Here is a 69,992-nt window from a genome sequence, read left to right as displayed (position 1 = left end):
GCCGGAGGAGGTAGATGAGGCAGGTACTATCGCAATGTTTAAGAAACATTTGGACAGGTACTGTACATGAATAGGATAGGTTTAGAGGGATATGGGCCTAACACAGGCAGGTGGGACTAGTGGAGATGGGACTTGTGAGAAAGTTGGGACGAAGAGCCTGTTTCCACACGGTTTGACTCTATCTTGGCGTAGATAATTATTTCCGATATTAAGAGTATGGGATCGGCTTTGATAAGTGGGACTGAGGTACAAGATCAGCCATGATTGTATTGAATGTTGAAGCAGGCATGAGGGGCCAAATGGCCTCCTCTTGTCCCTACTTCATATGTCCCAACTAGGATGTGCTCCAAAGTGATTTTGTGGCTAATGCAGCTGCTTTATTGGTAATTAACCTGATGTTGTTAGCAGGATATTTCATGTTGAGCATTTATTAAAAACGGGCAGAGTTCTCTATAAAATCTTTAATGGTTTCCATCAGTGAGCAGAACAGATTGATGCTTTTACAGAGCAGTAAAGTTATTGCCTTGAATTAACACTTGCATCTCGATACCAGAAGGATCATCTGCATGTAAGATCTTTAACAGCCTGGTAATTAAGTGCAGATTGATTTTTTTTTCTTTCCCTTCCTTTAACTGGAGAAATGTCACAAGGGTTTTCTTGTATTGATTCATGAGTTATAGATATTTCTGTCAATGCCAACATTTGACAATGTTGCTTAATCACCCTCAAACAAACCGGCTGGGCCATTTACGGACAATTAAGAATCACCCATGTTGATGGGTCTGGAGATGCAAGGATCTGCAGATGCTGGAATCTTGTGCAAAACACAAAGTGCTGGATTAACTCAGCGGGTCAGGCGGCATCTGCGGAGCCAATAGATAGGTGAGGTTTCGGTTTGGGACCCTTTTACAGATTATTTGCAGTGATAGGCAATGGACAATATGTGCAGGAGTAGGCCATTCAATGTGATCATGGCTGATCATCCACAATCTGTGCCTTCTCCCCATAGGCTGATCATCCACAATCCTGCCTTCTCCCCATATCCCCATGACTTTGCTATCTTTAAGAGCCTTATCAAGCTCTCTCTTGAAAGTATCCAGAGAACTGGCCTCCACCATTCTCTCAGGCAGAGAATTCCACAAACTCACAACTCTCTGGGTGGACTCCCCCAACATCGGAAACATGTTTCCTGCCTCTAGCGTGTCCAAACCCTTAATAATCATATATGTTTCAATAAGATCCCCTCTCATCCTAAATTCCAGAGTATACAAGCCCAGCCACTCCATTCTCTCAGTCCCGCCATCCTGGGAATTAACCATGTGAACCTCCCTCAATAGCAAGAATGTCCTTCCTCAAATTAGGGAACTTAAACTGCACACAATACTCCAGGTATGGTCTCACTAGGGCCCTATACAACTGCAGAAGGACTCGTTGCTCCTATACTCAATTCCTCTTGTTATGAAGACCAACATGCCATTCGCTTTCTTCACTGCCTGCTGTACCTGCATGCTTACTTTCATTGACTGATGAACAAGGACCCCCAGATCCCTTTTCCCAATTTGACACCATTTAGATAATAATCTGCCCTCCTGTTTTTGCTACCAAAGTGGCTAACCTCACATTTATCCACATTAAACTGCATCTGCCATGCGTCTGCCGACTCACCCAACCTGTCCAGGTCACCCTGCATTCTCAGCATCCTCCTCACAGTTCACACTGCCACCCAGCATTGTATCATCTGCAAATTTGCTAATGTTACTTTGAATCCCTTAATCTGGAGCCTGAAGACTGCAAAGACCAGGTTCAGGAACAGCTGCTTCCCCACAGCCATCAGGCTATTAAACTTGGCTCAGACAAAACTCTGAACATTAATAGCCCAATATCTGTTTATTTGCACTTTATCAGTTTATTTATTCATGTGTGTATATATTTATACAATGGTATATGGACACACTGATCTGTTCTGTATTCATGCCTACTATGTTCTGGTGTGCTAAAGCAAAGCAAAAATTTCATTGTCCTATCAGGGACACATGACAATAAACTCTCTTGAACTCTTGATCTAAATCATTGATGTATATTGTAAATAGCTGCAGTACCAGCACCGAGCCTTGCAGTACCACACTAGACACTGCCTGCCATTCCGAAAGTGACCCATTAATCCCTACTCTTTGTTTCCCGTCTGCCAACCACTTCTCTATCCATGTCAGCACTCTACCCCCAATGCCATGTGCCCAAATATTGCCCACTAATCTCCTATGTGGGACCTTATCAGTTGCCTTCTGAAAGTCCAGGTACACTACATCCACTGGCTCTCCCTTGTCCATTTTCCTAGTTACATCCTCAAAAAATTCCAGAAGATTAGTCAAGCATGATTTCCACTTTGTAAATCCATGCTGACTTGGACCGATCCTGTTACTGCTTTCTAAATGTGCCGCTATTTCATCTTTTATGATTGACTCCAGCATCCTCCCCACCACCGATGTCAGGCTAACTGGTCTATAATTCCCTGTTTTCCCTCTCCCGCCTTTCTTAAAAAGTGGGATAACGTTAGCTACCCTCCAATCCACAGGAACTGATCCTGAATCTATAGAACATTGTAAAATGATCACCATGCGTCTTTGATTTTTATAACCACTTCCTTAAGTACCCTGGGATGCAGACCACCAGGCCCCGGGGATTTATCAGCCTTCAGTCCCATCAGTCTACCCAACACCATTTCCTGCCTAATGTGGATTTCCTTCAGCTCCTCTGGCCACTAGTACATCAGGAAGGTTGTATGTGTCTTCCTTAGTTGCGGGTGGAATGCCGGAAAAGAGAGATGGGAGCTGAACAACGCCTGGTAATTGATAGGTGGGTCCAGGTGAGGGGGGTTTGATGGATCTGGAATCATATATAGGCCACATCTAGATGGCAGGACATTCTTCCCTGAAAGACATCATTGAACCATATAGATCTTAATAACCATCTGATGGTCTCATTATTATAATTACTGATACAGGCCCACTACATATTTTCCAGCAACTGTAGGTCCGGCAACCTCCTCTAATCCGGACAAAATGACGAGAACGCACTTGAATTGGAAGTTCCCCAGACAATGCGGCTCCTAGGCCAGTTGAGCCGGCCGATCTCAACCTTATCAGCACTCTACCACCGACTGACTTCCGATCGATGGGTTGAACTTGCCCCCTGTGGCCGGGACTCTGGGACGAGGGCCCAGTGGCAGGCAGTGGATCCGTTCCCATAGCCAACCTCCCCGGCCGGACATTTGATCGGTGATGCTTTAGACACATGGGAGGGGTATAGTTAGTGGTTCAGAGGTATGTTATATGATTATTATGTAACCACTGTTGGCCCAGCAAAACAGATAATCAGGCACGGCTCTGGAACTGAGGTTGCCAGAAAAACATCGCAGATTTATTTCATCAACTGCATAGAAATCCAGTTGGAAATTCATTCACATCTCTGGAAACCTGGTCCCAGTTTCTGGATCTTCTTCTCAGGCAGTGGCTCGGGGTTGAAAATGAGTTGCTTCCCTGGTTCATACGTAAGCGTGGACTCTTGATCAATTTTCTGATTGCTCCAATTTCACTTGAAAATGTTCTCTAACAGAATTCACTCTGGACATTAACACAATCTACAGCAGGACAGAGATCAGCTAGAAATGTAGATGGAGAAATGGCAGATGGATATTAATCCAGACAAGTATCAGGTGAGGCAGACAAAAATGCTGGAGAGGTGAGGCAGCATCTATGGAGCGAAGGAAATAGGCAACGTTTCGGGTCGAAACCCTTCAAGTATCAGTTGAAGCATGTTGGGAGGTCAAATGCAAGAGAAAAGTATGCAATGAATGGCAGGACTCTAGCACATTGAAGCAGGGAGGGAGTTTGGGGTGCTAGTTCACAGCTTCATAGAAACATAGAAACATAGAAAATAGGTGCAGGAGTAGGCCATTCGGCCCTTCGAGCCTGCACCGCCATTCAATATGATCATGGCTGATCATCCAACTCAGTATCCTGTACCTGCTTTCTCTCCATACCCCCTGATCCCTTTAGCCACAAGGACCACATCTAACTCCCTCTTAAATATAGCCAATGAACTGGCCTCAACTACCTTCTGTGGCAGAGAATTCCACAGATTCACCACTCTCTGTTTAAAAATGTTTTTCTCATCTCAGTCCTAAAATATTTCCCCTTTATCCTTAAAAGCTTCGTGAGTGACGACCCTCCAGTAGCTCTGATATACATCATCGTGAAGTGCTTCGAGAGACTGGTGATAGCACACATTAACCCCAACCTTGCAGAACACCTTGATTATTGCAATTCACTTACCATTGCAATAGGTCCACGGCAAACACCATCCTCTTGGTCCTATACCTATCCACACAACTTTAAAACATCTGGATAACTAGGACACCTACATCAGATTCCTATTTATGGCAGAGCTATAGTCATTGAACATGAATCTGATGTAGATGCTCTTCTTCAGGCTGAACTTTCGGCTTTGTTCATGGTTTTACACAATATTAGGGTGGCGTGATGCTGCAACAGTAGAGTTGCTGCCTTACAGCACCAGACCTATGATGGTATTAGCTTCAGTGAGAGGTTGGACAGACTTGAATTGCTTTCTCCGCAACACCGAAGATTGAGGGGAGACCTGAGAGAGGTATATAAACGTAGGAGAGACATAGATAGAGTCACATCCTTTTTTTACAGGATTGAAATATCAAATATTAGAGGGCATAGCTTTAAGATGAGAGGGACAAAGTTTGAAGGAGATGTGCAGAGCAAGATCATACACAGAGGGTGGTCAGTGCCTGGAACATGCTTCCATGAGTGGTGGTGGAAGCAAATACATCAGTAACATTTTAAAGCATTTTGGATAGGCATATGGATATCAGGGAATGGAGGGATTTGGATTCAGTTCAGGCAGATGAGAGAAGGTCTTAACATCATGCTCGGCACAGACATTGTGGGCCACTTGTTGCTGTGCTGTACTGTTCTATGTTCTATATTCTATAAATATTGCTCAATCTCTTTCCATTAAACATCCTCTTTCTGCATCATATCATAGATACTCGCTCTGCTTTCTGTTCTCACCCACTTGCTTATCATCTCCATTTCCCTTGAAACTGCGCTACATCCTCCTCCCATTACACAATCTAGTTTAGATTTTTTAGTGTCAGCAAACTTGGAAATATAACATTTGGTCCATTTACACATATCACTGATGTAGTAGGTGATTCAGTACTGGATCATATAGTAACATTTTTTTTCAGTGCCTAGTAACCACATTTCTTGGCAATAATCCTTTACATCGAGTGAGGTTAGGAGCCCTCATCATTACCGCATTTAATTTATTTTCAAGTTCCACAATACACGCCTGCCAAAACCTTTCCACTACTATATGAGAGCATTTTGCCAATTCACATTCATATTCTCCTTTCATCAGCTTCCAGGACTTTACCTCATAATTCCTCTGCTCTTTCACAGAGTCATTTATAATTCAAACATGCATCTTTCTTACTAGAATCGGATAATTGCCATTTGTGTTGAAGAAACTGAATCATATCCCTACTTCCATTGTTCTTTCATTAAAACGTTTGGATCTGCTCTTCTTCTGGCCTGGGGATTGAATCACGTACGGTTGTGTTGTAAGGGGGGCATTTCCTGTCAATTGGGTGTGTTTCCTTGGTCATGAGCTAGTGTGTGATGCAGGATGCTGAGGAATAATAGTCATAGAGTTATACAGAGGTAAGCAAGCCCTTCAGCCCAACTTGTCCATGCTGACCAACATTTCTAAATGAGCTGATCTTAACTGTTTGCATTTGGAACATATCCCTTCAAACCTTTGCTGTCTAAATGTCTTGCAAACATTGTAATTGTCCCCATTTCCACAGTTTTCTCGTTACATATATCCACCACTCTCAACTGCAAAAAAATAATTTTCGCACACATTTCTCCTGTGTCAAAATGTCGCCTTCCTTTTAAATATTTCCCCAGTCATCTTTAATCTAATGCCCTCCAGGTTTTAACCCCTCAACCCTGGGTAAAAGGATACAACTATCCACCTTGGCTGCAGCCTTTATGGCGGCAAAAGCTGTGGAGAAAATCCCTTCAGTGGTTCCTGCGATTGTTTGTTCGGGCAGTTTGCTTTTCACTCTAGAATTTCGAATAATCTAGTGAAATGTTGCAGGGTGGAATTGTCTTCCAGGTAAGGCAGGTAGAAAGCAAAATGTCTCCTCTCAGCACAAGTCTGGTGTGATCAAATGACACTTGTCAGGTTGGTGGCATTTTCACCCAAGACGGAAAGGTCCCAGTCCCAACTCAGAGATGTGAGTACATAGTCTAGTCTTAATGTTCCCTGCGCAAATCTGAGGGAGACCTGGTGTCACCTCTGAGGCAATCCTGGAGTCTCATAACCATCTACCAATGCATTTTGAGTAGCAAGGAACTGCTGATGCTGGTTTATACTGAAGATAGATGCAAAATGCTGGAGTAACTCAGCAGTTCAGGCTCCTCACCTCCGCAGGATTTCAAACACCACCGCCGGCCCCGTTTGCTCCACCACATCGGCGATGAAGTTGTAGTTGAGGCAGGGGTAGTTGGGGGGGGCGGGCCGAGCGGTCTGGAGCCATGGGAGGGGGAAGGAGAGGCCTAGGCTGCAGTCGTCCTTGCCTCTGGACCCTGCACTGGCTCAAACCCCAGCCCAGGGCCTGGAGCCACGCTCAGGGCTCAGCCCCTGTCTGTGTCCACTCCCCAGCGGCCCAAGCCCGAGCCCGGCTACAGCCCCGGGCCTTGGCACACACCAGGCCTCTTAACCTTCCCTCTTCTTTCCCCTCTCCTACTCACCTCCCCCACTCCCTCCTCACCTCCCCTATTCCCTCCCTCCCTCTCCTTTCCCCAACCATCAGTCACTCCCTCCCTCACTCCCTTCCTCCCTACGCTTCCTCTATCCCCTTGCTCCCCCACCTCCCCCTATCCCACGCCGCCACAATGAAAATCGCAATGTTTTTTTTTAATGGAATTCTCAATGAAAATTGTATTTTTTCTTTAAAAAATCTAACCACAATGTTCGCTGTTAATAAAAACGAAAGAATTTGAATATTTTTGAAAAATCGCGTTTTATTATGTAAATATGATTCAGGATCCCATTGTGACATCATTGTGACGTCGGACGCTGCTGACGGGCAGGGCAAGTTGAAAATTGGTTTGAAAAGTGTTTTTTGTAAAGTTTGAAATATCAATAACATGTAAAATATAACATAGATCTGAGAGAAACTTGTTTAATTTACATTTCAGGACAATGGTGAGTAAGATGGGCCAAAAAATTGTAGCGCTATCGTGTACTGTTTTGATGGGGTTTTGCGATATCACGTCCACACAAGCACGCATACAAACAAACAAGATGCGAGATTTAGTAATATATAGATGAGCCATGGTATTTTTCTGAAAGGAAAATTGACTCGTTAGAAATGAGCGTAAGATCAGAATGAATCAGGTTGAAGGACAATGTGGCATGAAATGTCTGCTGCTGGAAAGAATGATTACAATTCTATTGCCTGCCAGATCAGTCTGTTACTGACAGAACAAATATAGCCGTGGCTGTTCCAACTCTTCCAAAAAGCACAATTTATACCGTGTAGATATTTTACAATTCTTCCTACTTCTATCCTGTCTCAGAGGTGCTGACATGCTAGAGCATTGTTTCAGAAACACCTCCAGCACTGGAAGGCAACCAGATGCCTGTTCTCTGGAGTTAGTTTTCATTCCCATCCACCTTCTTTCCTCAAGGAGTTGTCTCTTGTGTCCAGTAAAGTTCCCCAGGAACTGACACCCTTGAAAGGACTAAGGACTTACAGTGACCCAGAACCATTGCGTGAACTGGGGACACTCTGAAGCAATTCTCAGCCAATGCACTATGTCAGAAGTGTTGTAATGTAGGAGTTCACCCGTGAACACAAATTCCAAGGGTAGGAGCCAAAACAAAGAGCGGAGATCAGAAATGAAACAGCAAATACTGGAAATGGACAAGCTGCCCGACAGCCACCATGGCGGGAAAAGTGGAGATAATTTTACCATGCTGAGCTTGAAACCTTATCTCTCTTTTTCTATCCAGAGTTTTACCGATGCTATCATTTTTTTGGACAGTCTTAGATCTACCCACATAAATCTCATGTACATACATGGGAATAGGAGTACACACAAAACAAGCAAACATGCGGCTCTTATACGCATATAGTAAACATAGAAACATAAAAAATAGGTGCAGGAGTAGGCCATTCGGCCCTTCGAGCCTGCACCACCATTCAATACGATCATGGCTGATCATCCAACTCAGTATCCCATCCCTGCCTTCTCTCCATACCCCCTGATCCCTTTAGCCACAAGGGCCACATCTAACTCCCTCTTAAATATAGCCAATGAACTGGCCTCAACTACCTTCTGTGGCAGAGAATTCCACAGATTCACCACTCTTTCTGTAAAAAATGATGTTCTCATCTCGGTCCTAAAAGACTTCCCTCTTATCCTTAAACTGTTCTGGACCCCCTAGTTCTGGACTTCCCCAACATCTGGAATAATCTTCCTGCATCTAGCCTGTCCAACCCCTTAAGAATTTTGTAAGTTTCTATAAGATCCCCCCTCAATCTTCTAAATTCTAGCGTGTACAAGCCGAGTCTATCCAGTCTTTCTACATATGAAAGTCCTGACATCCCAGGAAGTCTGAAGAAGGATCCAGATCCAATGTGTTACCTGTCCATATCCCACCATGGATGATGCCTAACCAACTGAGACCATCAGTTTGTTTCTTTTTTAATTAAGATTCCTGCATTTGCAGTCTCTTGTAACTGCACGCACGTACATAGGAACAGGTATACACACATACACGCAATCACACAAACACACATGCTCGAACATACGCACACCCACATGCACACACACATATATACACGCCACCCAATCAGACACATATGCAGATACAGGAGCAGTAACAACTAACAATGTTCAGGCTGGACAATGTGACGTTGGAGGAGATATTGACTTGTAAAGATGCATTGTAGTGTAGCAGTGCGGCAACTGAGAGTGATGGAATGATGCCTGGGCCCCAAGGGTTAAACTACCAGGGAAGGTTAAACAAATGGTAATCCCTCAAACACTTGATTTAATGATAAGCAGCATTCTCATAATATCAGTAGAAGCAGATAAGATTCTGAAATGGAGAACTGAAAGGCCATTGTCATAAAATTAGGGCCAGGCTGTTCAGGAGTTGTTAGAGTGAAGAAGGAGAATTTTTTTTCCGCAAGGTGCACTTTATTCCCAATTAGTTATTCATTTAAAATCTGAGACCAATAGACTTTAGGTAACTGATGGTAATGAAAGTTAAGGGATAAAATAGTAAGTATATTTGGTATATAGATAACCCATAATCTCAGTGAGGGGCAGAATACACTCGTTGATCTTATGCCCAAGTGTCCGAATGGGACTCAGACGCACCCCCTATACTGACCCTGAGCGGAGAGGCTGAGCCACTGAGCCACAACTTGCCTGCTTCCAACCACCACCAATATGCCAGACTCTGCCTAATCTATATTCCTCCACATGTGCGCCACAGAACCAAAGAAAGATTTAGTTGCCAACAATTTTACAACCAAGGCCTACTCCAGTGCAAACAATGTTCAGCTAAATTCTGCCCATGTTCTTCCCTCACCTTATGCTGGGTGTACAAGGTCAAAGCAAAGAGTGGAAGGAGGAACTAAAGATAAGGAGGGGATAGAAGGGCAACGCAGCATTAACACCCGTTGTTTTATGGTGGAGTTCACTCTCAGATCTGGCGGAAGATCACTGTGAACTGGGAAGAGGATGTTAGGAGGTTGCAGGGTGACCTGGACAGGTTGAGTGAGTGGGCAAATGCGTGGCAGATGCAGTATAATATAGATAAATAAGAGGTTATCCACTTTGGCGGCAAAAACAAGGGGGCAGATTATTATCTCAATGGGGTTAGGTTAGGTTAATGGGAGGTACAGCAAGACCTGGGCATCCTTGTACACCGGTCACTGAAAGTTGGCATGCAGATACAGCAGGCAGTGAAGAAAGCTAATGGATTGTTGGCCTTCATAACAAGAGGATTTCAGTATAGAGTAAAGAGGTTCTTCTGCAGTTGTATAGGGCTCTGGCAAGACCACATCTGGTGTATTGTGTACAGTTTTGGTCTCCTAATTTGAGGAAGGACATCCTTGTGATTGAGGCAGTGCAGCGTAGGTTCACGAGATTGACCCCTGGGATGGTGGTACTGTCATATAAGGAAAGATTGAAAAGACTAGGCTTGTATTCACTGGAGTTTAGAAGGATGAGGGGGTATCTTATAGAAACATATAAAATTATAAAAGGACTGGACAAGCTAGATGCAGTAAAAATGTTCCCAATGTTGGGCAAGTCCAGAACCAGGGGCCACAGTCTTAGAATAAAGGGGAGATCATTTAAGACTGAGGTGAGAAAAAACTTTTTCACCCAGAGAGTTGTGAATTTATGGAATTCCCTGCCACAGTGGGCAGTGGAGGCCAAGTCACTGGATGGATTTAAGAGAGAGTTAGATAGAGCTCTAGGGGCTAGTGGAGTCAAGGGATATGGGGAGAAGGCAGGCACGGGTTATTGATAGGGGACGATCAGCCATGATCACAATGAATGGCGGTGCTGGCTCGAAGGGCCAAATGGCCTCCTCCTGCACCTATTTTCTATGTTTCTATGGAACACTGATCACAGTGCAAGGAGCTGTCAACACATATGTGTTGCAGGCTGGCATGCTCCAAGGTCTGGCTGCCTCATGTACCAAAAGGGTTCGATCCTACAATGTGATACAATAGAACTTTATTTATCCCAGGAGGGAAATTGATCTGCCAACAGTCATAAAACACAAGAAACATGAAACATGAAATTAAAGTGACGAGTGGAAAGGATTGCGGATGTGCAAAGATTGGGGGGGGGGGGGGGGGGGAGTCAGTCTACCCCAAGACCAAAGGGGGAGGTAGTTGTACAGTTTGATAACCATAGGAAAGAAGGATCTCCTGTGGCGTTATGTATTGCATCTGGGTGGAACCAGCCTGTTGCTTAAGGTGCTCCTCAGGTTGACCAGTGAGTCATGGAGGTTGCGAGCTGTATTGTCCAGGATGCTCCGCAGTTTGAGGAGTCTTCCCCTCCCAGGCCACCTCCCATGAATCCAATTCCGCCCCCAGGACTGAGCTAGCCTTTCAGATGAGCTTCCTAATCCTGTTAGTATCCGCCGCCTTGACCCAGCTGCCCCAGCACACGGCAACGAAGAAGTGGGCACTGGCTACCACCGATTGGTAGAACATCTGCAGCATCTTACTGCAGATGTTGGAAGTGCGGAGCCTCCTCAAAAGGTACAGCCGGCTCTGTCTCTTCTTGGCGTCAGGTACTGACTGTGTCGTTTGCATGTTCTTCCTGTGACGTTTACACTAGGTGCTCCAGTCCTTCCATGTTCTAAAGACATGAGAGTCAGTGGATTCATTGGGGGGAAGTCAAGTCAAGTCGTCAAGTTTATTTGTCACATACACACACGAGGTGTGCAAAACTGTAATTTGCTCCTCGTGGGCAAGTGAGTGGTAGAATCCGAGGGGAGTGGATGCAAATGTTGGGAGAATTAAATGATGGGATTAATATAGGATGGGTATAACCAGGTGCTTATGGTCAAAATGTGTAAGAAAGAACTGCAGATGCTGGTTTAAATTGAAGGTAGACACAAAATACTGGACTAACTCAGCGGGACAGGCAGCATCTCTGGAGAGAAGGAATGGGTGACGTTTCAAGTCGAGACCCTTCTTCAGATTTCTTGCTTATGGTCAATGTGGGCTTGATGGGCTGAAGGGCCTAGTTCTATGCTACACCCATTCATGATTCTACACACTGAGAGACACACAGACACATTGTTGCAGACCCTGCAAACCCTTTATGGGAAAGGCCACTGTGTAAAATCTCTCCAGCCATTGCACACTGAGGGACTGGGCCTCAGGTGAAAGCTTCCAAATCTGTTTGATCAAGTAATGTACAGTAGATAAAATAATATTATCCTGTGTAATTATGTCAAAAACAATGAGATGGCCTGCATTAAAATTGGCATTGTTAATATTCTGTATTAGATATATTTGCAAATTATTGGTCAATTAACCCTAACCTGGGGAACAAAGCCCATCAAACTCAAGGTTAGAGATAAAGTTTAAAGAAATACTATTTCAAACTTCTTTAGCATTGACCTTAGGACATCATTGCCATCACACATGATACATTGATTGATTAATTTACTATGAAAATAAGTATTCAAGTCAAGTCAAGTCAAGTCAAATTTATTTGTCACATACACATACGAGATGTGCAGTGAAATTAAAGTGGCAATGCTCGCGGACTTTTGTGCAAAAGACAAACAACAAAACAACCAAACAAATTATAAACACAATCATAACACACATATTCTTTTACATAATAAATAATGGAAGGAAAGACGTAGTCCCTGGTGAGATAGGCGTTTACAGCCCGAATTGCCTCTAAGAAGAAACTCCTTCTCAACCTCTCCGTTCTCACCGCATGGCAACAGAGGCGTTTGCCTGACCGTAGCAGCTGGAACAGTCCGTTGCAGGGGTGGCATTAATTGTTAGCAGAGAATTCCGGAAATACAGGCAGCTTCTGTGGAGAGAGAATATGTTAATGTTTCAGGTCAATAACACTTTTATCAGAAATTGACAAAGTTAGAAATCAAACATTTCAACTTGCAGGGAGGAGTGAGGGGTAGAAACAGTTGGGTGGTAACCAAGCAAGACTGAATTACACAAGTAATAAACACAAGGTGGATGAGAGGACAGTGAAGGCTTGTTAATCACAGCTGAACTGTCTGGAAGAGGTGTAAATAGATGGAGATGGAGAAGAGAAAAAGACAATGCTGGAAACATTTGATACAATAGTGTCGTTTTCTGGGAATAGTAGAAATACCCAACAGATGAAAGGAATCAAGTCAGAGAAATAAAGATTTACTGTTATAAGTTGATCCACTTTCATCTCAACTGGTCATGCTGGTTACATGGAAGTGTCAAACAGTTGAGTCCCAAGGGCTGCAGCTTGCCCAGTCAGAAGGCGAGGTGCTGTTCCTTGAATTTCTGCTGAGTTTAACTGGACCAAATTAATCGGCCAAAGACAAACATAGAAACATAGAAAATAGGTGCAGGAGTAGGCCATTCGGCCCTTCGAGCCTGCACCGCCATTCAATATGATCATGGCTGATCATCCAACTCAGTATCCCATCCCTGCCTTCTCTCCATACCCTCTGATCCCTTTAACCACAAGGGCCATATATAACTCCCTCTTAAATATAGCCAATGAACTGGCCTCAACTACCTTCTGTGGCAGAGAATTCCACAGATTCACCAATCTCTGTGTAAAAAATGATTTTCTCATCTCGGTCCTAAAAGTCTTCCCTCTTATCCTTAAACTGTGACCCCTAGTTCTGGACTTCCCCAACATCGGGAATAATCTTCCTGCATCTAGCCTGTCCAACCCCTTAAGGATTTTGTAAATTTCTATAAGATACCCAGAGGTCTATAAAATCCACAGTTAAGGGGGTGTGGGGTGCCAAGTGAAAGGAAACTCCGTCTTGTGACTGAATGTTTTTTAGGTTTGTGTTATGTGTGTGTGGGGGGGGGGGTGGGGGGCTGAAACAGGGCTTTCTGTCTCTCCCTTCGGGGGAATGCGACTTTCTTGTCGGATCCCCCTTCTCTGCCTCCGTCTGCGCTGAGGCCTAATGGCGGAGCTGGCGACCTCGAGGCTCCGGAGGCAGAGCCTGTCAGGACTCGCCCTGGGCTCGCTCACGTGAGGGCGGCCCGGCTCGGGGCTGGAAACTCCCGTGAGGGCTGAGTTCCCGTGAGGAGCTCGAGGGTAACGACGCTCCCGTGAGGGCGGCCCAGCTCGAGGGTAACGGCGCTCCCGTGAGGGCGGCCTGGCGCGGGGCTGAGACGCTCCCGTGAGGGCGGCCCGGCTCGGGGCTGGAACGGCACTCCCGTGAGGAGCTGAGATGCTCCCGTGAGGGGCTGAGACGCTCCCCAGTGGGCGGCCCAGCTCGAGGGTAACGGCGCTCCCGTGAGGGCGGCCCAGCTCGAGGGTAACGGCACTCCCGTAAGGGCGGCCTGGCGCGGGGCTGAGACGCTCCCGTGAGGGCGGCCTGGCTCGAGGGTGGAACGGCGCTCACGTGAGGGCGACCCGGCTCGGGGCTGGAACGGTGCTCCGGTGGCTGAGACGGCGTTCTGGCGGCGGCGGCCTGAGTCCGGGGTTCGGCCGCGGGCCAGTGGACGACATTGTCAACAGCTGCGTCCGCTGGACTGGAGGGCGGCAGCTTCGACCACCCCGGGCCGCGGAGTTTGAACCGGCCCGTTCGCGGAGCTCGGTGAGCCGCGGGACTGACTTACCATCGCCCGGTGGGGTATCGCCTCAGCGCAGAGGGAGAAGAGGAGGGAAGAGACAGCAGCCCTAAGACTTTTGCCTCCATCACAGTGAGGAGGTGCTTGGTGAACTCACTGTGGTGGATGTTAATTTGTGTTAAGTGTGTGTTCTGTTATTTATTATTATATGTATGGCTGCAGGTAACGACATTTCGTTCATGACAAATAAAGGATCTAATTCTAATTCTAATTCTAATGGGTCATTGCATCCCAACTACTGTACATTTGATTTCTCTAATCCTGAGGTAACCCCCAACAGATGCAGTAACCGAGATCGGGAGGAGTACAAATCTGGAAGGAATGTTGGATACACTGGATCATGGGATAGAAAGAGTGAAAACATCAGATGTTGTAACTACTGAGGTGCCTTTTGGAATGCTGAAGGAGGAGTGATGGTAACATTCCGTTCAATGTTGCGGAAATTATGGAGACCAGTCCGTTGAATATCTTCGCTCCATTCCTTCGCTCCATAGATGCTGCTGCACCCGCTGAGTTTCTCCAGCATTTTTGTGTACCATTGAATATGGAGGTTGTGGGGTGGGGATTGGGATATGTCATATTTGCTGTAACCTATAGAATCAAAGAGAGATACAGCATGGAGACAAGCCCTTCGGCCCGTTAAATTCAGACCAACCACTTACACTAATCTAACAATAATACCTTTTTCTCTGAATTCCCTTTAACTTGCCCCAGGTTCTACCACTCAACAACACGCCAGAGGCAATTTACAGCAGCTAATTAACCCACCAGCTTGCACATCCTTGTGATGTGCGGGGAAACTGCCCAGTCACAGGGAGAACGTGCAAATTTTACTCAGACTGTACCAGAGGTAGAGATTTAACCCCAGTTCTCTGGGGTTGAGAGACAGAGGCTCTACTCACTGTGCCACTGTGCTGATAGGAAGGGAGAGAGAGAGAGAGAGAAAGGGCAGGAAAGTGAAGAGACGAAGATGACATTCCCTGTCGATTCTGATGGAGAGGAAATCAGCCTGAATGACAAGTATGATATTACGAGAGCACTGGAGTGGAAGGCATGGCTAGTGAAACAAGATGTGACAGGGCTGGCAAAATGGAATGCTGTCCTCACAAAGAGCATGGTGGAAGGAGCTGGAGAGAAGGCTGCTGCTGTCCACAGAGAGTGTGTATTGTTGCCTGGAGGTGTTAACTCTGTTTCTCTCTCTACAAGCGCTACCTGACGTGCTGAGTGTCTCCGGTATTTTGTTTTCATTTGAATATGAATTATATTCAGGATAACATAATTCATATTCGGGGGGGGAGGGGGGGGGGGGGGGGGGGGTGTTAGGGGTCAGAGAGAGTTACAGATGTAGGAAGGATATAGGGTCCAGAGAGGTGGTTACAGAGGTAGGCAGGGTTATCAGGGCCAGAAGAAGTTACAAAGATTGGAAGAGGGTTAAGAACCAGAGGGAGTTACAGAAGTAGGGAGAATATAAGGGATGGTTACAGAGGGCATTACGGAGATAGAGAGGATTGTAGGGCCCAGAGGATGTCACAGAGATGGGGAGGCATGTATTAGCTTGAGCAGGTTGTAGATATGGTGAGGGAAGGGGGCTGAAGGAGATACAGAGATTTGAAGGGAGCAGTTGAGGGGCTGAAAGGGGTTACAAAGATAGGAAAGGCGGAGAGGCCAGAGGGGATTAGTGTTAAGAGGCTGGAAGGGAGTAGATAGTGAGGGATCTTGGGGACTGTGTGGGATACAGAGATATAGCCTTTTCTTTTTGTTGGTGTTTATGGAGATTGTATGCAATAATGTGCCTCTCTTGCGTTCTTTGCTGTTATGCTGCGACCCAACTCCCAGCTCTGACCAAGAGCCTTACTCACATGCGTCCCAACACCAACAAGTCCGCCCTTCGCAAAGGATCCTGTTGCGAGAAATGCAATGACACCATGTGCATCACTAATCTCCAGAACCGGCCTCCCACTGCCTGCAGCGGGTTTCCCTGGAGTGGGAAACGCTTTCGGTCAAAGTACTTTGGGGAATTTACTAGAATTTCAGGAGCCCTTGTGTGGGATTTGTAGGTCGTAGGATATTGAGGCCAGCCGGCAGCCTCACTGACGTCTGGTTCATGGCACAGGCTGCACTCCTGACACTGCAGGATTAGAAACATCACCTTCTGTATCTTGAGGCAGGTTTGACAGAGTCTGAACTCTGAGAATGACCCTTGAGCCGTGGTGTACAAGGCATTTCAAATTCAAAGCTAATTGTTTTTGCTAGAGACATGTTTTCACAATTGGTAGATTCCGTGCACTGTTTTAAGACACGTCGATGACCACAACTGGCTTCTGGCGGTTTGAGATATATTGTGTCTCACACAGTCCCTCGGCAATGGAACAGGCCCTTTGGCCCACCATCAAGTACCTATCTATACTAGCCCTTCATAGTGTTCTACCGCACAGTAAAAGGCCCTTCGGCCCAACTGATCGACATTGACCAAGGTGATTTCCTGAGGGCTATTTGCGTGAATTTCTCCCATATCCCTCTGAACTTAGTCATAGAGACATACAGAATAAGCCCTTCAGCTCAACTTGCCCACACCAACCAACATGTCCCATCCACACTAGTCCCACCTGCCTGCGTTTGGTCCACGCTCCTATAAACCTGTCCTATCCATGTACCTGTCCAAATGTTTCTTAAATGTTGCTATACTACTTGCCTCAACTACCACTTCTGGCAACTCGTTCCATGCACCACCCTCTGTATGAAAAAATGACTCCTCAGGTTCCTAATAAATCTTGCCCTTCACCTTAAACCTATTTGTACACCTCCATAAGATCATCCCTCATCCTCCTGCGCTCCAAGGAATAAAGTCCTAGCCTGCTTAACCTCTCCCTATAGCTCAGGCCCTTGAGCCCTGGCAACATCCTCACAAATCTTCCCTGCACCCTTTCCAACTGGACAACATCTTTCCTATAACGTGGTGCCCAGAACTGAAAACAATACTCTAAAGTAAAGATATAAGAAGTAAATCAACTCTATACTTTTCCTGTAAAGAGTCAAGTGTGCTTAATTGTCATATGTGTTAAACATAGAAAATAGGTGGAGGAGTAGGCCATTCGGCCCTTCGAAGCCTGCACCGCCATTCAATATGATCATGGCTGATCATCCAACTCAGTATCCTGTACCTGCCTTCTCTCCATCTCCCCTGATCCCTTTAGCCACAAGGGCCACATCTAACTCCCTCTTAAATATAGCCAATGAACTGGCCTCAACTACCTTCTGTGGCAGAGAATTCCACAGATTCACCACTCTGTGTGAAAAATGTTTTTCTCATCTCGATCCTAAAAGTCTTTCCCCTTATCCTTAAACTGTGACCCCTTGTTCTGGACTTCCCCGACATCGGGAACAATCTTTCTGCATCTAGCCTGTCCAGCCCCTTAAGAATTTTGTAAGTTTCAATAAGATCCCCCCTCAATCTTCTAAATTCTAGCGAGTACAAGCCGAGTCTATCCAGTCTTTCTTCATATGAAAGTCCTGCCATCCCAGGAATCAGTCTGGTGAACCTTCTCTGTACTCCCTCTATGGCAAGAAACCAAGAATTATTCATGGTAAATAAGACCATGGAATCCAAAGTATGAAGTGCAGCCTATACAATGTCCACAGTCGCTCGCTGTTGAGGTAGTTTGAGGTTAGGGTTGTGTAGGGAGGTTCCAGATCCTGATGGTTGATGGGAGGGAGCTATTGTTGAATCTGGAAATAATGGTTCTTAGTCTCCTGTACCTTCTTCCTGATGGAAGCAGCGAGATGAGATTGTTGCCAGGGTGCTGTAGGTCTTTGATGATATTAGTTGCTTTCTTAAGACAGAGCATCCTGTAGATCCTGAAATGGTTGGGAGAGTGATTACTGTGATGGACTGGGCAATGTCCACCACTTTCTGCAGCCTCATGCATTTCTGGTCATAGAATCACCGACCCAAGCTGTGATGCAACCAGTCAGTATGCTCTCCACTGTACACCTGTATATGTTTGATATCGACTCCTTTAAGTGGAGACTTAAAACTCATCTCTACTACCAAGCTTTTTTTGACATCCTCTGAGCGAGGGCTATATGTATGTAGTGATGTTTGTATTTAATCTACGATCCACTGTTGTATAACGTTAGTACTTCCACCAATGTAAAGCCCTTTGGCCAAAGAGAGTTTTTATTTAAATGTGCTATAGAAATAAAAGTGACTTGACTTGACTTGACGATAGAATATTTGGTGACATGCCGAATCTCCTCAAACCTCTGAGGAAATGGAAGCATTGGTGATGAGGTTTCCCTGTGATTGCATTACTGAGCTGATCCCAAGACAGATCTTGAGAAATGTGTACAGCCAGGAGCTTGAAGCTGTGTGTGTGTGAGACGCCGCAGGCCGCACTGCCCCCCGCAACCGCGCGTTGAGCGGACGGGACCCAACGGGTCCTCCTTGGTCTAGTGTCTTTTAAATAATGTAATTGTACTCCTTCTGTCACACCTCTATGTGAAACAATTGCCCATCAGGTCGTTGTTAAATCTTTCCAATCTCATCCTCAAACTATGCCATCTCGTTTTATATTCCCCCACTTTGGGGAAAAGACTGTGACCATCCACCTGCGTTACCTACATCCCTTATGACCCTGTCTATTGCCAACAGGGAAATTCCTCTCTATGGGCAGCATTCACAACGGTTGCAACCTCTTGGTGCTGAGGCAAATGGCACAGGATGGGCAGAGGTGCCTGGTGGTCGTCAGGTAATATGCCAGTTGACAGTGTTTGCCTTCCACCCTTTGTATGTGGTCTCCCTGTGGTTCCTTAGACGAGGCTGGTTAGCTCAACCCTTCCACAGGACAACAATGTGAGCACTGAGACCCTTGGGCAAATAGGACAGGTATCTTGATCAGCATTGTGGTATTCTGTTTAAGAAGGAACTGCAGATGCTGGAAAATCGAAGGTACACAAAAATGCTGGAGAAACTCAGCGGGTGCGGCAGCATCAATGGAGCGAAGGAAATAGGCAACAATAGGCAACAGAGAGGCCCAGGGAGCCGTTGGTGAGAGGGGAGGAGTACCTGCGCTGTAAGTATAAAATACACCGCGGGGCTTGTTTCCACAGAGGCCCAGGGAGCCGTTGGTGAGAGGGGAGGAGTTACCTGTAACCAAATCGCAAACGTTCCAGAGAAGGAGTCTGGGGGAAGCCTCTGATTGGTTTACTTTTTTACATTTTTGCCTTTAGGCTAAGGATTTTGGGAGTAAAGGATTCTGGGAGTTAAGGGTACACTATTTATTAGTAAAGGTTAACGGATAAAGTTTTTGTGTTTTTTAATATTTAATATAGTCAAATTGGGAGTAAGATATGTCGGTGGAGATTGGCCCCGTGGTTTGCTCAGCCTGCAACACGTGGGAGATCAGGGATATGGTCGGTGACCCTGGTGACTACGTTTGCAGGAAGTGTGTACAGCTGCAGCTCCTGGCAGACCGCATTGAACGATTGGAGCTGCGGTTGGATTCATACTGGAGCATCCACGACGCTGAGAAAGTCATGGACAGCACGTACAGTGAGTTGGTCACACCGCAGGTAAAAGGTAAGAGGACAGAAATGGAACGGGTGGCCAATAGTCAGCAAAGCAGTAGGCAGGTAGTGCAGGAGTCCCCTGCGGTCATCTCCCTTCTAAACAGGTATACCATTTTGGAAACTGTTGAGGGAGATTGCTCATCAGGGGAAGGCAGCAGCAGCCAAGTTCATGGCACCATGGGTGGCTCTGCGGCACATGAGGGGGGGAAAAAGAGTGGAAGGGCAATAGTAATAGGGGATTCAATTGTCAGGGGAATAGATAGGCGTTTCTGCGGCCGCAAAAGTGACTCCAGGATGGTATGTTGCCTCCCTGGTGCAAGGGTCAGGGACAAAGATCTTATAGCAGAGCAAGATAGGCTACTCCTGCTAAATGCAATGGACTGACGTGTAGTACGCTATGGAGGGGATCATGGGCATTTTCCACGCCCATTTTAGCAACCTGAGCCTACCTAACCCGACCCGACTCGCACTGTAATCAATGTTGCGGGGCAACAGTTTGTGTGGGTCAGATTCATAAATCTGTCAGTTCAAACTTCTTGTCAAGAATAAAATTTGACTCTGGTAATCGTCTTTTTTAATGTTTTTTAAATCATTTCTTTTTAAATGGCTCACAAACAGTGTTTGAGTTGATTTTGTAGCAACCGGAACCGACCCGACTCGCAGGGTGATTGACAGGGGGGGACTTTTTGTGCGTGATATAGGGTTAGATTCATAATTCTGTTAGTTCATAATTCTGTTGATTCTTGTTAAGGAATAACATGTTTATAAACACACATACATGAAAATTATATAAATGTATATAACACACACAATTATATTTCTTCTAATCCAATAATGAACTTTATTTCAGACTAGACAAGGGACATTAAATAAGAAACATTGTAAATAAGAAACATTGTCTTGGGGCACTCCCTCTCCCTGCTGCCCCGGGCCCCGCACTCCTTCTCCCCCGCACTCTCTCTCTCCCCGCTGCACCGGGCCCCACACTCTATCTCCCCGCTGCCCCGGGCCCCGCACTCTCTCTCCTCGCTGCCCCGGGCCCCGCACTCTCTCTCCCCGCTGCCCCGGGCCCCGCACTCTCTCTCCCCGCTGCCCCGGGCCCCGCACTCCTTTTCCCCGCTGCCCCGGGCCCCGCACTCCTTCTCCCCGCTGCGCACTCCTTCTCCCCGCTGCGGCTCCAATCTTTGGCCGGAAGCAAGAAGGCGGGAGCAAGAAGGCGGAGCAAGATGGCGGAACAAGATGGCGGAGTCAGCTTGCTAAAATGTGTCCTATAATCACCCATGAATCCGCCCATGAGCGTACCTCACGTTTGCGTGAGAGTAATCCATCTTGCTTCGCTATAAGATCTTTGGTCAGGGATGTCACTGAACGGCTGCAGAACATTCTGGAGGGAGAGGGTGAACAGCCAGTTGTCGTGGTGCATATTGGCACCAACGATATAGGTAAAAAAAGGGATGAGGTCCTACAGGATGAATTTAGGGAGCTAGGAGATAAGCTTAAAAGTAGGACCTCAAAGGTAATAATCTCTGGATTACTACCAGTACCATGGGCCAGTCAGAGCAGAAATAGGAGGATATTGCAGATGAATATGTGGCTTGAAAAATGGTGCAAGGGGGAGGGATTCAAATTTTTAGGGCATTGGAACCAGTTCTGGGGGAGGTGGGACCAGTACAAACAGGACGGTCTGCACCTGGGCTGGAATGGAACCAATGTCCTTGGGGGAGTGTTTGCTAGTGCTGTCGGGGAGGATTTAAACTAATGTGGCAGGGGGATGGGTACAAGAGCAGAGGGGCAGGGGGGTGTAAAATGAAGGTAGAAGCAATAGGTAGCAAGGTGAAAAGTAAAAGTGGCAGGCAGCCAAAACCAGGGCAAAAATCAAAAAGGGCCACTTTTCAACATAATTGTATAAGGGGTAAGAGCGTTGTAAAAACAAGCCTGAAGGCTTTGTGTCTCAATGCAAGGAGTATTCGTAATAAGGTGGATGAGTTGAACGTGCAGATAGCCATTAATGATTATGATATAGTTGGGATCACGGAGACATGGCTCCAGGGTGACCAAGGCTGGGAGCTGAACATCCAGGGATATTCAATATTCAGGAGGGATAGAGAGAAAGGAAAAGGAGGTGGGGGGTAGTGTTGCTGGTTAGAGAGGAGATTAACGCAATGGAAAGGAAGGACATTAGTTTGGAGGATGTGGAATCGGTATGGGTAGAGCTGCGAAACAATAAGGGGCAGAAAACGCTGGTGGGTGTTGTGTACAGGCCACCTAACAGTAGTAGTGAAGTTGGAGATGGTATCAAACAGGAAATTAGAAATGCTTGTGACAAAGGCAAAGCAGTTATAATGGGTGACTTCAATCTACATATAGATTGGGTGAATCAAATTGGCAGGGGTGCTGAGGAAGAGGATTTCTTGGAATGTATGCGGGATAGTTATCTAAATCAACATGTAGAGGAACCAACGAGAGAGCTGGCTATTTTAGACTCGGTCTTCAGTAATGAGGAAGGGTTAGTTAGTAGTCTTGTTGTGCGTGGCCCCTTGGGCAAGAGTGACCATAATATGGTTGAGTTCTTCATTAGGATGGAGAGTGACATTGTTAATTCAGAAACAATGGTTTTGAACTTAAAGAAAGGTAACTTTGAGGGTATGAGACGTGAATTGGCCAAGATTGACTGGCAATTAATTCTAAAAGGGTTGACGGTGGATATGCAATGGAAGGCATTTAAAGACTGCATGGATGAACTACAAAAATTGTTCATCCCAGTTTGGCAAAAGAATAAATCAGGGAAGGTAGTACATCCATGGATAACAAGGGAAATCAGGGATAGTATCAAAGCAAAGGATGATGCGTACAAACTAGCCAGAAAAAGCAGCATACCGGAGAACTGGGAGAAATTCAGAGACCAGCAGAGGAGGACGAAGGGCTTAATTAGGAAAGGAAAAATGGATTATGAAAGAAAACTAGCAGGGAACATAAAAACTGACTGCAAAAGTTTTTATAGATATGTGAAAAGAAAGAGATTAGTTAAAACAAATGTAGGTCCCTTGCAGTCAGAAACAGGTGAGTTGATCATGGGGAACCAGGATATGGCGGACCAATTGAATAACTACTTTGGTTCCGTCTTCACTAAGGAAGACATAAATGATCTGCCGGAAATAGCAGGGGCCCGCGGGTCAAAGGAGGTGGAGGAATTGAGTGAAATCCAGGTTAGTCGGGAAGTGGTGTTGGGTAAATTGAATGGATTAAAGGCCGATAAATCCCCAGGGCCAGATAGGCTGCATCCCAGAGTACTTAAGGAAGTAGCTCCAGAAATAGTGGATGCATTAGTAATAATCTTTCAAAACTCCTTAGATTCTGGAGTAGTTCCAGAGGATTGGCGGGTAGCAAATGTAACCCCACTTTTTAAGAAGGGAGGGAGAGAGAAAACGGGGAATTACAGACCAGTTAGTCTAACATCGGTAGTGGGGAAACTGCTAGAGTCAGTTATTAAAGATGGGATAGCAGCACATTTGGAAAGTGGTGAAATCATTGGACAAAGTCAGCATGAATTTACGAAAGGTAAATCATGTCTGACGAATCTTATAGAATTTTTCGAGGATGTAACTAGTAGCGTGGATAGGGGAGAACCAGTGGATGTGGTGTATCTGGACTTCCAGAAGGCTTTCGACAAGGTCCCACATAAGAGATTAGTATACAAACTTAAAGCACATGGCATTGGGGGTTCAGTATTAATGTGGATAGAGAACTGGCTGGCAAACAGGAAGCAAAGAGTAGGAGTAAACGGGTCCTTTTCACAATGGCAGGCAGTGACTAGTGGGGTACCGCAAGGCTCAGTACTGGGACCCCAGATATTTACAATATATATTAATGATCTGGATGAGGGAATTGAAGGCAATATCTCCAAGTTTGCGGATGACACTAAGCTGGGGGGCAGTGTTAGGTGTGAGGAGGATGCTAGGAGACTGCAAGGTGACTTGGATAGGCTGGGTGAGTGGGCAAATGTTTGGCAGATGCAGTATAATGTGGATAAATGTGAGGTTATCCATTTTGGTGGCAAAAACGGGAAAGCAGATTATTATCTAAATGGTGGCCGATTGGGAAAGGGAGAGATACAGCGAGACCTGGGTGTCATGGTACACCAGTCATTGAAGGTAGGCATGCAGGTGCAGCAGGCAGTAAAGAAAGCAAATGGTATGTTGGCTTTCATAGCAAGAGGATTTGAGTATAGGAGCAGGGAGGTTCTACTGCAGTTGTACAGGGTCTTGGTGAGACCACACCTGCAGTATTGCGTGCAGTTTTGGTCTCCAAATCTGAGGAAGGACATTATTGCCATAGAGGGAGTGCAGAGAAGGTTCACCAGACTGATTCCTGGGATGTCAGGACTGTCTTATGAAGAAAGACTGGATAGACTTGGTTTATACTCTCTAGAATTTAGGAGATTGAGAGGGGATCTTATAGAAACTTACAAAATTCTTAAGTGGTTGGACAGGCTAGATGCAGGAAGATTGTTCCCGATGTTGGGGAAGTCCAGGACAAGGGGTCACAGCTTAAGGATAAGGGGGAAATCCTTTAGAACCGAGATGAGGAGAACTTTTTTCACACAGAGAGTGGTGAATCTCTGGAACTCTCTGCCACAGAGGGTAGTTGAGGCCAGTTCATTGGCTATATTTAAGAGGGAGTTAGATGTGTCCCTTGTGGCCAAGGGGATCAGAGGGTATGGAGAGAAGGCAGGTACGGGATACTGAGTTGGATGATCAGCCATGATCATATTGAATGGCGGTGCAGGCTCGAAGGGCCGAATGGCCTACTCCTGCACCTAATTTCTATGTTTCTATGTTTCCTATTTCCTTCGCTCCATAGATACTGCTGCACACGCTGAGTTTCTCCAGCATTTTTGTGTACCTTGTGGTATTCTGTGACTGCAGCCCCTCTCTCGACGTGGAATCCTCTAGTTCAGGAGACCGTTCGGCCCATCACGCTTGCTCTAGTTACAGTCCGAGCGACCGAGTGGCCCGTCCTTTTCTCTCTGTGTCCGACGCGGTGCACTTCGAGCCTGATACTATAGCGTTAATGCGAGTTGACAGCTTTCGGTTTGCGGCCGTTTCTGGGCGATTACTTCCTGCTCTGTCCAGAGTTGATTTCCCGGAGACCGCCTGCGGCGCCCTCTGTTGATCATTACACGGGCAACATTGAAGCGCAGACAGATGTGAATGGGTCTACTCAGTCCCGCTGCAAATTAAGTTGTAGCGTATTTTCAATAGAGTCGTTCCCGTTAACGACACCCAGATGCAACCCTCCTTCCTCAAAAACAAAGAGATACACGTGAAGGACTATTGTCAGGACATTATTACTGGAAGGGGAAACCTGCAGTGATCTGAGAAAAAACAGAGTGGAGTTGATTAAAAATCTCTTTCGAAGAACTAGTACCAGCTGGAAGGACCGAGCGGTCTCCTTGTGTGCTGGTGGATTCTACGCTTTGTATGTGGGGAAGGATACACTGTGGTAAACGGTTCTTTGCATGTCATGAATTCTAAGATAACAACACAGGCGAGAATATAAGCCACTCGGCACATCCTTGTCATGTTGGGTCTTGGTACATTATCTGAAATTGCTTCAAGACAGAAGTCAATGTGAATTTAAGGCACTTTCAACCTGACACACATCTAGGCTCGCACTGTTTAGACCTTCATTAGAACAGATGTCAGGGGTTATGGGGAGGGAAGACAGGAGAATGGGGTTGAGTGGGAAAGATAGCTCAGACATTGTATGGTGGAGTTATATTGAATGGCAGAGTTGACCTGATGGGCTGAATGGCCTAATTCTGCTAGAACTAGAATTTATGAACTTCTTAGAATTTAAATAAGGACAAATAGGTCTGGAGAGGATACCACCTTCCTTACACTATACTCAGCTCTGGATCACCTTGACAGTGATAACACCATTATCAGGAAGCAATTCATTGATGACAGCTCAGCTTTCATTGCCACAGTACTGGTATAGTTCATCTCTAAACTTCTGGGCCTTGGTATTCGGGCCTCCATCTGCAACTGGCTTCTGGACTCATTGACCATCAGTCAGACTTGATCCATAACGTGAAGTCCCGTAGAGTTGTGTGCTCAACTGCTCAACTCCTTGTACACGTGACCGTGAATATGAGGCCAAGTACAACATCAACTCAATCTTTAACTGCCGTTGGCCGGATCCATAACAACAATTGGACATATGTTGTAAGACAAAGGATGAATCAATGGGGTTTTTGGTGAGTTGGCCCCTTCCTTGTACCATGTTTTCAGAACAATCTATCCCTTAAGGTCACCATGGTGAATATGTTGGTTGTTGATCGAAGGAAGTGGTGGGGGATTGGGATGGAAGTGCTTTGCACAGACTTTTCCTCATCAATGAAGCTGCTGTAGAAATGGTCACACCTTCATGTTCCTGGGCATCCATCTCACCAGTATCCTAACCGGATCCCTGCACACTGATGCGGTGATCGAGAAAATGTATTTACTTTCTTAGGTGTCTGAGATTTGGCAAGTCCACAAGGATTATCTCAAATTTCTACAGACACGCCATAGGAAGTATTGTGACAGGATGCATCTCAGTCTGGCATGGCAACTGCTCTGCTCGTGAGCTGCTGAACCTGCAGAGAGTGGTGAACATAGCCTGGTCCATCACAGGCTCACCACTCACAGCAACAAACTCCATCTTCATGGTGCATTGCATGAAGGAGGCTGAAAATATCACCAAGGATGCCTGCCATCTTGGCTATTCCTTTTTCTCTCTTCTACCTTCTGGGAGAAGGTACAGGAGTTAGAAAGCCCGGAAGTCCAGACTTAAGATCAGCTTCATCTCCACTGCTATCAGATTCCTGAACCACAGAAGTCTCTTTCACATGGGTGAATTTCACATTCCCTGAGGCGCTGCTGCATTCACCGACCCTTAACCCTGTCTTATTCAGTTATTATTTTATTATATTGCAGTATTTTTGTTGCACTGCTTCAAATTGTACTGTAGTGGATGCACTACCATTTTGCTGTTTTGCACTCTTTGTTGTGTTTAGTGTTGTACTCATCATCACTGCATGTATACTGTTTATGCACTTCATGTGAACAAGGAATTTCATTGCACCTTGATGTATTTGACAATAAACTCATCTGTATCTGAATCTAAGACCAGAGTTAAACTTTCTCTGACACATATACATAAAGAGACAGACACAGATAAACAAGCAAGCACACACACACACGCACACAGCAGGTGTCAGAGGTTATGGGGAGAAGGCAAGATAATGGGATTAGGAGGAAGAGATAGATCAGCCATGGTGGCGTAGATAAGATGGGCCGAATGGCCTAATTATGCTCCTATCATCACATGTTCACATTCAGACAGCACACAGGAACATTCTTTCTTTCTCTCTCTCCCTCTCTCACACACACACACTCAAGCACACGCAAGTCTTGGCCGGTGACAGCGGTAAAATATAAATGTTCCCCTGTTCAGAAGTACAGCGTGAATAGACTACTACAGTTAAAGAATTCCAGCCTCTTTCCAGGTAGCAAGGCAGCGGAGAGGATTGGTTTCCAGGGAAGCTATGATTTGTGCTCAGTCCGCCGGGTGGGCGGGGTTTTAGATCCCCCCCCCCCCCCCCCCCCCTCCCCCCCCCCCCCCCCCCCCCCCTCCCCTCCCTCCCACCGAAACCCCATCGATTCATCGACCAAAAAAAATGCTTAGCCTTGTTATAAAAGACGCGAAACTTCCTTTGGGCTGTACTAGTGTTAAGAGAAAGTCAGTACACCGAAGAGGAGGAGACCCGAATAAAGAAGCCGGGCAGCCTGTTGAGATTACGCACGATTTAGTGGGAGGAAAGTGACTTCTGCGCGGATTTGGTTCTCCTGGGTTTGATTTCATCCCTGGGCGCGCAAGAAGTTAACTGCGAATGAATGCAAAAAGAACCAATGCGAGTATTCTAAACATATTTAAGTTTTATTTATTTTGGTAACAGACGTGTCTAGGTTGATGCTGAAAAAAAAATCGCCACCAGCTGGGGGAAGCAATATTTTAACCCTCTGGTGCTAGGACTGAAGATTTGATGTCCAGGGACGCTGGAGTGAAAAGTTGCAGAAGCTTTTGCTGTTTTTGGAAGCGTCCGTTCTCTCCGCACAAATTCAAGCTCAGTTTTTTTACAGTTCGTGTACGTGCCGTTTGATCCAAGTGCCCCCCGAGCACAGGATGAAGCACTGACTCCGTCCCGAGACTTGAATTGAGAAGACCCCACACATACACACTCGCGCACACACACGGGACAACTGTGCTTAACTCAGGAGTGACACCACTTCAATCAGAGGACTTAGCGAGGTGGGTGAATTCGTTTTTAATATTACCCGACGGACAAGATTGTTATTACTTAATTGTAAAAGAAAACACAACATTGCGATTGCAGCATCTGCAGAGTTTTAATTTATTTTTTTTATATTTATGGTTGGTACCAGTAAACTTGTCTTGTTCTTAGTGACGGGTTGCAAAGAGACGGATCTTGTTGAAACGATGGAGCACTTTTGTACACGAAGGGTTAGTTAGGCCCAGTATCTGGTCCGTGGCTGGGGTTGGGTTAGACGGATCTCTCGCCCCCCCCCCCCCCCCCCCCCCCCTTTCCTTCAACAGCTGTATATCTGGAAAAGGGAGCAGGAGTGAGGATGTGAGAACGATGGGATAACTAGCATCTGCCTTACAGGGAAATGAGCGCTGCTGGTAAAATCCCAACGAGAGGATCTCATAGAAACATATAAGATTGTAAAAGGACTGGACAAGCTAGATGCAAGAAAATGTTCCCAATGTTGGAGGAGTCCAGAACCAGGGGCCACAGTCTTAAGAATAAAGGGGAGGCCATTGAAAAATTAGATGAAAAAAAACTTTTTCACCCAGAGAGTTGTGAATTTGTGGAATTCTACACATCTTACACAGAAGGCGGTTGAGGCCAATTCACTGAATTAACTTAAAATAGAGTTTTGGGGCTAGTGGAATCAAGGGGTATGGGGAGAAGGCAGGCACGGGTTACTGACTGTGGATGATCAGCCGTGATCAGAATGAATGGCGGTGCTGGCTCGAATGGGCTGAATGGCCTCCTCCTGCACCTATTTTCTATGTTTCTATGCATCGGTAGGATTTTTTTTTGGGTTAAAGTTTGTTAATGATGGAATCTCCCTTCGAGCTTTTTTTTTCGCCTTCTAATCCACAAGTGGAAGAATGCATTTCAGATCATCTTTATTTTACCGCCGCGTGTAAGAGGGACTTTTGGAGCACGCTTTTAAGACATGTAGAGGTTGATGCTGAATTTGGAGGCATTTGTTTGAAACCGTTGCTGCATGTCTTCACGTTACCTTGCGAGAGATGAAAAGGCGGAGAGGTTGGATGGGGTTGCTGCTGGAGCTGCTGCTTCGTTGAGCGGGGAATCTCCGGCTAGTCTTGCCCACAGACGGGTGTATGTGCAGCCCAGCCCAGCCCAGCCCGTCCCATAACCTTCCCTATTGTGGGGCAAACCTCGTGGCGCCGCCGCCGCCGACCAGGGGAACACCCCCTTTTGTTGCGTCACTATCCCATCCCACGTCACGCCCAGCCAGCCGATTGGCTGCGTGCGAAGGGAATTCCCCTCGGGACCCGGGAGCCCCCGGGAGTGACGTGACGCGTGGTGGCGGTGAGAAGGTGTGGACAACCCTGGGGAAGATGATCTACCCACGGAATACACCCTGCGACCAACCACTAGATAACTCCCAGCTGTTGAATATTCCCAACCACGCCAATTGACTATCCATTGCATATTCCCAACGAACAGACCCAATAATTGCATATTGCCACCCCCTGAATTTCCCCAATCGCATAATCCCAGCTATCCAATATCTCAATTTATCGCATATTCCTCACCACTGGAATTCCCACCCTGCTGAACATTCCCAACGATTGTACTTTCCCACGTGGCCAGAATGGAAACCGACGCTCACTTGTCTAGAAGAGCGTGTTTCGCGTCTTTTCCTACAACTAGAAATGTAATTTAAAGTACGAGAAAGTCACAAATAATATGGCATTTCTAAAATTAAAGCAGAAATGTTGGGAATACTCAACAGGTTCTTCAGATGACAGGATGTGAACCCAATGCAGTAACCCCCCACCCCCCCCCCCCCCCCACAGATGCTGTCTGACCTGCTGAGTATTTCCCAACATTTTCTAATTTTATTTCATTTAAACAGCATTTGGTTGTCAATGTTAATGGGTTTGCATTAGTGTTGGCAGAATCCGGGCCAGCTACTAGTGGACTTTGAATGGACTGAATTATAAATTTACCTCAGCAGCACAAACCAAGTAGTTACCAATGCAGCCTTGTGAATTGACATACATCTCAGGGTTTGTCAGATGAATTATATTTGGCATTGGATGCTTAAAGACTTTACAAAGAAAGTAGTGTTTCTGGTAAGCCAGAGGGTTTGCAGACGTGGAACTCAATTCATTTAAAGATAGATGCAATCAAGTTTATCCAAAAAGGAACCGAATGTTTTGCCATTAGCGTTTTAGACTCATGTGGTGCTCTGAATCTGCCTTTGAGTTTCTCTGTGGCAGTGTATGCTTTAATCCTTGGTGAAGTTATAAATGTCCCAGTGGTTGCCTGAGAGCAAAGATGAAGCACAATGTATCACAGAACTGAGGTTTGTGTAATGTGGACAATGTGTACAGAGAATCCAGCGTTTCAACTTTTCCGTCAACATCTCAGAGGGGTATTAATAGTTACCTAGTGCATTGCAATGGAGGGAGGATTGTGGGGCGATTCTGACTCGGTAAGTAGTTTGAATGTTATATTGAGCGGTCAAGAGTCAAACGGAATGGCAGCCTTGAAATAAATTGCAGGACAGGAAGAGGCAATTGGAGCCAACTGTGTTTATCCTCCAGTGCAGACCCTCTGTAATCCCACTCTGTTCCTTTACTCTCTCCTACCCTCCAATCACTGGCCCAACTCTTTAAAATCTCCACCATGTTCTCGGTTACAATCACTTGATTTCCATCTCTCCTTGACGGGAAGTGAAATTACATGGGATCTGTAAAGTTAGAGACTATTTAGAAGTAAGTTAAGGCACAAGATATAGAGCCTTGATTGTTACATACACGGTTGCTGGGTTAGTTCAGTGAATCAGATCCAGATGTGACCCTTAACTTCCCATCTGCAGGGTGGGACTTTCAACAGAGTCTGTGATTACTGCTCACAGATGGCCCTGATTATGCTCAGAGCTTGATTTGAACGTTATTAAAAAAAAGAGAGTTTCTCTTAGCTTTAAAGAGAGGGAAGCTGTAACCCAGGGTAGTCCGATACAAGGTATGAGGAGTCATCTGATGTCATTGTGCAGCTTGACTCCTTGTTTGGCACTGGCAACCAGTCTCGAGTTACAGCGCCCCTAATATCTGGAGGCCATAATTCTCTCTAATAGGATGATAAAGCATCATTAGTGCAGCTTAGAAAGGTTTGCATTGGCATAGCGCCCTTCACATTACCTCTGTGGATAAGGTTGAGTAAGGTGACACACAGTTGTAAGCCTTTCTATGGCCTTCTCGTGCCAGTGGCACTGTGGTTTGGAGATAGTTGTTGCTGATTGTTCCTGGTTATCATGCCTTCACCCCGACATACACATACACACACACACACGCTCTCACACACACACACACTCTATCATATGCAATCACGCACACTCTCACACACACTCATACACACACACACACTCACATATACAAAAACACTCACATACACACTCGCTCACACACACATACATACACTCGCACACACATAATCTCACACACGCATGCAAGCAACCCCCCCCCTTTTTTAAATAGCCAAGGTGTAGCCAGGGTAATGCCTTCAGCCTTTCTCGAAAGTCCTGCATGTCATCTAAGTAGGCCTTTCCCACTGCGACCACTGAAACATTGCCTTAGCCCTTGGAGTGGGACTTGAGCCACCTACGTTCTGACACAGAGACCACTGTCCCTATCTGAACCAGGCTACTGGTTACAAGGCCATCTGCCAATCACTACATCAAGTACACTCTGCCCGGGACTCAATATATTCTGTGTGGGATCAAAAAATTACAATCAAATAAACTACAGGCTGTAGACAATGTTATTGGTTTGGACCAGATAATGCTGAACAAGGATATTGTTTCTCAGTGCACCAGGTGGCAAGGTTTATTCTCTCTCTGAAACCCAAAGTACTGCCATTCATGATCAATCCATAAGAAAAACAAATGTTGGAAGAACTCGGCCAGTCAAGCAGTGTCTACAAATGAGAACGCAGTCAACGTTTCGAGTCAGGGACTTTTCCTCAGAACCTCGATGTATCAGGAGGTAGCGACAGATTTCTTGTATGCTGTGCTGATCTTTTGAGATTAAAGGTTCATTAAAAGAATAGAAACCAACATTTTCCAGAGCCTTTATTTCACGGGAAGGTTTATCACTTGGGCTGATTTTGTTGCAGGATGTGTTTATGTATTTAACCCCATTACGTTTGCTGACGATTGGTCCTGAAATAGTGACATTGCCATTTGAATAACCATTCACGATTCACCAATCTTTTTAATACCAAAAGGCTTTGAACTGAATTTTGTGAATTTGGTCTGCAAACAGAGTCTGAAGAAAGGTTTCGGCACGAAACGTTGCCTATTTCCTTCGCTCCATAGATGCTGCTGCACCCGCTGAGTTTCTCCAGCAATTTTGTGTACCTGGGGTTTTTTATAGTTTGAGGATCACAATACTACCAAGAAACAATGAAAAATAGTTGAAAATAAACCTATATTTATTCTGTACTATCAGCATTTGTACCTTGCTGATATCTCATGCAGTGCTTTCCTGCATTATCCCCTATCCCCTATCCTTGAGACCACATACTCATGCAGCATGGAAATAGGCCCTGCGACCCAACTAAATCGTGCTATATCGGGGAAATAATCAAGAATTGCAAGGCCTATGGATGCTTTGATGATTTCCTCAATTGGTTGAACATCACAGAATAAATCAAGTTCTTAGGTCCGAACAAAATGTTCCTTGTATACTTTTAAAATTAACTCTTAGAATCGCCTGATTTCTTGAAATATATTGTTTTCTCACACCAGTGGAAACCTTAACAGAACTTTTTCATCTTTTAGTCCAACCTGATCTCTGGTGACATCCCCAATCCGTAGTGATCAAAAATGCAGAGAGACGGAAGGAACAGCAGATAACCATATAACCATATAACAATTACAGCACGGAAACAGGCCATCTCGACCCTTCTAGTCCGTGCCGAACACATAATCTCCCCTAGTCCCATATACCTGCGCTCAGACCATAACCCTCCATTCCCTTCCCATCCATATAACTATCCAATTTATTTTTAAATGATAAAAACGAACCTGCCTCCACCACCTTCACTGGAAGCTCATTCCACACAGCTACCACTCTCTGAGTAAAGAAGTCCCCCCTCATGTTACCCCTAAACTTCAGTCCCTTAATTCTCATGTCATGTCCCCTTGTTTGAATCTTCCCTACTCTCAGTGGGAAAAGCTTTTCCACGTCAACTCTGTCTATCCCTCTCATCATTTTAAAAACCTCTATCAAGTCCCCCCTTAACCTTCTGCGCTCCAAAGAATAAAGCCCTAACTTGTTCAACCTTTCTCTGTAACTTAGTTGCTGAAACCCAGGCAACATTCTAGTAAATCTCCTCTGTACTCTCTCTATTTTGTTGACATCCTTCCTATAATTAGGCGACCAAAATTGTACACCATACTCGAGTATTGGCCTCACCAATGCCTTGTACAATTTTAACATTACATCCCCAACTTCTATACTCAATGCTCTGATTTAATGCTGGTTTATATCGAAGATGGCCATGAAATGGTAGAGTAACTCCAGGGATCAGGCAACATCTCTGAAGAAAAGGAATAGACGATGTTTTGGGTTGGAACCCTTCTTCAGACAAGAAGAAGGGTTCCGACCTGAAACGTCTCCAGAGATGCTGCCTGACCCGCTGAGTTACTCCAGCTTTTTGTGCCTATCGTCGACAATTGAATTCCTCCTCCTTACCACAGTTGCTGCAGGTTGTACTTCATTGACACTGCTGGAAATCAGAACATCAGGTACTTCCATGAGGCAACCTAGATATCCAGAGGTTCACCTTGTGGCTACTTCAGACTCGTAATTCCATCAAGGAATGTGGCATAAATCTCTGTTCCCAGAGAGTAAGGAGAACGTGGAGTATCCGTCCCACAGGGATTAGCGCAATGGAGAGCAAAGATCTATTTAAAGGAAAGCCGGATAAATACATAAGGAAAGAAGCGATGGAAGAATATGACAATGGAAGGAGATGGTGAGGACTGGACAGAAACCCCAGCCATCAGCATGGAGCAGATAGATTTGTTTTGCTGTTGAACATTATATGTAATTAGTTACATCTTGCACTTGGAGTGCTGTCCAAAGTACTGGTCTCAATGTTACAGAGGACATTTGTGAACATGTTGCCACACTGGAGAAGTTTAGTTATGAGGAGACGCTGTCAAGGCGGGGGAAGTTTCTTTAGATCCAATGAAGGGAGTACAGAGGAGGTTCACCAAACTGATTCCTGGGATGGCAGGACTTTCGTATGAAGAAAGACTGGATAGACTCGGCTTGTACTCGCTAGAATTTAGAAGATTGAGAAGGGAACTTATAGAAACTTACAAAATTCTTAAGGGGTTGGACAGGCTAGATGCAGGAAGATTGTTCCCGATGTTGGGGAAGTCCAGAGCAAGGGGTCACAGTTTAAGGATAAGGGGGAAATCTTTTAGGACCGAGATGAGAAAAACATTTTTCACACAGAGAGTGGTGAATCTCTGGAATTCTCTGCCACAGAAGGTAGTTGAGGCCAGTTCATTGGCTATATTTAAGAGGGAGTTAGATGTGGCCCTTGTGGCTAAAGGGATCAGGGGGCATGGAGGGAAGGCAGGTACAGGATACTGAGTTGGATGATCAGCCATGATCACATTGAATGGTGGTGCAGGCTCGAAGGGTCGAATGGCCTACTCCTGCACATATTTTCTATGCTAATGGGAGATTTAATCAAGGCACAGGGTTGTGGAGGTCCAGATAGGATCCTTCCCTTTGGCATAAAACACAGTAACTTGGAACATGGATTTAAAGAAATAGAAGGGATTTGGGAGGAAATAATTACTTTTAAAAGAGTGGTGACATGTACACTCACTACCTGACAGGGTGGGGCATAGACAGATGGAGAGATATTGCCAGGAAACAGGCCCTTTGCCCCTACACTGTCCACAATGACCATCAACCACACATTTATACTAGTCATCCACAACTTTATTCTCGCCACATCATTACCATTTCAACCCAGGATCTACAGCTCACCCACACACCAGTGGCCAATTACCCATGTCTTTAGCATGTGGAAGGCAACAGGAACAGCCTGCAGGAAAACATCTTGGCCACAGGGAGCATAAAACTAATTCCACAAGACATCAGCCGAGGTCAGGATTGAACCTGGGTCTCTGTGACACTGTGAGGCAGTCGCTCTACAAGTTGCGCCGCTAGTGGAGGATAAACCATTATCATATTTTAAATTACCTTAATAACCACTTGAGCATCGACTCCATCTACACGTCACGTTACCTTGAGAAGCAACAAATATAATCTAGATTATCCAATTTTGTTCCAGTCCCTCTTCTCCCCTCTTCTGTCAGGCAGAAGATACAAAAACATGAAAGCATGCACCACCAGATTCATGCACAAAGTCTTCTCTCATTGTTTGCTTTAGACTTTAGAGGTATAAATGCATTTCGTTGTCTCTGTACTGTACACTGACAATGACAATTAAAATTGAATCTGAATCTGAATCTGAATAAAACACGGAAACAGGCTCTTCAGCCCACCGAGTCCATGTCGACCATCTGTCACTCCGTACACCAGCATGTTCCTATACACTAGGGACAAATTACAATTTTATCAAAGCTAATTAACCTACAAACCTGTACATCTTTGGAGTGCGTGCGGAATCCGGTGGACCCAGGGAAAACTCGCTCGGTCACAGGGAGAATGTACAAACTCCATACAGACAGTAGTCAGGATCGAACCCGAGTCTCTGGAACTGTACGGCAGCAACTCTATAGCTGCACTACTATGCCGCACCTTGTTATCAGATTACTGAATGATCCTGTCATAAGCTAAGGCTGTAGTCCTGATCTCCCAACCTACCCAGCATTTTCTCTGCAACTGTAACACCATAATGCTAATATTCTGAACTCTGGTATTTTTCTGTTGTCACTACTGTTGTACTTGTCTACGGGTTGATTGCTCTCATGTAGAGTATGAATTGATTAGACAGCACATGTATAAAGCTTTTCACTGTATCTCGGTACATGTACCAATAATGAACCAATGTCAATACCAATATCAGTCCGGAGCTGAGAGGAACTGAGATTCTGAGATTAGCCCAGCACTCTCTTAATGGTCCAACAGCAACCTGTTAGGTCAAAATTCCTCCTTGCATACTATTAGTATCAATGATTCTATGAAAAATATGAAGGAGATAGGAGCTGGGGGATGTTTGCAGACACCGGATATTATTTATAGTCAAGGCATCCTTCTCCATGTGTTCCTTCACTTGGTAATCTCACAACGTCTATTAAATTCATTGTAGTTGCTGAATGCTCCTTTTAAAGATTTGCCACTAAAACTTCTAAAATTACAATGTGTACTTGCACACTGTTGAGTTTTTCACATTAATGATTTAGAAAATCTCACCCACTTTCATTTTAACACCTGAAAGATTATTGATTATTATATTTTGGGAGTTTAGTCCTTGGTCAATTATCAATGGAAAAACAAAGCCTTTGACACTACAAACCCGGCAAAGCATAGGATTAATATTCCCCCACGAACTGAGAGGTCAGAAGACTCGCAGTCAAGAGTAACATGTTCCCTCGTTGGCGACCATGAAGTGATTTTTCTTTAATCAACCAATGTAGTAAATGGGCTAGTGATTTGGAGCAGGGGACTGCCTGCCTGTCAGATGAGGGCAAATACATTTCAACGTGAGCCTCCTCCAAGGCAGCAGATGAATAAACACACTGAATGGCCAAAGGAAAAATGAATAATGAAATGTTTGCATAAATGTAGCTTCTGTTGAATAATTGAGTCCAGTGTCCCTTTAATGTTGGGGAAGGTGAGGGGGTGGAAGCTGAAACCTAAACCCATCCACTGCTTTGGCTACAGACTACAGGAAGTCGGTCAGTCATTTCATTAAAAGGGGCTGACATCGTTACTGAGTATTTCAGGAGTCTTTAACTCCATATTAAGTTGAAACAATCAAGTTTCCTGGCTCCAATCAATGTTTCACCAATAAATATCACTTGGAGGTATCCACAATTTACAAAGCAGAAAATAACAATCTCTAACCCTGTGATTTTGACCTCTACCATTGAACACAACGGCTAGTGTCCTCAGAGAATCTGATTGTGTGGAAACAGGCAAATTGGCCCTCCAAGACCCTGCTGACCAATCTTTACATGAATCACTCTGAAGTGGGGTCTCTACTCAAGATGCTGTTTGTACATTTTCCTCCACAGATGCTGCCTGGCCCACTGAGTTCCTTCAGCATTTTGTTTTCTTTTTGCTCAAGATTCCAGCATCTGATGAGGGGGGAAAGATTTAATGGGAACCTGAGGGGTAACTTTTTTTTACACAATGGGTGGTGGGTATATGGAACAAGCTGCCAGAGGAGGTGGGTGCAGCAGGTACTATTGCAACGTTAGACAGGTACAGGGATATGGTAGGTTTAGAGAGATATGGGCCAAAAGCAGGCTTGTGAGACTTTTAAGGATAAGTTTAAGGATAAGGGGGAAATCTTTCAGGACCGAGATGAGGAGAACATTTTTTCACACAGAGAGTGGTGAATCTCTGGAATTCTCTGCCACAGAAGGTAGTTGAGGCCAGTTCATTGGCTATATTTAAGAGGGGGTTAGATGTGGCCCTTGTGACTAAAGGGATCAGGGGGTATGGAAAGAAGGCAGGTACAGGATACTGAGTTGGATGATCAGCCATGATCATATTGAATGGCGGTGCAGGCTCGAAGGGCTGAATGGCCTACTGCTGCACCTATTTTCTATGTTTCTATGTTTCTACTAGTGTAGATGGGGCATGTTGGTCGGTGTGGGCAGGTTGGGTCAAAGGGCCTGTTTCCACTCTGTATAACTCTATTACTCTATCTGCAGTCTCTTGTGTCTCCATTTTACACAAATCATTTCCTAACCCATTTTATTCTTCCCACATTCCCATCAACTCGCCATACCTGCTATCACTCACCTACACACAAGGTGCAGTTTACAGTGATTAATTCACCTACCTAACCTATCTTTGGGATTGTGGGAGCACACAAGGGCCACTTTGTGAAATCCACACAGTCACGGGGAGAACGTGCAAACACCACCCAGACAGCGGCAGAGGTCAGGATCAGACCCGGGACCCTGCTGCTGTGAGGCAGAGGCTCTACAGGCGGGTGAAAGATTATCAGCTCGAGAACTGCACACACCGGAACTGAATGGTTACCATGGAAATGTGTACCTTGAAATGAATTGCATTTGCACAGAAACACATGCCAGTTTAATGTTAAAGCATTTTGAAGAGGAAAAGGCAAAGTGTAAGCCAACAGAAAGAACACTGTCTCTTGAAAGGTAACATAAACAGAGACAAATGGAAAAACAAACAGTACAGCATGAAGCAGAGGCCAAGGCCAACTGAATATAGGCAGCCAGACATTGAGCAGGGCAACAGCAGTTTGCCTGCTGACTCTCCCCTTCAGTACATAGACACTGGGAGGGAAAAAATAACACCCTGGTCTTCCTGCTTCATTCATTGCTCATGAGCAGTTTGCTGTCAAGTCTTGCGTGTCGGTGAACTGCAGCAGTTTACCAACTCTTCTGGCTCTCCAGCCACTGCCACAGTCACCGTTTCTGCTAATTGAATATGTAAGAACAGGAAGAGGCCATTCAGCCCCTCTAGTCTGAATGATCATTCAGTTAGACACAAAAAAACTGGAGTAACTCAACGGGCAGCATCTCTGGAGAGAAGGAATGGGTGACGTTTCGGGTCGAGACTCTTCTTCAGTAACTTCATTCAGTTAGGTTGGGATGACCTGTACCGTGACTCAACATCGAACAGTTCAGAATATGAACAGGCCCTTCGGCCCACCATGTCTGTGCTGACCAAGATGACATTTTAAATATGTGTTTATAATATAGTCTATATCCCTGAACTTTAAGCTTTAACGCTCTTACCCATTAAAATACTTACATTTTGATATTGTTAATGGGCAGTTGAGTGTAACGTCCCTTTGAGAGGGCAAGTGTTCAAACATCTCACCATCTTTTATATAACCTGCCCCTCTAAAGGACGGGACCCTCCTGTGAAGGTTCTGCACCCTTGTTCTTGGTTCCTCTCATCTGAGAACATTGTTTTTCCTGATTTCTATAGTTGTCTTTAAACACTTCAAAACAGATTACTATCAAACCCCGTGTAAACCAATCTTGTCTACGAGAGCTGCCCTCATCGTTTCATGAGATCCCCCTGTTTAAAAATGAACTTCCCCAGTGAACGATGGTGTCAATGGGGAGGATATCGGCAAGAGGGAGGAGGGAGGGGGAGTGAGTGAAAGGGAAAGTGAAGGGGCATGAGAGAGAGGGAGGGAATGCGTGAGAGAGAGAGAGAGAGAAGAAGCGAGGGGAGGAGGAAGAGAGTCGGAGGGAAAGGGAGAGAGGTGGATAAGAAAAGGATAAACGAGAGAGATTAAAAAAAGGGATAGGATGAGAGAGACTGAGAGAACGGGAGAGGGGTGGAATAAAGGGAGAATGTGAGAGTGTTGGGTGAGTGGCGGAGATGGAGTAAGAATAAAGAGGAAATGTGATATAGAGCGAGAGATGGCAAGGCGAGAGCAGGCAAGATATTTAGAGTAAGGGGAGAGGGTGAGAGTGGGGGGGGGGAGGGGCGAGGGAGATGGGCAAGAGAGAGAGAGATAGACCTATTAGAATGGTTTACTCTTGGAAGCTAACAATAACGTGAACCAAGGAAAGCTGGGTAATCTTGGGGCTAGCGACCATGAAACGGTTAACCTTCATGGTATTGAATTTGGATGTAAAAGTTTTAGTAGCGATTTGTTACATTGTGGAAATTTACCCCTGCTTCTCTCTGACCCCACAGATGCGCTGCAAAAGCCTCCCCTCCATCCTGCGGATTGTGGGGACTACTTTGTTTGGCCTTGCTCTTCTGGTGGGTATCGCAGCTGCTTATATCGTAGGTTATCAGTTCATAGCCACGGACAATTACTACTTTTCTTTCGGACTGTACGGAGCTATCTTATCCCTTCACCTCCTTATTCAAAGCCTCTTTGCCTTCTTGGAGCACCGGAAGATGAAACGCTCACTGGAAACCCCCATAAAACTCAACAAGACGGTGGCTCTGTGCATTGCGGCCTACCAGGAGGACCCAGACTACCTGCGAAAGTGCCTGCTGTCGGTCAAAAGGCTGAGCTATCCGGGGATGATCGTGATCATGGTCATTGACGGCAACAACGACGACGACCGCTACATGATGGAGATATTCGGCGAGGTGATGGGACGGGACCGCTCGGCCAGCTACCTGTGGAAGAGCAACTTCCACGAGCGGGGGCCAGGGGAGAGCGAAGAGTCTCACAGGGAGAGCATGCAGTACCTCACGGGGCTGATCAGGTCAAACAAGAGCGTCTGCGTGATGCAGAAGTGGGGAGGCAAGCGAGAAGTGATGTACACTGCGTTCAAGGCACTGGGCCGGACTGTGGATTACGTACAAGTAAGGCTATTGACCTTGGAAATGGTTCCGATCAACACTCGTGTGACCATGAAAGAACTCTATATGAAATGTAGCAGATGTACTTGCATATTGCTCCAGTAAAACTTGCTATGTTTGTTAGGTCAATGTTATAATGTAGTACATTATACCAGGCTACTACAATATGGGTTAATATATGATGAGCATTTGACAGCACTGGGCCTGTACTCGCTGGAGTTTAGAAGGATGAGGGGGAGACCTCATTGAAATTTATCGAATAGTGAAATGCCTGGATAATGTAGATGTAGAGGGGATGTTTCCACTAATGGGAGAGTCTAGAACCAGCAGCCACAGCCTCGGAATAAAAGGATTTACCTTTAGCAGGGAGAAGAGGAGGAATTTCTTTACATAGAAACATAGACATAGAAAATAGGTGCAGGAGGAGGCCGTTCGGCCCTTCGAGCCAGCACCGCCATTCATTGTGATCATGGCTGATCGTCCCCTATCAATAACCCGTGCCTGCCTTCCCCCCATATCCCTCGACTCCACTAGCCCCTAGAGCTCTATGTAACTCTCTCTTAAACCCATCCAGTGACTTGGCCTCCACTGTCCTCTGTGGCAGGGAATTCCATAAATTCACAACTCTCTGGGTGAAAACGTTTTTTCTCACCTCAGTCTTAAATGACCTCCCCTTTATTGTAAGACTGGCCCCTGGTTCTGGACTCGCCCAACCTTGGGACCATTTTTCCTGCATCTAGCTTGTCCAGTCCTTTTATAATTTTATATGTTTCTATAAGATATCCCCTCATCCTTCTAAACTCCAGTGAATACAAGCCTAGTCTTTAATCAGAGGGTGGAGAATCTGTGGAATTCATTGCCACAGAAGGCTGTGGAGGCCAAGTCACTAGATATTTTTAAGGTAGACAAAAATGCTGGATATACTCAGCGGGTGAAGCAGCATCTATGGAGTGAAGGAAATAGGCAACGTTTCGGGCCGAAACCCTTCTTCAGACTGATGTGAGGGGGTGGGGGGAGGGGGGGGCGGTAATAAGATCGGAAGAGGAGGCGCCAGAGGGCTGAGGGAGAGCTGAGAAGGGGAGGAGACAGTAAGGACTACCTGAAATTAGAGAAGTCAATGTTCATACCGCTGGTATGTACAAACTGCCCAAGCAAAATATGAGGTGCTGCCCCTCCAATTTCCAGTGGTTGTCACTCTGGCCATAAAAGAGGCCCAGGACAGATAAGTCGGATTCGGGATGGGAGTGGGGAGTTGAAGTGCTGAGTCACCAGGTTGGTCATTGCGAACTGAGCGGAGGTGTTCGGCAAAGTGATCGCCAAGCCTGCGCTTGGTCTCACCGATGTAGATCCGCTGATCTGCTTGGGTCCTTGAATGGAATCAAGGGGGGAAGTAAAGCGACAAGTGTAGCATTTCTTGCGGTTGCAAGGGGAAAGTGCCAGGAGAGGGGGTGGATCGGGTGGGAAAGGATGAATTGACCAGGGAGTTACGGAGGGAGCGGTCTCTGCAGAAAGCAGGCAGGCGAGGAGATGGGAAGATGTGGCGAGTGGTGAGGTCACGTTGGAGATGGCGAAAATGACGGAGAATTATTTGTTGTACATGGCAGCTGGTAGGGTGGAAGGTGAGGACCTTCCACCCTATTTTTAAGGCAGAGATTGACAGATTCTTGTACGTGTGTCAGAGGTTATGGGGAGAATGCAGGAGAATGGGGTTGAGAGGAAAAGGTAGATTAGCCATGTTTGAATGGTGGAGTAGACTTGATGGGCTGAATGGCCTAATTCTGCCCCTAGAGCCTATGAACTTTGATCTATGAAACATACCAAAGGACCGTAATAATCGAGACATAGAGTAATGTTAAAATTGTGCAAGGCATTGGTGAGACCAAATCTGGAGTATGGTGTACAATTTTGGTCCCCAATTATAGGAAGGATGTCAACCAAATAGAGAGAGTACATATGAGATTTACTAGAATGTTGCCTGGGTTTTCAACAACTAAGTTACAGAGATAGGTTGAATAAGTTAGGTCTTTATTCTCTGGAGCGCAGAAGGTTAAGGGGGGACTTGATAGAGGTCTTTAAAATGATGAGAGGGATAGACAGAGTTGATGTGGACAAGCTTTTCCCTTTGAGAATAGGGAAGATTCAAACAAGAGGACATGACTTCAGAATTAAGGGACAGAAGTTTAGGGGTAATATGAGGGGGAACTTCTTTACTCAGAGAGTGGTAGCGGTGTGGAATGAGCTTCCAGTGGAAGTGGTGGAGGCAGGTTCATTGGTATAATTTAAAAATAAATTGGATAGGCATATGGATGAGAAGGGAATGGAGGGTTATGGTATGAGTGCAGGCAGGTGGGACTAAGGGGAAAAAAAGTTGTTTGGCACGGACTTGTAGGGCCAAGATGGCCTGTTTCCGTGCTGTAATTGTTATATGGTTATAGAGCTACATAGCATGGGAGCGGGCCCTTCTCCCCCAGTGCCTCTTTTCCAGGCATTAACTATCCATTCACACTAATCCCATTTTATTCTCTTGCAAATATCCCTCAACTCCTCCAGATTCTACCACTCGCTTTTACCGTAGGCGATTAGCCGATTAACTTCCCATCCCGCAAGTCTTTTGGAAGTGGGAAGAAACAGGAGCATCCGGGGGAAACCCATGTGGTCACAGAGAGAACTTGTAAATTCCTCACAGACAGTGCAGGCAGTCAGGATTGAACCCAAGTTGCCAGCACCGTGAGGCAGCGGCTCGATCAGCTGCTGGCCCCGCTCATTCAAGGACGTTCAACTGTTTTAAAAAGCAATTATGATTAGCAATTCAGAGCAGATAAGCCTGAAATAAATGGAGGTATGGGGAGGAGGAGACAGCATTTACATTCCACCTCTCCTTCCTCCCGCAAACTTTCCCAAAAAAAGTAACCTGCCAACTGTCTGGGATGGGTTTCGGTTTCCCACAAGAAGCTGTGTTGATAGCCAGCATTGGCTGGAAGAGTCTAGTGCTTGTTAATACCTAGCACTGATTGGAAGGAGAAAGCTAAGCCTGTTTGCAGACTTGTGCTTAACCTGCCTGGCATCACAGAGCAGTTTACCAGAACCTCACAGACAGTGGTCCAAATAGTGCAGCTTTGAAATAAAAAAGCACCACCCTCCACCCCAACTCCCACTGTCAAATGGCCATCCTTCCTGAACAAGTCTAGACGCCCTGTCTGAGGTCACAGTGCGAGTCATATCAAAGGCTGAGCCTTCCTCCATTTGAGTCCATCCTGCACAGGTCCGCCAGGAGACGTGAGGAGTGAAGCAGTTCTTCATCCATTCTAACCTGTCGGTCTGCAGTACACCCTAGTAATGAGGTGAGAGGGGGAAGATTTAATAGGAACCTGACGGACAACATTTTCACTCAGAGGGTGGTGGATGCATGGATCGAGGTCCCAAAAGGAGGTAATTAAGGCAGGTACCATAACATAGAAACATAGAAAATAGGTGCAGGAGTAGGCCATTCGGCCCTTCGAGCCTGCACCGCCATTCAATATGATCATAGCTGATCATCCAGCTCAGTATCCTGTACCTGCCTTCTCTCCATACCCCCTGATCCCTTTAGCCACAAGGGCCACATCTAACTCCCTCTTAAATATGGCCAATGAACTGACCTCAACTACCTTCTGTGGCAGAGAATTCCAGAGATTCACCACTCTCTGTGTGAAAAATGTTTTCCTCATCTCGGTCCTAAAGGATTTCCCCCTCAGCCTTAACAGCATTAAAACACACTTGGACAGGTATATGGATAGGAAAGGTTTCAAGGGATATGGGCCAAACATGGGCAAATGGGATTAGCTTGGATGAGGCATCTTGGTCAGTATGGATGAGTTTGGCCAAAGATCCTGTTTGTGGGCTGTATGACTACAAAGCTAATGGATCAGGGGCCAACACTAGAATTGCCCAAGTTGCTCTGGTACAATCACCAAGATGGAAAGGTTTTATTCTTGTGATTAAAAGCTAGCTGATACATTTTTATTTTGATTTGCCTACTCATAGTAGCTTATGGGTCTCAAAATATGATCTACTTATCTTTAGAATCCCTTATTATAATATTGTGAAATATTACAGAGCTTAAAGAGGTCAATGGCCCCACACTGCCTCATGACAAACTCCTCTCACCCCACCCCATTTCACTCAAAATTTTATAACAGAAAATGCTTGAAACACTCTACAGGTCAGGCGACATGGAGAGAGAAACAGAGTTGGTGTTAGGTTGGAGAATCTTCATCTGAACTTGGACAGAGAGAGGAAGCAGCTTAGTTTTATGCTGCAGAGAGGATGGGGCAAGGGTTGTAGGACTAATTGAATGTCAGTGGTAGGATAAGGAAAAATGGTTTCCATTGGAATAAGCTGCTAATGAAGATCTTTGGTTGATAAGTTATTGAGGGACATGGAGGTCTTACTTTTATTTGGAAGAATTTTTAGAATAGGGTCTATTGTACTCAAGGAGATTATAGATGCAGTTACCTCAAAAGGCCATCCTAACGTTAGGAAGCTTGGCTATGGCTGTTACTTTATACTTACAACTGGAGGGATGGAGGGATATGGACCATGTGCAAGCGGATGAGATTAATTTATCCTTGTATTATGTTCAGCACAGATATAGTGGACCGAAGTTCCATAAAAACTGGGAAACACAGGTCAGAGCTCAGGGAAATGTCCAGCAGATCAGACCTTGTCAATGGAGAGAGAAGCATAGTTATAAGCCGGAGAGGAATGGGCCAGTACTGAAGCAAGCAAAGAAAGCGAGTTGCCTGAAATTGTTGAAGTCATAATGTCCAAGCCTTCAAGCTGCAGAGCGAGGTGCTGCTCCTCAAGCTTGCGTTGGGCCGCATTATAACAGTGCAGGAGGTCCGAAAACTCAGGATGATGAGTGGGAGGGTGAATTAAAGTTTCAGGCAACAGGAAACTCAGGGTCACCAAAGCAGTTACCCTATCAGTCTGAAGAAGGATTTCGGCCCGAAATGTTGCCTATTTCATTCGCTCCATGGATGCTGCTACACCCGCTGAGTTTCTCCAGCATTTTTGTGTACCCTATCTGCGTTTGTTTTCTCCAATGTAGCAGAGGCTCAATGAAGTGTCAGTGAATTGCTGCCTCAGCTGGAAGGAATGTTTGGCAGAGGGTGAGGGGAAGGGTTATAGAGGCATTACAGCACAGTCCAAATTTCTCTCAACCTTTTCTGTCCATGTACCTGTCCAAAGGTCTTTTAAATGTTTCTGCTTCAACTACCTCTTCCAGCAGCTTATTTCATACACTCACCACCCTCTGTGAAAAACTTGCCCCTCGGGCTCCTATTAAATCTTTCCCCTCCTGATCCTATCCTCCTCATGATTTAACACATCACTGGAACTTCATCCCTCAGGCTCCTGGGCTTTAAGGAATAAACCTTTTCTTATAACCCAGGTCTTCAAGTCCTGGCAACACTTAAATACACTGACTGATCAATGTGCCAAAAGTGTTCTTGACTACTCTCTACCTATGAGGCCTCTATGTACCTGCACACACCGATTCCTCTGCTCTACAACACTCCCCAGGGCCCTGCCATTCACTGTGAAGGTCTTACCGTGGTTTGACTTTTGTTCCACAGGATGTATTTACAGTGTAGTACAGACTGCTGGTGTGGTGAAGACCGATTTCATAGAAATATAGAAACAGAAAATAGGTGCAGGAGTAGGCCATTTGGCCCTTCGAGCCTGCATTGCCATTCAATATGATCATGGCTGATCATCCAACTCAGTATCTTATACCTGCCTTCTCTCCATACCCCCTGATCCCTTTAGCCACAAGGGCCACATCTAACTCCCTATTAAATATAGCCAATTAACTGGCCTCAACTACCTTGTGTGGCAGAGAATTCCAGAGATTCACCACTCTCTGTGTGAAAAATGTTTTTCTCATCTCGGTCCTAAAAGATTTCCCCCTAATCCTTAAACTGTGACCCCTTGTTCTGGACTTCCCCAACATCGGAAACAATCTTCCTGAATCTAGCCTGTCCAACCCCTTAAGAATGTTGTAAGTTTCTATAAGATCCCCCTCAATCTTCTAAATTCTAGCGAATACAAGCCGAGTTCATCCAGTCTTTCTTCATATGAAAGTCCTGACATCCCAGGAATCAGTCTGGTGAACCTTCTCTGTACTCCCTCTATGGCAAGAATGTCTTTCTCAGATTATGAGACCAAAACTACGCAATACTCCAGGTGTGGTCTCACCAAGAACCTGTACAACTGCAGTAGAACCTCCCTGCTCCTATACTCAAATCCTTTTGCTATGAATGCTAACATACCATTCGCTTTCTTCACTGCCAGCTGCACCTGCATGCCTACTTTCAATGATTGGTGTACCATGACACCCAGGTCTCGTTGTATCTCCCCTTTTCCTAATCGGCCACCATTCAGATAATAGTCTACTTTCCTGTTTTTGCCACCAAAGTGGATAACCTCACATTTATCCACATTATACTGCATCTGCCATGCATTTGCCCACTCACCCAGCCTATCCAAGTCACCTTGCAGCCTCCTAGAATCCTCTACACAGCTAACACTGCCCCCCAGCTTCGTGTGTTCTGCAAACTTGGAGATATTGCATTCAATTCCCTCGTCCAAATCATTAATATATATTTAAATAGCTGGGGTCTCAGCACTGAGCCTTGTGGTACCCCGCTAGTCACTGCCTGCCATTGTGAAAAGGACCCGTTTACTCCTACTCTTTGCTTCCTGTCTGCCAGCCAGTTCTCTATCCACATCAATACTGTACCCCCAATACCGTGTGCATTAAGTTTGTATACTAATCTCTTATGTGGGACCTTGTCAAAAGCCTTCTGAAAGTCCAGATATAACACATCCACTGGTTCTCCCTTATCCACTCTACCAGTTACATCCTCGAAATATTCTATAAGATTCGTCAGACATGATTTACCTTTCATAAATCCATTCCGACTTTGTCCAATGATTTCACCACTTTCCAAATGTGCTGCTATCCCATCTTTAATAACTGACTCTAGCAGTTTCCCCACTACCGATGTTAGACTAACTGGTCTGTGATTCCCCGTTTTCTCTCTCCCTCGCTTTTTAAAAAGGGGGGTTATGTTTGCTACCCGCCAATCTTCAGGAACTACTTCAGAATCTAAAGAGTTTTGAAAGATTATTACTAATGCATCCACTATTTCTGGAGCTACTTCCTTAAGTACTCTGGGATGCAGCCTATCTGGCCCTGGGGATTTATCGGCCTTTAATCCATTCAATTTACCTAACACCACTTCCCGGCTAACCTGGATTTCACTCATTTCCTCCATCTCATTTGACCCCCGGTCCCCTGCTATTTCCAGTAGATTATATATGTCTTCCTAGTGAAGACAGAACCAAAGTAGTTATTCAATTGGTCTGCCATGTCCTTGTTCCCCATGATCAATTCACCTGTTTCTGACTGCAAGGGACCTACATTTGTTTTAACTAATCTTTTTCTCTTCACATATCTAAAAGCTTTTGCAGTCAGTTTTTAAGTTCCTTTCTTATGTTTTCTTTCATAATCTATTTTCCCTTTCCTAACTAAGCCCTCTGTCCTCCTCTGCTGGACTCTGAATTTCTCCCAGTCCTCTGGTAGGCTGCTTTTTCTGGCTAATTTATATGCTTCATCTTTTGTTTTGATACTATCCCTGATTTCCCTTGTTATCCACGGATGCACTACCTTCCCTGATTAATTATTTTGCCAAACTGGGATGAACATTTATTGTAGTTCATCCATGCAGTCTTTAAATGCCTTCCATTGCATATCCACCGTCAACCCTTTAAGAATCAATTTCCAGTCTATCTTGGCCAATTCACGTCATACCATCAAAGTTACCTTTCTTTAAGTTCAGAACCCTTGTTTCTGAATTAACTACGTCACTACGTCCATCCTATTGAAGAACTCAACCATATTATGGTCACTCTTGCCCAAGGGGCCACGCACAACAAGACTGCTAACTAACCCTTCCTCATTACTCAATATCCAGTCTAGAATAGCCTGCTCTCTTGTTGGTTCCTCTACATGTTGGTTTAGAAAACTATCCCGCATACATTCCAAGAAATCCTCTTCCTCAGCACCCCTGCCAATTTGATTCACCCAATCTATATGTAGATTGAAGTCACCCATTATAACTGTTTTACCTTTGTTGCATGCATTTCTAATTTCCTGTTTGATGCCATCCCCAACTCCACTACTACTGTTAGGTGGCCTGTACGCAACTCCCACTAGTGTTTTCTGCCCCTTAGTGTTTCGCAGCTCTACCCATATCGATTCCACATTCTCCAAGCTAATGTCCTTCCTTTCTATTGCGTTAATCTCCTCTCTAACCAGCAACGCTACCCCACCTCCTTTTCCTTTATGTCTATCCCTCCTAAATAGTGAATATCCCTGGATGTTCAGCTCCCAGCCTTGGTCACCCTGGAGCCATGTCTCCGTGATCCCAACTATATCATAGTCATTAGTAGCTATCTGCACATTCAACTCATCCACTTTATTACGAATGCTCCTTGCATTGAGACACAAAGCCTTCAGGCTTGTTTTTACAACAATCTTACCCCTTATACAATTATGTTGAAAAGTGGCCCTTTTAGATTTTTGCCCTGGTTTTGTCTGCCTGCCACTTTTACTTTTCATCTTGCTACCTATCGCTTCTACCCTCATTTTACACCCCTCTGTCTCTACGCTCACACATTTAAGAAACCCTTTCCCTTTAACTCCATCCTCGACTATTCCATTTGACACCCCACCCCCCTTATTCAGTTTAAAACCACCCGTGTAGCAGCGGCAAACCTGCCTGCCATAATGCTGGTCCCACACCTGTTAAGATGCAATCCGTCCCTTTTGTACAGTTCCCCTTACTCCAAAACAGATCCCAGTGATCTAAGAATCTAAATCCCTGCCCCGTGCACCAGTTCCTCAGCCACACATTCAGGTCCCGTATCTCCCTGTTCCTGCTCTCGCCAGCACGGGGAACTGGAAGCAAACCGGAGATAACAACCCTGGAGGTCCTGCTTTTCAACATTCATTGCGGCCTTCCAAGAGTGAATTAGAGAACTATACTGCGGAGAAAGATTTTCATGGTTACGGAAAAGGAGCAAGTAAATTGTGGTGGAAGAGAGCAAGCACAGACACGATAGACCGAATGGCCACATTCAGTGCCGTATATTGATTCTATTACCCCCACTCTATTATCACCAGTAAGTTGTCCAGGTACTTGGAGGTTAGCACATGAATGTGAAATGTGAACATAATAATGCCCCTGTCCCACTTAGGAAACCTGTACGGAAACCTCTGGAGACTTTGCGCCCCACCCAAGGTTTCCGTGCGGTTCCCGGAGGTTGCAGGTGGTTGCCGGTAGTGGAAGCAGGTAGGGAGACTGACAACAACCTCCGGGAACCGCACGGAAACCTTGGGTGGGGCGCAAAGTCTCCAGAGGTTTCCGTTCATGTTGCCTAAGTGGGACAGGGGCATTATTAGAACATAAGAGGTAGAAGCAGGTGTAGGCCATTCGGCCCATCACCATTCATTAAGAATATGGCTGACCCAACCTAACCCTCACCACTTTTCCTGCCTGCTGCCCATCAGCCTTAACTCTCTTATTGATCAGAAACCTGCCTTCAGCAATGACTAGGGGAGTAATCAAGTCAGTCTTAAGTGGACAATCCCTTGTCTGATATTACAATCCTCTGTCCCACTTCCCCACACTGGGGATAACATCTCTTCGGCCTCCACCCTTTCATTTTCCCCTAGAGTTTTTCATATTTAAATAAGATCACCCCCCATTATTTCCGGCCCACTAACGCACATTTAAAAAGTGTGCGGGCTAGATGTTCCCCCGCTGTACGAGATGTCTCTTTCTTTGCACTGTTATCAGTGAGATTTATCTAGTGTCCAGAGAGCTTCAGACTGAATGGAGGAGGCCAAATCCTTTATGAAACATGCCGATCCATAGCAAATAGATAGCAGGTTCTTCAAAGTGAACTATAAACCTTGCCCTGATATATAGGGTTGTCAAGGGCCCATTCCTCAGCTTAAGTCAAAGCACAGGCCGTCTGATTGTAAATAAACTGATACCAATCTAGTTCATCTACACAATGGAGACCAGCGCAGTAGACAGGACTTTTGATGTAGCAACAAGATTCTTCCTCAGTAAATGTGTTCCAGATTGATCCTGTCAGCAGCTAATGCGAGTGGGAAAATATATCTATCGGCAGTGAAGATGGGTTGTGGTAAATGGTTTTCAGATTATCATAAATCTGGAGAACTGTTTGCAGTCTGCAAAGGGAACAATAGAAAGCTTACATTTTAAACAGCCCTTCAATTCATTCATTCAACTTTATTCAGCAGCTCCCCCACCAAAGCCCAAGGAGAGTTCTTCCATTGATTCAGGAAATGATACAGAGCAGGAAGATTCCACTGTCTCCACCCTGAGCAGGAGGACTGATGGGACTCTTAACGTTCGTTAGTGAGACTTTTGACAAAATGTTACAAAATATGTGTATTTCACAACACCTGGCCTTGGGTGCAATGAATTAGTTTAGTTTATTGTCACGTGTACTGAGGTGCTGTGAAACACTTTTGTTGCGTGCTAACCAGTCAGTGGAAAGACTATATCCCTGAGTATAGAAGCTGGGATGTAATGTTAAAATTGTACAAGGCATTGGTGAGACCAAATCTGGAGTATGGTGTACAATTTTGGTTGCCCAATTATAGGAAGGATGTCAACAAAATAGAGAGAGTACAGAGGAGATTTACTAGAATGTTGCCTGGGTTTCAACAACTAAGTTACAGAGATAGGTTGAATAAGTTAGGTCTTTATTCTCTGGAGCGCAGAAGGTTAAGGGGGGACTTGATAGAGGTCTTTAAAATGATGAGAGGGATAGACAGAGTTGATGTGGACAAGCTTTTCCCTTTGAGAATAGGGAAGAGGACATGACTTCAGAATTAAGGGACAGAAGTTTAGGGATAATATGAGGGGGAACTTCTTTACTCAGAGAGTGGTAGCGGTGTGGAATGAGCTTCCAGTGGAAGTGGTGGAGGCAGGTTCATTGGTATCATTTAAAAATAAATTGGATAGGCATATGAATGAGAAGGGAATGGAGGATTATGGTATGAGTGCAGGCAGGTGGGACTAAGGGAAAAAAAGTTGTTCGGCACGGACTTGTAGGGCCGAGATGGCCTGTTTCCGTGCTGTAATTGTTATATGGTTATATGGTTATATATGATCACAATCGAGCCATCCACAGTGCACAGATACATGATAAAGGGAATGGTGTTCAGTGCAAGATAAAGTCCAGTAAAGTTCAATTAAAGGTAGTCCAAGGGTCTCCAGTGAGGTAGATAGTAGCTCAGGACCATTTTCTAGTTGTTGATAGGATGATTAAGTTGCCTGATAACAGCTTCGGAAGTTACCGTCCCTGAATTTGGGGTGTACGTTTTCACACTTCTGTACCCCTTGCCTGATGGGAGAGGGTAGAAGAGGGAATTACCGGGGTGAGTCTCATCGTAGATTATGCTGTTGGCCTTGCCATGGCAAAATGAAGTATAAATGGAGTCAATGGAAGGGAGGTTGGTTTGGGTGATAATCTTGGCTGCATGCACAATTCTCTGAAGTTTCTTACAATCTTGGATGGAGAATGGGTGGACTATCTGATGTGTCAAACCTTGGTTTCAGGATATCATAGAAACATAGAAAATAGATGCAGGAGTAGGCCATTCGGCCCTTCGAGCCTGCACCGCCATTCAATATGATCATGGCTGATCATCCAACTGAGTATCCTGTACCTGCCTTCTCTCCATACCCCCTGATCCCTTTAGCCACAAGGGCCACATCTAACTCCCTCTTAAATATAGCCAATGAACTGGCCTCAACTACCTTCTGTGGCAGAGAATTCCACAGATTCACCACTCTGTGTGAAAAATGTTTTTCTCATCTCGGTCCTAAATGATTTCCCCCTTCTCCTTAAACTGTGACCCCTTGTTCTGGACTTCCCTAACATCGGGAACAATCTTCCTGCATCTAGCCTGCCTAACCCCTTAAGAATTTTGTAAGTTTCTATAAGACCCCCCCTCAATTTTTTAAATTCTAGCGAGTACAAGCAGAGTCTATCCAGTCTTTCTTCATATGAAAGTCCTGACATCCCAGGAATCAGTCTGGTGAACCTTCTCAGTACTCCCTCTATGGCAAGAATGTCTTTCCTCAGATTAGGGGACCAAAACTGTACGCAATACTCCAGGTGTGGTCTCACCAAGACCCTGTACAACTGCAGTAGAACCTCCCTGCTCCTATACTCAAATCCTTTTGCTATGAATGCTAACATACCATTCGCTTTCTTCACTGCCTGCTGCACCTGCATGCCAACTTTCAATGAACGGTGTACCATGACACCCAGGTCTCGTTGCATCTCCCCGTTTCCTAATCGGCCACCATTCAGATAATTTCCTGACCTGAGGGTCTGTGGCCACCGTCTTGCTACCTCCTGAGCTAGCTGCCCTCCGTCTTATCCACACTCTGTCTCTTTCCCCACCCCAACCGCTTCCAAGGCTTGCCTCTTGCACTCCCATGCCCTCTCCCCTCAATCTCACTGACTCGTGGGCCATCTCCCCAGTCCCAAGCTTTCCACCCTCTCAGCCCTCAATTTTGGGCTCTTTCCACTCTTTCTCCCTCCTCCTCTTCCCACATTTTCCCATTCCCAATCTATCACTTCCTTCCTCTCCTCGGTACTGGAATGACCAGTCCCACCCCCTCCTTCCCAGTCCTGTTCCCTCCACTTCTCTCTCCGTACTTCTGAGCTCTATCCCCCCCGTCTCCCCAGACGTTTGGCATAACTGGAAGTATAAACATTGCTATTTTACATTTTGCTTCATCCTTAACTAGGCTGAAGCCTTTTGAAGTTGATCCCACAGTCTGGTACGGCAATAATTGACATCAGACTGTAGAACATTTGGCAGAGGAAATTGAAAATGGAGAACCAAGCACTTGAGCTGTTGAAAGATAAAATCCTTTTGAATCAGATCAGCTTCAATGACTGCAAAATAAAGTCATGAAGACATATGGCACGGATCAGGCCCTTCATCTCACTGAGTCCCCTCCAAAACAACACACTTCTTACCCAGGCCCATTTTATTCTCCCCACATGCCTCTCCCAGACCCTACCATCCACCTGCATGTAAGGTAGGGGCAGTTAATCTACTGACCTGCATGCTTTTGGGATGTGGGAGGAATCTGTAGCAGTAGAGTTACTGCCTTACAGCGCCAGAGGCCCGGGTTCGATACTGACTACGGGTGCTGTCTAAATGGAGTTTGTACATTCTCCCCGTGACCACGTGGGTTTACCCCGGGTCCTCTGGTTTCCTCCCACACTCCAAAGACTTACAGATTTATGGGTTAATTGGCTTTGGTAAACGTTGTAAATTGTCCCTGGTGTGTAGGATAGCGTTAGAAACATAGAAACATAGAAAATAGGTGCAGGAGTAGGCCATTCGGCCCTTCGAGCCTGCACCACCATTCAATACGATCATGGCTGATCGTCCAACTCAGTATCCCATCCTTGCCTTCTCTCCATACCCCCTGATCCCTTTAGCCACAAGGGCCACATCTAACTACCTCTTAAATATAGCCAATGAACTGGCCTCAACTACCTTGTGTGGCAGAGAATTCCAGAGATTCACCACTCTCTGTGTGAAAAATGTTTTTCTCATCTCGGTCCTAAAAGATTTTCCCCTAATCCTTAAACTGTGACCCCTTGTTCTGGACTTCCCCAACATCGGGAACAATCTTCCTGCATCTAGCCTGTCCAACCCCTTAAGAATTTTGTAGGTTTCTATAAGATCCCCCCTCAATCTTCTAAATTCTAGCGAGTACAAGCCTAGTCTATCCAGTCTTTCTTCATATGAAAGTCCTGCCATCCCAGGAATCAGTCTGGTGAACCTTCTCTGCACTCCCTCTATGGCAAGAATGTCTTTCCTCAGATTTGGAGACCAAAACTGGACGCAATACTCCAGGTGTGGTCTCACCAAGACCCTGTACAACTGCAGTAGAACCTCCCTGCTCCTATACTCAAGTTAGAGTAAGGGGATTGCTCGTCAGCGCGTACTCGGTGGGCTAAGGGGCCTGTTTCCACGTTGTATCTCTAAACTAAACTAAACTAAACAAAGCATCCAGGGGATTCCCACACGGTCACAGGGAAAATATAGAGGGAGTACAGTGAAGGTTCACCAGACTGATTCCTGGGATGTCAGAACTTTCATATGAAGAAAGACTGGATAGACTCGGTTTGTACTCGCTAGAATTGGCCTACTCATGCACCTATTTTCTATGTTTCTATGTTTCTAAAATGTACATACTCCACACCCGAAGTCGGAATGAAACTCTGGCCACTGGAGGTGCGTGCAGCAGCTCCACCCGCTGCACCTCCAAAGCCCCTCTCCCAGCCAACGAGGAAATTTCCGCGTAAAAGATTGTCAGCCAAGACCAAAACCAGAAAGACAGTGGCTGAAGGAATTCCCTCCCTTGTCAATATGAAGGAAAGATTTGGATCTAAATTCAAGGTTGTTCATGAAAATCTGTATCGAGCTAGTTACTGAATAATTGGTTCCATTTTTTGGGTATGTTATATAAAGTCACCCACAACTAGCTACATAACTATTAATGTGTGGGAAGGAACTGCAGGTGCTGGTTTACATCGAAGATAGACACAAAATGTTGGAGTAACTCAGCGGGTCAGGCAGCATTCCTGGAGGATAAAAAAATACGCAATGTTGCGGTCGAGACCCTTCTTCACACTGAGAGTCGGGGAAGAGGGAAACTAGAGGTATGAAATGGTACAGAACAGATCAGAGCCGGCACCGATGGACTATTAATTTTGCCCTTCATTTGTTCCATCCGGGAGGTTATGCCCTGTAACAGTTCTCACCTGAGTTACTGCTCATGGAGTAAGCCTGGAAACTGGCCATCAGTAATAAAGCAGACACTGCAGTTTAAACAGGCAGTCCTGATTGTGCCTCCACTGGTACTGGTGCAGTAATCCCGTTTTGAATACTGAAAGTAAGCATGCAGGTACAACAGGCAGTGAAGAAAGCGAATGGCATGTTGGCCTTCATAACAAGAGGAGTATAGGAGCAACGAGGTCCTTCTGCAGTTGTACAGGGCCCTAGTGAGACCACACCTGGAGTATTGTGTGCAGTTTTGGTCTCCAAATTTGAGGAAGGACAATCTTGCTATTGAGGGAGTGCAGCGTAGGTTCACAAGGTTAATTCTCGGGATGGCGGGAGTGTCATGTTGATTGAATGGAGTGGCTGGGCTTGTACACTCTGGAATTTAGAAGGATGAGAGGGAATCTTATTGAAACATTAATGGTGTGGACACAATAGAGGCAGGAAACATGTTCCCGATGTTGGGGGAGTCCAGAACCAGGGGCCACAGTTTAAGAATAAGGAGTAAGCCATTTCGAACGGAGTTGAGGAAATACTTTTTCACACAGAGAGTTGTGAGTCTGTGGAATTCTCTGCCTCAGAGGGTGGTGGAGGCAGGTTCTCTGGATGCTTTCAAGAGAGAGTTAGATACTCTTAAAGATAACGGAATCAAGGGATATGGGAGAAGGCAGGAACGGGGTACTGATTGTGGATGATCAGCCATGATCACATTGATAGGCGGTGCTGACTCGAAGGGCCGAATGGCCTACTCCTGCACCTATTGTCTATTGTTTAATATTATCTAATCCAGAGACCCCAGTTCACATCCATGGCAGGTGTGGAATTTAAATTCAGTTAGCAAAACAGAGAGAGTAGAACAATACAGCACAAGAACAGGCCTTTCGGCACACAATATCTCTGCCGAACATGATCCCAAACTAAACAAATCCCTTCTGCCTGCAAGTGGTCCATATGCTTCCATTTCCTGTATAACTGTATGCCCATCAAAAAGCCTCTTAAACACCACGATTGTCTCCGCAGGTAAATCAGAAGTTTTGGAACAATAACTAGTAATGGTAGCCATGACACCAACTAAAATATCGTGTAAACCTATCTGGCTCAGGAATGCCCTTCAGGGGAAGATGTCCGCCATCCTTGCCTGGCCTGGTCTATATGTGACTCCAGACACACGTCTTGTGGCAAACTCTATAATGGCCCCTGTTCTGTCCAGGTACATTACTCAGCTGCCACCACCTTCTCAAGGACAATTCACGATGGGCAAAAAATGTTACTTGCCAGCAACACCCAAAACCCCCAAAATTAAAAGATTTAAAAAAAAAGCATGCAGAATCTTCAAACAGGGATGAGGAGCAAGCATCCTGGTTGATATTTGCTCTCCTGTGATTTGTGGCAGTTATATTGAGAATCCATAATGGATTTAGCTTGGGATCATTTCATTCAGCGTTTTGTCGAGTGGGAAGTCAGGAGGAAGGCAAGTGGTCCACCAGCTGTTCAGACTGCCGACAAAATTCATATCAATGGATTGCAATATTGCGTGAGGTAGTCTAATGAGCCTGTCCCACTTAAGGAAACCTGAACGGAAACCTCTGGAGACTTTGCGCCCGGCCCAAGGTTTCCTTGCGGTTCCCAGAGGTTTTTGTCAGTCTCCCTACCTGCTTCCACTACCTGCAACCTCCTGCAACATAGAAACATAGAAACATAGAAATTAGGTGCAGGAGTAGGCCATTCGGCCCTTCGAGCCTGCACCGCCATTCAATATGATCATGGCTGATCATCCAACTCAGTATCCCGTACCTGCCTTCTCTCCAAACCCTCTGATCCCCTTAGCCACAAGGGCCACATCTAACTCTCTCTTAAATATAGCCAATGAACTGGCCTCGACTACCCTCTGCGGCAGAGTTCCAGAGATTCACCACTCTCTGTGTGAAAAAAGTTCTTCTCATCTCAGTTTTAAAGGATTTCCCCCTTATCCTTAAGCTGTGACCCCTTGTCCTGGACTTCCCCAACATCGGGAACAATCTTCCAGCATCTAGCCTGTCCAACCCCTTAAGAATTTTGTAAGTTTCTATAAGATCCCCTCTCAGTCTCCTAAATTCTAGAGAGTATAAACCAAGTCTATCCAGTCTTTCTTCATAAGACAGTCCTGACATCCCAGGAATCAGTCTGGTGAACCTTCTCTGCACTCCCTCTATGGCAAGAATGTCCTTCCTCAGATTTGGAGACCAAAACTGTACGCAATACTCCAGGTGTGGTCTCACCAAGACCCTGTACAACTGCAGTAGAACCTCCCTGCTCCTATACTCAAACCTCCGGAAACCGTACGGAAACCTTTGGTGAGGCGCAAAGTCTCCAGAGGTTTCCTAAGTGGGACAGGGGCATAAGTCTCCACAATACAGGGAAGATGAGGCCATCAATGTAAATGAGCAGAGCAAAGGCAGTGTACGAACCCCGAATTAGAAGCACACCGACAGAGACATAGAGTGATACAGGGTGGAAACAGGCCTTTTGGCCCAACTTGCCCCCACCGGCCAACATGTCCCAGCTACACTAGTCCCACCTGCCCACGTTTGGTCCATTTCCCTCCAAACCTGTCCTATCCATGTACCTGTCTGTTTCTTAAATGTTGACCAATGTTGGTTGAACAATGTCTTTGTTGCTTTTCTTCCTTTGATACTTTAGTTGACACAAGGAACTGCGGAAGGTACACAAAAATGCTGGAGAAACTCAGCGGGTGCAGCAGCATCCATGGAGCGAAGGAAATAGGCAACGTTTCGGGCCAAAACGTTGCCTATTTCCTTCGCTCCATAGATGCTGCTGCACCCGCTGAGTTTCTCCCGCATTTTAGTGTACCTTCGATTTTCCACAATCTGCAGTTCCTTCTTAAACACAAGGAACTGCTGGAATCTTGCATAGAACACAAAGTGCTGGAGTAACTCAGCGAGTCAGGGAGCATCCCTGCCATAGAGGGAGTGCAGAGAAGGTTCACCAGACTGATTCCTGGGATGTCAGGACTGTCTTATGAAGAAAGACTGGATAGACTTGGTTTATACTCTCTAGAATTTAGGAGATTGAGAGGGGATCTTATAGAAACTTACAACATTCTTAAGGGGTTGGACAGGCTAGATGCAGGAAGATTGTTCCCGATGTTGGGGAAGTCCAGGACAAGGGGTCACAGCTTAAGGATAAGGGGGAAATCCTTTAAAACCGAGATGAGGAGAACTTTTTTCACACAGAGAGTGGTGAATCTCTGGAACTCTCTGCCACAGAGGGTAGTTGAGGCCAGTTCATTGGCTATATTTAAGAGGGAGTTAGATGTGGCCCTTGTGGCCGGGGGGATCAGAGGGTATGGAGAGAAGGCAGGTACAGGATACTGAGTTGGATGATCAGCCATGATCATAATGAATGGCGGTGCAGGCTCGCAGGGCCGAATGGCCTACTCCTGCACCTAATTTCTATGTTTCTATCTGTGGAGGAGATGGATAAGGCAGTGCTTCTGAAGAAGGGTTATGACTCAAAATGTCGCATATCCATGTTCAATACCATATAACCATATAACCATATAACCATATAACAATTACAGCACGGAAACAGGCCATCTCGGCCCTTCAAGTCCGTGCCGAAAATTTTTTTTTCCCCTTAGTCCCACCTGCCTGCACTCATACCATAACCCTCCGCTCCCTTCTCATCCATATGCCTATCCAATTTATTTTTAAATGATACCAATGAACCTGCCTCCACCACTTCCACTGGAAGCTCATTCCACACCGCTACCACTCTCTGAGTAAAGAAGTTCCCCCTCATATTACCCCTAAACTTCTGTCCCTTAATTCTGAAGTCGTGTCCTCTTGTTTGAATCTTCCCTATTCTCAAAGGGAAAACCTTGTCCACATCAACTCTGTCTATCCCTCTCATCATTTTAAAGACCTCTATCAAGTCCCCCCTTAACCTTCTGCGTTCCAGAGAATAAAGACCTAAATGCAGAAGTTGTCTGACTCGTTGAGTTACTCCAACACTTTGTAGTGTGACTTTAGTATCGGCTGTTTGACCACATGCAAAGCAAGCATGAAACGTCACCATGTATTTCCAGCACTCATAACACTGGATGGGATTCTTATCCTCCATATCCCCCGAACCATTCCCATCTCCTTCCCAGCATGTTAACTGCAATCTAACTGTTGCCTCCAGGATCACTGTAGAAAGGTGAGAAGAGCCTGATGAGGCCGAATGGCCTGTTTCTGTGCTGTAAATCCAATTCTTAATCTTGGGTTAATATTGATCATGCTCTAGTGTTCATCATTTTTCATTATGATGCGAATCTTAGCTTTGTTGAAAAGGGTTCAGAATGGAAGCAAATAGTGTGCGTGTGGATTTGGCCAGTGGCCTGGAGCTGCCTTTAACGCACTGCTCTGGGGGATGTGCGCGGGCCTGAGAACAGTGCTGAAAGGCTTAACCGCTTCCCTTCTTTCCATAGGTGTGTGACTCGGATACAATGTTGGATCCTGCTGCAACGGTGGAGATGGTTAAGATCCTGGAGGAGGACCCAATGGTTGGTGGAGTTGGTGGTGATGTACAGGTAAGGCAGCAGTTGTGGCTACTTATGAAACCGCTTCACTGCAGACACTAACTAATGACAGAGAATGGGTGACTATGACTGGCCATTAGGAGGCAGGATGGAAGTCTTAGGAGAACAGAGCACCTCTGTTATAGGCCAAAGGGCACTGCATGTTTTTCACCATGGCTGCAACTTTCAATGTACTGCCCCTTGAAATGGTCTCAATGGAAGGGTGTCAGAGTTCTGTGGCTGCTCCATCACCAACCAGAGTTCCTTCTGGTCCCAATTTAATGAGCATACCCACAAAGTCAGATTCATACAGTGTGGAAACAGGCCCTTCGTCCCAACTTGCCCACGCCAACTAACTTACTCCATTTAAACTAGTCCCACCTGCCTGCATTTGGCCCACATCCTTCTAAACGTACCCTATCCATGTACCTGTTTAAATGTGTTTTAAACATTGTGATAGTATGTAACTAAACTACCTGCTCTGGCGCCTTATTCCATATACCTATCACCCCTCGTGTTGCTCTCAGATTCCTATTAAATCTTTCCCCTCTCACCTTTAACCTATGTCCCTGTTTTTTGTCTCTCCTACTTTAACCCTTCCTCTTCCACTCATGATCTTATGCACCCCAATAATATGTCTCATCTTCCTGCACTTTAAGGAATCAAGTCCTAGCCTGCTCAATCTCTCCCTATAGCTCAGGCCCTTGAGTCCTGGCAACTTCATCCTAAATCTTCTCTGCACCCTTTCCAGCTTAACAACATTTGGTGCTGAGGAGGGAGTTGTGGAAATCAGAAGTTAAGGCGATTTAGCTGATTAGAGCAGTGTTGGAATCTTGACCTAGGGATGGGTATGAAACTTCATTTGTTTAAACGAGTGACGGAGTGCCAGGACCAATGGGTGTTGGGGGCAACAACACGGGGCTTGGGGACACCCCTTCATTCCAGCCGCTGGAATCCAGCGGGCAGTGGGAGGTGTGGGATGAACTTTTTGCCGATAATGGCTATAAATAACCCCTTGACTCTCCCCTTCATTAATTGCTGCCAGCATCCGTTGACTGTGTGGGTCCAACCAGTTGTGGGCACCAGGTACCATTACGGATAGCAAGGCATGGCAGGGATACAAAGATTTACTGAAACACTGTGGGTGAGGCACTTCAAGTCACGTGGGAAAAAAAGCTGGGTGTGTTCTCCTCAGAACAAGCAGGCTGCCAACTCTCGCGCATTGAGTGTGAGACTCACGCATTTGACGAAATTCTCACGCTCTCACGCTGATGATAGTTCTGACGCTCAAATTTATATATTTATATATATATATATATAGATATATATTTTAAATTTGAGCGTCAGAACTATCATCAGCATGAGAATTTTGTCAAATGCATGAGTCTTACGCTCAATAAAGTCACACTCCTCCACACTCATCAATGAGAATAGTTTTCTGTCGGCAGGTTCCCCGTAAAGAGCGAGCAATCTGCTTAAGCCCATCGTACACTATTTAAAATGGCAATGCAGACAAAAATGCTGGAGAAACTCAGCGGGTGAGGCAGCATCTATGTCTGAGTTTGACCCTTCTTCAGACTCAAGCATTTCTCCAGCATTTTTGTCCACCGCTCTAATAGGTGCTGCCTCACCCGCATTCACATTCACGTGCAGATGGTGTGATAGGTGAGACACAGCGGTGGTCCCAGCACTGACCCCCTCCCCTCACACCTCCCGTCCTCACCTCCGGTCACATCAAGAGTGGAGAGTGTTAAATTGCCATGAGCATTAAGACCAGAACATTGAAATTCTTTCTTGTTGCAGCTTTAGCGGCTCATTAAATGAAACAACACAACAAATAAACAAACAATAAATAATCAGTTATTTCAGATAAACCAGACCATGATAAGCAAAAGTACATAGTACAACCGTAGCAGTACAAAGTCCATTGTAGTTCAATACTGAGATAGGGGTGTGTTCACAGTTTTGCAGGGTGTTTCAAGAACCTGATGGGTGATGGGAGGAAGCTGTTCATGAATGCAGGAAGTGATTGTTTTAGGCTCCTGCACCTTCTTCCCAACGGTAGTCGTGATATGAGAGCCACAGGGTTTTGCGGCTCGTGATAATATTAGCTGCCTTCTTGAGTTGAGAAAGAAAATATCGGTGGGATACAGGGAAAAGACAGAAGGCTTCAGAGGCCAGCAGTACATTCCTTCTTTGGATCCATAGATTTTAATGCCTAAAACCATGATGGGTTGATCTAGGGATATGGGGAGAAGGCAGGCACGGGTTATTGATTGGGGACCATCAGCCATCATCACAACGGGATACTGAGTTGGATGATCAGCCATGATCATTGAATGGCGGTGCAGGCTCAAAGGGCCGAATGGCCTACTCCTGCACCTATTTTCTATGTTTCTATGTTTCTAAAATAGTTTGGGAAATCCATTCAGGTACATAAGTTTAAGGTGAGAAGGGAAAGAGACAATAAGAACCCGAGAGGCACATTTTTCACACAAAATGTGGTGGGTGCATGGAACGGGCTGCCGGAGGAGGTGGTTGAGTTAGGGACAATCGCAACATTTAAGAAACATTTAGACGGGTACATGGATAGGACAGGTTTAGAGGGATTTGGGTCAAATCCAGGCAGGCAGGATTAGGGACATGTTAGTATGTTGGCCAGAAGGGCCTGCGTCCACAGGGTAAGACTCTGACTCTATGACTCAAAACCCTGGTGTTTTTTTATGTGCACTAACAATTGATTTTTTTTCTTTCACCAATTGCCAGATTCTCAACAAGTACGAGTCGTGGATTTCGTTCCTCAGCAGCGTCAGGTATTGGATGGCTTTCAACATTGAGCGAGCTTGCCAGTCGTACTTTGGGTGCGTGCAGTGCATCAGTGGGCCTCTGGGGATGTACAGGAACGACCTTCTGCACCAATTCATGGAGGACTGGTATAACCAGGAGTTCCTGGGCTCACAGTGCAGCTTTGGTGATGACCGGCATCTGACCAACCGGGTGCTCAGCCTGGGCTACGCCACAAAGTACACGGCGAGGTCAAAGTGCCTGACTGAGACCCCGACGCAGTACCTGAGGTGGCTGAACCAGCAGACACGTTGGAGCAAATCCTACTTCAGGGAGTGGCTGTACAATGCCCTGTGGTTTCACAAGCACCACCTGTGGATGACCTACGAAGCTGTGATCACCGGGTTCTTCCCCTTCTTCCTCATCGCCACCGTCATCCAGCTCTTCTACCGGGGAAGGATATGGAACATCCTCCTGTTCCTCCTCACCGTGCAGCTGGTGGGCCTCATCAAGTCGTCCTTCGCCAGCTGCCTCCGGGGAAACATCGTCATGGTCTTCATGTCCCTCTACTCCATGCTGTACATGTCCAGCCTGCTCCCCGCCAAGATGTTTGCCATCGCCACCATAAACAAGGCGGGCTGGGGCACGTCGGGAAGGAAGACCATCGTGGTGAACTTCATCGGGCTGATCCCGGTGTCGCTGTGGTTCAGCATCCTTCTGGGAGGGCTCATTTACACCATCTACAATGAGACGCAGGAACCCTTCTCGGAGTCCGAACAGACGGTTCTGATTATAGGGGCCATACTCTATGCCTGCTACTGGGTCATGCTCTTAACCCTGTACATTGTCCTAATCACCAAGTGCTGCCGGAGAAGGAAAGAGCAGAACTATGACATGGTTCTCGATGTATGATGTTGGCATCTTTACAATTGATTAGACAAGTGAAGGACTCCAGCATTTGGTGGCGTTAACAGGCAAATGCTCCCCCCCCCAGGATATGAATCGTTGCTGCTTCAACTTTACGAAATGCAATAGTGTTCATATGGCTCATGCCAAAGAAACGTAAAGGACGTGAGATCGACACACTAGCCACACTGGAGGGACTAATCTGTGTTGAACTATTACGACTTGTTCTGATGTCGCTGCACTTTGTTTCCCACATTGAACAAATTGCTTGATGCTTCAGAATACCTCACTGGTGGTACTTGTTGGTAATAAGGTGGAGTTTAATGTTTGTGGACACTTGAATCGATTCAATTCCTCACTCCCGCACACAACCTCAGCTAGCCCATAGTCATTCAAAGCCATACAGACTGAGAGAAGGTGAGCAAGTCCCGCCTTGCAACTATTGGCTTTCATACTCGTGGAAAGTGCCTCTTGCTTAATTTTTTGGCCGGTTGTAGGGTTCTTCTGTAAAGTTTACTTTTAATATTTGAAATTTCCAGACTGGCGGACGAAAGAGATTTGAAATCTGCATATCTTATTATTGTCTTTTTTGTTTTAATAATGAATCCAAAAATGTTTTAATTGCAAATGTTAAACTTTTGCTTGAATGACTTATGTGAATATCTGAACAAAAATGTGAAATGTTTGAGAATTTCTGAGGTGGCAGATAAAAATTTGAACAAATAGAAACGTCCACTCTCAGCATATGAAAGTCTAACTAGTCTCTAGTCAAACAGTAAAGTGGCTTGAACAACACATCTGTGCCCTGCATCAGTATGTTGTAGATGTTTTTATTATTATTTAGTCCATAAGCATAATTATTATACACTGGCTGCTCCATGGTGGTTCAATGGTGAAGCTCAAGTCTGTTTGGAGTCTAAATTTGGGATCCCAGGGTTGCCCAGATATTGTCCACTTGGCTACGGTGAGGAGTGCTCTACAGAACAACACCTTGCTCAGGAGTGAGTTGAAGAGAGGGGTAATAATGCCAAAAGCTATTTCTCCTGTGTGAAAGCTAACAAAATGCACAGTCCCATCCCTGCTGATGATAAGCAAAGATGCAAAGGTAAAAATCCTGTGGACCAAATCTAATCTCATTGACACAGTTTGAACCACCTTTATCCAAATCAAGGAATTATTGAGAAATGATTGCATACCACTATTAGAATAGAAGAATGCACCAGATACATTTAAGGTCACACGTGAGCCTATTCCTCGGTAAGTGCAAAGAATTGCACTGCAAAGAATTGGTCACTGAAAAGCTGATCTTTAACGAGTGAACGATAGCTTAGGACTCTTGTATGTGTTTTTGTTTCTTCCAGAGAAAGGCTTCTCTCGGTTTCTCCTACCTGTACCACCCATCCTCCGTGAGTACACATCCTCCACCGAGCATTTACCCATTTCACGAACGCGAATGCGAAATGCACGTGAGAACACATTCAAGGAACATTTATTTGTTGAAGGATGTAATTCTCATGTCTATGTCTGTCTTTGATTGATGGGAAGAAGGTGAAAATAGATTTTGATCATTTCTATTCAGTGTGAACACATTGTCAAGAGTGCGCAAGACTTTTGAGTGGGAGCTGGAACCGTACGTTTGTATCTGGGATTATGAGTATCTACAATGTGTTTGTTAAACATTGACATTTGTTTACATTTTCTTGTTAAAATTGACTTAATTTTCTGGTAATTATAAAACAAAAATGGTGATTTTCTTGATGTATTCAGCAGTACTGCAATTTTTTTTTTAAAGATCATTTTTGACATGTTATTGCAAATAATAACCAAAAATGTACATGTAAATCATTAAATCTCATAAATTTGCAAACATTTGACAAGTCTTTATGTAGTCTATATCATTCCCTGTAGAATGTTATCATAGCTCCCTATATTTATTTAAGTTGCCTACATATTCCAAAATGCAGATTGTATTAGATAAAGTTATGAGTCCTACATAAATAAATATTTTTGATAACACAGAACATTTGTTTATTCTTTATCCCATGAGCGATTAAAGAGGTTCTTTATCCCATGAGCGATTAACGAGGTAAGTGCTCCATCAGAGGCACTGAATATGTGCATCCTTGGAAGGTGGTCTGGATGAAGTAAGAACTGAATATGGGACCTTGGGAAAGTAATTTATATATATATACATGTGCAGACCCGTTGGGTCTGCTCCCCCAACGTACCCATTCCCTACCCGTAGCCCCCACGGGAGACGTGGTCCTCAAGCCGTTCCCGAACATAAGATTTCAGCACTCAGCAGTGCAGCTGTTTTTAAATGGCGTCTTTGAGGCGAGAGGTGGGCGCCAGCAGCCGTTATGGTCGCTGGCCAGCAGGAGGCGACAAAATGAGTGAGTGGGGGGGGGAGAAGGATTTTATTAAAAATGTGTACATAAACACGACAAAATTTAATCAGGAGTGGATACTTGGAATGAAAAGTGAAATCTCTACCAAAATGGAAAAAAATCTCGGCGTTTCTGTGTCTGGTGTTGGCGTAGCAATGAATCAAAGGCTGGCAGAAACACACACACAGTTTTTAATATAGATAGATATATATATATTTCACAAATATCAGATGCCCGAGGAACATAACTGATCATAGACCTCCACCCACAATAACACTACTATACGCTCTCTTCAATGAGTAAACCAATCCTGAACACAAATTACCAAATCGCTGTGGATCCCATGCGTCTTAATCTGGATCTGAAGTATAGAATGTGTCGGGAGAGTGGCTGCGATGCTCCCATGTACCTGAATACAGCTGCCTAAATACAGGATGGGAACAGTGGCGCGACGGTAGAGTTGCTGCCTTTCATCGCCAGGGACCCAGGTTCGATCCTGACTACAGGTGCTGTCTGTCAAGTCAAGTTTATTCATCACATACACATACGAGATGTGCAGTGAAATGAAAAGTGGCAATGCTCGCGGACTTTGTGCAAAAAGACAAACAATCAAACAACCAAACTAACTACAAACAGAATCACATATTCTTTTACAAATTAAATATTGTGGGCGGAAGGAAAAGGGGGAAAAAAACAGCAATTTAAAAAAAAGCAGTATAGTGGTTCAGTAAGGTTAGTCCCTGGTGAGACAGGAGTTTACAGTCCTAATGGCCTCTGGGAAGAAACTCCTTCTTAACCTCACAGCATGGCAACGGAGGCGTTTGTCTGACCGTAGCAGCTGGAACAGTCCGTTGCAGGGGTGGAAGGGGTCTCCCATGATCTTGTTGGCTCTGGAGTTGCACATCCTGATGTATAGTTCCTGCAGGGGGGCGAGTGAAGTTCCCATAGTACGTTCGGCCAAACGCAGAGCCTTCTTGTCCTGGGCAGAGCAATTCCCAAACCAGATTGTGATATTTCCGGACAAGATGCTTTCCACAGCCGCTGAGGAGAAGCACTGGAGGATCCTCAGAGACACTCTGAATTTCCTCAATTGCCTGAGGTGGTAAAGGCGCTGCCTTGCCTTACTCACCAGCGGGTGATGTCCATGTCAGATCCTCAGAGATGTGGACTCCCAGATATTTAAAGCAGCTCACCCTATCCACAGTAACCCCATTTATCCTCAATGGAGTGTACGTCCTTGGATGATGTGCCCTCCTAAAGTCCACGATCAGCTCCTTCGTTTTTTTGATATTCAAGAGGAGGCTGTTGTCCTGACACCAGAGTGCCAGATCAGCCACCTCCTCCCGGTAGGCCTTCTCATCGTTGCCTGAGATCAGGCCCACCACCACAGTGTCATCAGCAAACGTGATTATTGAGTTGGAGCTGAACCTAGCCACACAGTCATGTGTGTACAGGGAGTACAATAGGGGGCTGAGGACGCAACCCTGGGGTGATCCTGTGCTCAGGGTGAGGGACTCCAATGTATTCCCTCCCATCTTGACTTCCTGGGGCCTGGCGGTGAGAAAGTCCAGGACCCAGGCACACAGGGAGGTGTTGAGCCCCAATTCCAGCAGCTTCCCGGCCAGTCTGGGTTGGTATGTTCTCCCCATGACTATGTGGGTTTCCTCCGAGATCTTCTGTTTCCTCTCACACTGCAAAAACATACAGATATGTAGGTTAATTGGCTTGGTGTTTGTGTAAATTGTGTGTAGGATAGTGTTAATGTGCGGGGATCGCTGGTCAGCAAGGACTCGGTGGGCTGAAGAGCCTGTGTCTGTGCTGTATCTTTAAACTAAACTAAACTAAGCTGCCCACAATGAACAGTCATTTAGCAAGATTCGTATATCACAGTCTACACCAGTGGTTCCCAACCTTTTTTAGCTCATGGCCCCCTTGGGATCTTTTAATTTTTCTGTGGTCGGAGGGGGGGGCCCTGACATTATTAGTGGAAAAAAAGTACTTTGATATTATAATACCATCCATAAAAATATCAGTGTCTATTAAATGCACATATATTCTCTTTTATCCTATTCCACAAACATCAAAAATATTTCAACTACATAGATTTAAATTTATTAGAACTGAAATTTAGGAGGCAAAGGGGTGGTAGCTCTGTGACCCCCTTCGTTGAACCTGTGGCCCCCTAAATCCCAACATTTTTCTGTGCCCCCCCCCCCCCCTGAAATTTGTCATATGACCCCAGGTTGGGAATCACTGGTCTACACAGTGCATCAACCACCCATTGATCACTGGTGATCTGAGATGTCTAGTGTTGACAATAGTATTTGTTGGACTGTTTCCTGAATAAAACGAATCCTGCATTCGTCAGCTGTTGCTCTGAGCCCTGAAGTGCCAGAAACATACTCGCAAAATATTAAAACTTTTTGAAAAACAGCCCAATTTTACGAGAAAGGGCTCATGGCTTAGAAACATAGAAACATAGAAATTAGGTGCAGGAGTAGGCCATTCGACCCTTCGAGCCTGCACCGCCATTCAATATGATCATGGCTGATCATCCAACTCAGTATCCTGTACCTGCCTTCTCTATAATACCCCCTGATCCCCTTAGCCACATCTAACTCCCTCTTAAATATAGCCAATGAACTGGCCTCAACTACCCTCTGTGGCAGAGAGTTCCAGAGATTCACCATTCTGTGTGAAAAAAGTTCTTCTCATCTCGGTTTTAAAGGATTTCCCCCTTATCCTTAAGCTGTGATCCCTTGTCCTGGACTTCCCCAACATCGGGAACAATCTTCCTGCATCTAGCCTGTCCAACCCCTTAAGAATTTCCTCCTGGTGGCTCAGCACTTCAACTCCCCCTCCCACTCCGCCTCCGACCTCTCTGTCCTGGGTCTCCTCCATGGCCACAGCGAGCAGCACCGGAAATTGGAGGAACAGCACCTCATATTCCGTTTGGGGAGTCTGCACCCCGGGGGCATGAACATCGAATTCTCCCAATTTTGTTAGTCCTTGCTGTCTCCTCCCCGTCCTCAGCCCCCCTGCTGTCTCCTCCCATCCCCCAGCCTTCTGGCTACTCCTCCTTTTCCCTTTCTTGTCCCCACCCACCCCCGCCCCCGATCAGTCTGAAGAAGGGTTTCGGCCCGAAACGTTGCCTATTTCCTTCGCTCCATAGATGCTGCTGCACCCGCTGAGTTTCTCCAGCTTTTTTGTGTAACCCTTAAGAATTTTGTAAGTTTCTATAAGATCCCCTCTCAATCTCCTAAATTCTAGAGATTGTAAACCAAGTCTATCCAGTCTTTCTTCATAAGACAGTCCTGACATCCCAGGAATCAGTCTGGTAGCAGCACGCGGAATGCCGCAGCAGTGGGTTAATTAGTAAACCCACTTATTCTTGCATCGGAGAGTTTTGAAACAAGGGCCTTCAGGGACGGAGGGTGAGTTAACAAAAGGAATTAATGCTATGGGAGTGGAAGG

General features: G+C 45.5%; 1 protein-coding gene across 1 annotated transcript; it reads left to right on the top strand.

Annotated features, from left to right (window-relative positions):
- Positions 1–27,779: 27,779 nt before the first annotated feature.
- has2 (hyaluronan synthase 2) lies at positions 27,780–66,152 on the top strand. The gene is made up of 4 exons (XM_055634720.1): positions 27,780–28,399; positions 40,292–40,918; positions 60,352–60,453; positions 63,208–66,152. The coding sequence occupies exons 2-4, from the start codon at positions 40,292–40,294 to the stop codon at positions 64,135–64,137; spliced, it is 1,659 nt and encodes a 552-aa protein (XP_055490695.1). The 5' UTR covers positions 27,780–28,399; the 3' UTR covers positions 64,138–66,152.
- The last annotated feature ends 3,840 nt before the right edge of the window (positions 66,153–69,992 follow it).

The sequence above is a fragment of the Leucoraja erinacea genome, chromosome 4 (genome assembly GCF_028641065.1).
Source record: "Leucoraja erinacea ecotype New England chromosome 4, Leri_hhj_1, whole genome shotgun sequence".
NCBI classification, from domain to species: Eukaryota; Metazoa; Chordata; class Chondrichthyes; order Rajiformes; family Rajidae; genus Leucoraja; species Leucoraja erinaceus.
The sequence above is the reverse complement of the archived record's forward strand: the minus strand, read 5'-3'. Positions and strand labels throughout refer to the sequence as shown.

Bases quoted from the DNA above. Each gene is read 5' to 3' on its own strand.
- has2 (XM_055634720.1), top strand. From the start codon at position 40,292: ATGCGCTGCAAAAGCCTCCCCTCCATCCTGCGGATTGTGGGGACTACT. The intron at 40,919-60,351 runs GTAAGGCTATTG...TTCTTTCCATAG, and splicing joins GGACTGTGGATTACGTACAA to GTGTGTGACTCGGATACAAT. The intron at 60,454-63,207 runs GTAAGGCAGCAG...ACCAATTGCCAG, and splicing joins GAGTTGGTGGTGATGTACAG to ATTCTCAACAAGTACGAGTC.